We start from the raw sequence: 72,089 nt of genomic DNA, 5'->3' as shown, positions 1-72,089 counted from the left end.
TCTTTCTGCTTTTCTGTTTCCTTGTCTTTCCCTGACGCCTCCGGCTGGTCCAAATGTGGGGGTTTGAAGTACCACCCACTTCGGGTCATAGGGTCGACCTCCTCGGTGTACCAAGTATCATCTGGTTGATTCTGACCCCAGTCCTCGTCAGTATGGGCAAGATACAAATCATCATCTTCCCACCATATCCCCTCGACAACCGACAGACAACTGTCCAGTTCCGCTGTAGTTGTTCCCTTGTTCTCAACGCATTCTGTCCCCGCAGGACCCTTGGCCTTTCTAGCCCTGTCATCATTCTCGATTCTCTCTTGCTCAAACCGCTTTAGAGAGGCTTCCTGCTCTGTGTCGGTTGTACACAAACTGCCTAAGTCCCGAGCAAAATTCTCAGCACCGATGCTCTTCGACTGCTCCTCCATGTCCTCGACCATTCCGACCGTTGTAGATGTTCCAGCTTCTGACTGACCCTGCTTTGGTAGAGATCCCTCATCAACATCAGGCTCGTCACTGAGCCACCTTGTAGTATCTGTTGCTCTATTCGCATCAAACCACCCAACTTGCACATCCCCCAAGTCCTGCTCATCAAAGAATTGTAGGTTGCTAATATCCTCCTCTAGCTCGGCCAAATCATCCAGCCTCTGACTCGGCCCGTCCTCCCAGACAACATGTACCTCCATCCCAGTTGGCAACTCCACCCCTAGTCTAGCTTGATCTGTCGGCACAATATAAACGCACGGGTTATATGCTTCCTCAGTTATGCTCACGGCGCCCTCAGGTTCTGAACCAACGTTCCCATTCTCCTCCAAGGTCACCCCAGTTTTGTCTTCGACAGTCACCACCACTGGCTTGGGTTGGGTTAATGACGTGCTCATCATGCACAAGTTTATGCTTTCGGGGATGAACAACACCGGCTTGGGTCGGTGGGAGGGAGTGATATATATGCTAAGGTCGTATGGAACGGCCGTGGTTTGGATCAGGTTTATCTGCCTAGGTAGAGGAGGGGGGTTGTTATGTGGTGGGAGAGGGTTAGTGGTGACATTTGGCTTCTCGAGAGGTGCAATCACCTTGTTGTCAATGAGATCCTGGATCTCATGACGGAGTCTGAAGCAGAGGTCGATGTCATGACCGTGCTGCTGATGAAAGGCGCAATACTTGGCCGGGTTATGCGAGGGAGGCAGGTTATTTGATAGTGGGCGTGGTTCCAGAGGCTTTAGATGCCCCTTTTTGATCAAGACCTTCAAGGCCGCTGATAAAGACATATAGAGCAGGGTGAAAGTCTTCTGACCTCGAGGTGGATTTTTTACTGTTGCGAGCTGGTTCCGGATGCACAGGTGAAGGGTGTAGCTGTTTTTGGCGTAATGGTGACCATGCCGACATCAGAAGTTCTTGCGGCTGCACTACTACTTGTAGCTGCATTCAAACCGCGTGTAAACGCCCTCTTAGGCTGCTCCTTTTCCTGGTCGATCAGGCCTTGCTTCATAGCATCTTCGATCTGTACCCCTATCTCATACAAGTCAGCAAAGGTGGGGAGGGGTAAGACTATCATTTTTTGCATCAGCTTGGGTTGCAGGTTGCGTACAACCATCCTTATCTGATCTTTTTCGGGTGACCGAGTTATCATCATGGAGGCCTTGGACCTCCATCGAGGGACAAAGTCAGAAAAACCTTCTTTTGGCTCCTGCTGGGTCGCCTCAAGATCACGAGTCGTGACCTCGATTTAGGTGTTGTAAGCATATTGGGCAACGAAAGTCTCTATCATCTCCTCCCAACTCCTCTTTATTGAATCCTCCAGTTTGGCGTACCAGATGGCCGCAATACCCGACAGGGTCCAACCGAAGAGAGATAGTTTCTGGAGTCTAGTCAAGCCTATCGGGCGCAGAATATCAGAAAACAGCCTCAAATGAACCATAGGATCGCCTGAGCCGTCAAAGCGATCTATGTGAGGCATTTTGAACCTATCCGGCAATGTCACCGCCGAATCTGTGTAACCATCCTCTATGTCTAGGATCGAGTTAACCATCCTCAAATTTGAACGGCGTGTCTGTTGAGTTGGCCGATGCTTTAGAAATCTGAGGCGAGACTGGCCCTGCTGAGATGTCCGTGTTCTCCTAGACGTTAGCTATTTCCCCGGGTGTTGGAACCCTAGGTGGGGGTGGGGGTGGGGGTGGATACGAAGCAGATGCTTCGGCTTGTTGTGGTTGTTACTGTTATTGAAGCTTAGCAATTAGTTCTGCCTGCTGGGCTATAACCTCTGTCTGACGAGCGATAACCTCCTCTTGGCGAGCAACATCTAGCTGCATGGCCTCCGTGGTCTGTTGGAGTTGATGCATCATGTCCTCCATACTGTCTGTAAAATGCTGATCTGACTAAACAGGTGTGTATTCTCTCTCTGAGGTAGAAACAAAAATCTCTGCCCAACTGCGCACAGGTGGGGTAGACAATGACCACTGAACTAGCGACTGCTGTACTGATACCCTATGCCTTACTGCCCTCGGTCTTGTAATCGGGGGTAATGAAGCAAACACTGGTTATCTGTCAATAAGATCCTTAGATCTAGAAAGCCTTCTACCTCTGGTCCAGAGTGCTCGGGGGGTATCTGCCTCGTCGGAAGCAATGATGAAATACTACCTTGCAAAAAGGAAAATAAAGCAAAAAAAAGGAAACAATAATCAGAAAACGGACAGCATCTCGACTTAGATAAAGACAACACACACAGTTGATATCATAAGCTGGACAATCTGTACTCAAACACTGATTTCTGCCCCCCAAATTTCTGTCTCAAAACTGATACCCTCAAACACTGATGTCCTTAGACTGATACCCAGACTTACAACTGATACATACAATCCCTGTAGAGACACACCCTAACAGCACATATCAAGCAAGTGAGAGCTAAAACACCCCTATAGTGGGGTAAGGTTTCCCTGTCCTATTTTGTTAGGAACTAGGGGTTCACTACGCACGCATGCGGTTTCAAACAATCCTACAATTGGGTGAGCAACCTGTCCTAGTTTGGAACAGTCTCTAACGCTTCCGATATGCAACTAGGTCAAATGGTCAGAAAGGGTGCCTCAGCAAGACCACCTAATATACCTCTCACACGTAACACCGAGAAGTGAAAGGTGGATCAAATGATACAGCGGTAGTCCAGATCCAAGGTTTGTATTCCCATCGTGGCAGAGCCCGTAACTGGTCAGCCTTATGGCACGTTTTTCCAAGCAAGCCTCCGGCAAACCGTTCAGGAATAACAGATGGAAAACACTGTGACTTAGGCGCACCAATACAAATGCAATGCAAAGAATCACATAAATATAGATAAAATAACATGTCATGAGTTCGAGTCAAGTTCTTTAAATCCCCAGCAGAGTCGCCAGAAACTGTAGACCCGATTTTCTTCGCGCGCCCCTCTTTTCAGAGAGGCGCGAATTGGTCTTCCTACAGTTCGAACTCCTGTCACAGTTCTGAATCTAATCTCACAAAGTGTAATGTGAGACTGATAAACACCAACGAGTCCAATCCGGCAAATCAGTTTGGAAAATCAGATTTTGAATCAAATAATGCCAAAACTAGACTACTTTGCCAGATTACAGAGTCGCTACCTAAATATTTTATTTTTGAAAAATTTAGGAAACCCTGACTCGTGCCAAAGGCCACTTGTCCGTCATCACCAAAGTTGCCTCGGCTTGGGAACTTGGGTACAAGAGGGGAAGGTCCTGAAATGAGCACCCCCTCTCGCTCGATCAAAGATCGGCCTCTACTAAACATGATATGTTGTTTTATAAACACATGTGTTCTTATTCCGGTTATTAGCTAACTTACTATGTGACACGCACGCACACAAGTATAGACTAAAATCGCAAGAACTGGAACAAAATAACTCATGTTTGTTTTTCAAAAATGGTTTGAAAGTACCACCCTCAAGTGGGCTAAAATGCAGATTTGCCACCCTCAAGTGGGCTTGAAATATGATTTTGTCACTCCGCAAAGTGGGCTGAAAACTCACATTTGATCGAATTGTCCCAATTCAAGCAATAATGCCTTTATCCACAAAACATGATTTTGTCATTCATGCTAAATCCCAATTCAAACATGATTTTGTCATTCAGGCAGTTTATCAATTAAGGAAATAGCCTCATGGCAAGCATGTTGTCATAGCAACACTCACACTCATGCAAGTATGCTAAAGTGTAAAAGCTTACCGAGTACTCCAAGCCAAAACAAAAGCTAGTTAGAAAGAATGCATGATCCTAACTATGTTAGATGCCTAATGCAACACATGCAAAAATGCAACTAATAGGCTCGACTATCTAAGATGGCATATGAATGCAACAATTTGATAACATGCTTTGAAACACGTATTCAAATAAGTGTTGAAATACAATGCAGTTTGAATGATGCGCTGAGCCTCGGTGCATGCAAGACAAATGAATGATGCAAACATGCAAGCATAAGGTATGCTAATTGAAACGTGCCCTAGTCTAACCACCAAAAACGGATAAATAAAAGAGAGAAAGACGTGGGGTTGGAAGACATGCACACGCACACGCACGCTCATTACAACATTGCGCCCTCGCGAAGGAAGGTCCGAATGAATAATAACTAAGCTAATCTAAGCTAAGCTAAGCAAACTAATCTAATTACACTAATTAGACTAATTATTACACAACCAAATTGAATAACTAGTCAACTACTTACTAATTATTACAACACTTTAATCAATTAGCAAACTAATTAATTAAAACAATCAACTAATCATGCGAGATATTTAGACTTGGCTGCCTCAGCTCTGCCTTGGGAATTAGAAGATGCATGTGCTCGGTTGCTGCCTCGAAACACCTTCCGGTTTGCTCTTGAGAGGCTCTGTTTGCAGGGTGTCTCCAAGAACTCTCTGCTGAACCTTACCAAATCACTGCTGGGGAGTGCACCACTGGTCTGCCGGCCATGAATGGTGGTTGCCCGCCACCTGCCGGCTAAGAGTGTGCACTGCCAGCCAAGGGAGAGGTACCATTGGATCCAAAACCATAAATCAAGCATTCAAAGCATGATGGCCAAGGATCCAATTTGTACTCATTCAATAAATGCAAGACAAACAAGACTCTAGGACCATTACTTTATCATGGATAATCAAGGCAATGGAGACAAAGGAGATTAACTCATTTTCATCACTTTAAGTATGAAATGGACCAATCTATCTTATGTTCAATATAACGTCCGATTGAACACAATGCAATGCAAATACATCATGCTTATCTTGGCATGTTTTACTTGATTCAATTCTTGTTTACAAATTTTAAGTTACCAAACCATTCTTTAATTAATTTGTCCAATGTGAAAGTCCTCTAATGAGAGGAAGGTCAATCAAAAGATGACTTAAGATATAAGAGAGGCCATGCCTTTGACTAGGAAGAACCCTCAAAAGAGGGTTAAAGCCATTTAAGCACAAGCCTCAATCCCAAGCTTAAACACAACTTTAAGACTAACCATCCCTCAAAACAAAGAGAAAAATGAAGAAATGAGGGAGGTGGCAGAATTTCAGTGCTGAAATGGCATGAAACACAAGACTCTAACATGCAAACAACTCATGTACAATATGTTAGGGGACTTAAGCATTAAAACTAGTGAAGAACTTTACACTTGAACCATGCAATATCAAACACAAAGGACCAAACCAGCTCTGGACAAAGCTTAAACATGTCAAAACAGTGGCTAAAATGAGTTGAGATGGTAGCATGAAAAGCAAGAAAAACATGCTCATGTATTGGCTTATAAACAAGGCAAAAGCACAACTCTCAAACACAATGAAAGAGTGGAATATGTGAGAGTGTGACAAGGCTACATGCACTGAAATCACATGCTAAATGATGATATATCATGCAAAAATCACAAGCAAAGCATGCTAAGGGCCTCAAAACACAAGGCTAGTGAAGCTAACTACACTATAACTATACAAACCAAGTCCCAAAGGACCAAGACCACTCAAAACAGAGTTTAAGCATGTCAAAGAAAGGCCAAAAACATGCTGGAGTGGAGCCAACACATGCCAGAATAATAAGCTAACTCATTAGGCATGCAAGGCTAGTGAGCAAGATTACACTACAAGTGTAAGAAGCAAACAAAAGGTGACTCAACTAGCCAAAAACAGAGTTATAATATGTTGAAATAAGGCCAAAAACATGCTTGAACTAAGCCACAAAAAGGTAGAAACACATGCTCATATATTAGGCCATCATATATTAGGCCACAAAAAGTTTCTACCATTGAAATTCCTCTGGAATTCAGTGGTTAAAGGGCCAAAAGAGAATTGTTTTAAAGGCTCTAAAAGATGGCACAAAGCTTAGTAAATAAACCACAAAAGAGGGGGGAACACCCCTAACTCCAAAAAAGCCTCAAACTACCATTTTAACACTTAAAAATAGAAGTTTTTGTAGTTGACAATTAGGCCAAAAACAGCATGCAAGGGTGGCCAAACCAATGTACAAAAATAAGCTTAAAAGGGGTAACTTCTCACGCTTGAAGCACAGCAGCAAATCAGCAACAAAGACAAGCCAAACCAAGCTAAAACCCTCTTCTAGGACTCAAACAAGATCTCAAGCAACCTCCACACCAAGATGATGAAGTTTGATCAAGAACACCCAAGCAAAAGTGTAGAGAATTCAAGTTTCAAGGCAATATATTTAGAGAGAGAGAATTCTATAGAGAGAGAGAGAGAAAAAATTTTCTCACAAATTTTTGTAACCCCCCTCATGCAAGAGGAGGGCCTCTATATATAGAGGATGCAAAACCCTCTTGAAGAGATCTAGCCATCCACGTGGGTACAGATGATCCATCCTACAAATAGCTGGATCAAAAATATCAGAAAAATATATGTTGAAACATTAGTGGCCGGCCGGCCATCAGTGATGGCCGGCAGTGGCTCATTGATGGCCGGCAGGCCTAATCAATGGCTGGTAGGCCAAAGTGCATGGCTGGCAGTCCCATTTCATGGTCGGCAATGCACCAAAAGAAGCATCCTAGAAAGACCAAAGCATGTTCCAAAAATGGTGTAGAAAGGATACAGGGTTTGGAAAGCTCAAACCTTTGACGTTCTGCCCTGAAATTCTAGTACTCGACGAGCAACCAAACTTGTCACTGGATGTACCTGCAAGAATATCCGAGTCTTGAGAACGGTCAAAAATATTGTGTCTGCAAAATGTTGATTGACCATGGAAAGTGTATAAGTTGGTCTTATGTGTTAAATATTTATCAGATGCTAATATTTTAGTTAATTCTCATATTTTTTTTAGCATATCTCTACTGGGCTTTGGCTCACCCTACTTGGGGCATCATTTTTTAGGAACAGGGGACATGCTGCCTTCAAGGTCTTAGCTTGGGAGGTTTTTGAGTTGAAGACTCTCTTTTGTTATTTCGTTTTGGTATTAAATGTAAATTCAAGCCGAGAACTTTATATGTAAAGAGCTAGAACTCTTCTTTTGTGGTAACCAAGTGTTTACTTGGAAAGTTGTAAGCCCATAGGGCATCTATTTTGTTGATTAACATGTACTACCCTTTGTATAGAACACTCTGATGAATGAAATATCATGTTTCCTTTATGATTATGGATCTCATGGATGAATGTTTGTGTTGTAATTATGAGGGCATGAGACCCACTACCGCCTCTAGTGGACCCACTAAAGGAGAGGGGCAAACAGGAGGTGGAGGTAATATTGAAGAAAACAAAGAAGAAGAGGGTGGCGGCGGAGGGGAGTAAGCACGCTCCTGCTACGAAGAAGATGAAGGGTGGGAGGGCGGAGGAGGCTCCAGAAAGGGAGACTGCCCAAGTGGAGAAAGAAAAGATGAGTGTCCAAAGATTGACAATGGACATAGGCGCATGCGCACAAACAGTGGCAACAGTGGGGCATGTAGTAGAAGTGGCGCCCAGTCTTGGCGAAAGGAAGTCTGGGGTTAGCTGACCGGAGACAAGCGTCATGTTGAAAACCGTCATGTGCCATGCGCGCGCTCTGGCAAGCCGGTCGGCCGAATAAGGAGGGGAATCCAAGGCCTCAGTCGACCACCTCGTTGGAGTGGTGGAGGATGTAGTCGTGCGGTCGATGGCAAGGTTGACGGAGGTCGAACTGCTGAGAGGGTTTTACTCAGCCCAGATAGAGGTAGCGACCCTAGCAACTGCCTTAATGAATAAAGCAGCACGCGCGAAGGTGAAGGTAGAGCCGCCGAGGACTTAGCTGGAAGAGGCGAAGACGCAGCTCCAGAACCTAAGGCTTGAGACAGCGAGTTGGAAGAGGGCCGCTCAAAGCGCGTGTGCAAAGAGGCTGGAGTATGCTCAGAGGGCGAAGAACATGGAAGTATTGGCGTTGGTGCAGGGCTACTCAGCAGACCAAGCTAGTGCCGAGCTCCTCGCAACCAAGTCAGAGCTGGACGCAGAGCGCCACAAGACGGTATCACTAGAGTTCGAGTTGACAGGCAAGAAGAGGAAGTTAGAGCAGGTCTAGCAAGCCTGCACCATCGCCAATGAGAGGTGGGAAGTGGCCATGACCAACAATGAAAAGCTACGTGAGTAGGTGATGAAGATCAAAGAAGAGGCAGATGGTCAGATCGCGGAGTTGGATAGGGCCCTAGCAGAGGAGAGGGCCAAGTTGGCATCTGAGACGGCGGCATACTTGACTTGTGTATGGCGGCCATAGAGCAATTCAAGGGGTCTGCCGACTTCCAGATGGCCATTGATGCCGCTGTCGCTAGTAGCCTGGCGAAGGAGGGAGATGGGGGGGCTAGGCCATCGGGAGTGGCTGCTGGAGGTAGGAGTGAAGAGGAAGTAATCCAAAGCTTCCAGCGGTCTGACTTCTACAAGCACGAGATAAGCGAGTTCTGGGACAGCGGCTGGATGACCTTCAAACATAAAGCGCAAGAGTTGTTCCTGGACGTGGACTTCAACCTCATGAAGGTAGGAGAAGATGACGTTGCCCAGATCCCCTTGAACAAGGGGATTGAAGAGGAAGATCTTGCCCCCAGTGGGGAAGAGTGATTTTTTGTAAACGTGTGAAATTTTTTTTATTTTGTTTGTTGTTGTTGTTGTTGTTTTTTATTTTTTATTTGACATGTAAGTTCTGCAACGAATTGTATAAAAGCGTAAGTTTGTGAATAAAACGACGAGTTTTTCTTTTTTTGTTATTGTTGTCGTTATGCTTCTGAGTTGTTAATTTAGAATAATGAGAATGGCTGAGCAGATTTCAATAAAAAATGGGCAATCAGGCTAACTTGTAGGAAAACCATGATGTAAAAAGGTTTAAAAATGGGCAATCAGGCTAACTTGTAAGAAAACCATGATGTAAAAAGGTTTTTAAATGGGCAATAAGGCTAACTTGTATGATTAGTGAAAATTAATGGGCATGGACCTGGATTTTGACTAAGTATAGTAACAACTGAGACTAGCTTTGATTTAGACCGGCCGAATTCTTTATACGAGTTCTGACTAAGACTTGAAGAGCTCCGTGGCGCTGAAGCTTAAGTTAACTCAGTCTGGCTAAGCTCTCCGTGCTCAGTTTGGCTGAGTCTTAAGTTAACTCAGTCTAGCTGAGCTCTTGGTGCTCAGTCTGGCTGAGGCTTTAGTTAACTCAGTCTGGCTGAGCTCTTTGTGTTCAATCTGGCTGAGGCTTTAGTTAACTCAGTCTGGCTGAGCTCTTCATGCTCAGTTTGGCTGAGGCTTTAGTTAACTCAGTGTGGTTGAGCTCTTCATGCTCAATCTGGCTGAGGCTTAAGTTAACTCAGTCTGGTTGAGCTCTTCGTCCTCAGTCTGGCTAAGGCTTAAGTTAACTCAGTCTGGCTGAGCTCTTCATGCTCAGTCTGGCTGAGGCTTTAGTTAACTCAGTCTAGCTGAGCTTTTCGTGCTCAGTCTGGCTAAGGCTTAAGTTAACTCAGTCTAGCTGAGCTCTTCGTGCTCAGTCTGGCTGAGGCTTTAGTTAACAAGTTGTTATTGAATCACGATGCAAGTAATGGAGATATAAAGTCATTTTCGTTGAAGGCATAGCCTATTGATCACAAGTTTTCACCAATGGAATAGTACAAAAAGGAAAATACAACAATGGAATGGTACAAAAACATGAAACACCATTTTACTAGAAATAACGCGTCAAGTGCTCAGCATTCTATGAATGGGGGAGGTCTCTGCCTTCCATGTCTTGGAGTCGATAAGTGCCTAGGCGAGGTTTGGCTTTAACGACGTAGGGTCCTTCTCATTTGGCTGCTAGCTTGTCCTTAGCGGGATTTTTAGTAGCAAGAGTCATTTCGCGCAAGACTAGGTCCCCAACTGCGAGCTCCCTCGGTCGGACTTTGCAGTTATAGTGTGTTATCATTTTCTATTGATATGAGGCCTGTCTGACAGCAATGGTCTCTCGGAGCTCCTCAATCAAGTCTAAGTCAGCCTGACACAATTCTTCGGTTAGTTCTGGATCCGGGTGCAAAACCCTCAGGGTTGGCAGGCCGATTTTCACTGGGATGACTACCTCAGTGCCGTATGTTAAGTGAAAGGGGGTCTCCCCAGTAGGGGTTCGGGCGGTAGTGCGATAGGCCCAGAGTACGTTTGGTAATTCCTCAGCCCAGAGTCCCTTAGCGACTTCCAACTTAGTTTTGATGATCTTTAGGAGAGAACGGTTGGTGACCTTGACTTGCCTATTGGCTTGGGGATGACTTGGAGAAGAGAAACATGGCTGAATGTGGAGCTCTGCACCGAATTTTCTGAACTTGGCATTGTCGAATTGCTTGCCGTTGTCTGAGATGATGGCTTGAGGGATTCCAAATCGACATACAATCGACTGCCAGATAAATCTGGTTGTGTTCTGTTCAGTGATTGTGGCGAGGGGTTCCGCTTCCATCCATTTAGTGAAATAATCAATAGTGACCACAGCGAACTTGGTTTGGCCCCTACCGGTGGGCAATGGACCAACTAAGTCGATGCCCCACTTGGTGAATGGGTAGGGATTGCTGAGTGTAATCAATTCTATAGGTGGAACATGGGGGATGTTGGCAAAGCGCTGTCATTTATCACACTTAAGTACGAATTCAGTGGCATCTTGGTTGAGAGTAGGCCAGAAGTAGCCGGTGTGAAGGATTTTATGGGCCAGCGACCTGGCTCCCGAATGATTACCACATACGCCCTTGTGGACTTCCCTCATCACATAGGGCGCTTGAGCAAGACTGAGGCACCTGAGGTATAGGTGTGAAAATCCACGTTTATACAGTAGGCTGCTGGTGAGGATGTAATTAGACGACCAGGCTCTGACTTTGACGGCCTGTTGTTGCCATCTGGCAACTCCCCACTTGTCAAAAATAGAAAGATGTCCGTCGCCTATGGGATAGGTTCGTTTTGGAGGAAGTGGACCTCCTGCTGGGTTGGCGAAGTAGTTGGGTGGGCCAGGTATTCAAGATGGACGCCATGGCTGAGGTCTGACTGGTCGGCCGAGGCTAATTAGGTCATTTCATCTACCTTTGAGTTTTCTGACCGAGGGATGTGTTTGATGTGGAAAGTGTTGAAAAGGCAAACAAAGGAGAGTGCAATATCCCTGTAGGCTCACATTGTGTCTTCGTTTGCGTCGAATTCCCCTGTAATCTGTCCGACGATCAGTTGGGAATCACTGAACACTTGGATATGGGTTACACCAATGTCTCTGGCTAGGCGAAGACCTGCTATCAAGGCCTCATATTTGGCCTCATTATTGCTTGTGTCGAACAGGAACTGGAGAGCACACTTGAAACAATCGCCCTCGGGGGCAATAAGGATGAGACCGGCCCCACGACCTTCTTTGCGGGATGATCCATCGATATTGAGGGTCCGGGAGTGGGATCTTCTGCTTCAGTGTTGAATTGCCTGGGCAGAGGGGGATTGGTTGGAGTGGGGTTGGTGAATTCCAAGATAAAATCGACGACAGCCTGTCCTTTGATCGTCGTTCAAGGTCGATAAGAGATTTCAAATTGGCTGAGCTCGACAGACGATTGCATAAGTCTGCTAGACAATTCTGGTTGTTGCATTACCTTCTTCAAAGGTTGGTCAGTGAGGACCACTATGGAGTGAGCTTGGAAATAAGGTCAGAGTCGTCTTGAGGCTATGACCAAGGCAAGGGCCATTTTTTTCCAGCAGAGGGTAGTTTTGTTCTGCCCTCCTGAGAGCTCGGCTAATGTAATAAACCGGATGTTGTACTAAGCCGTCCTCCCTGATGAGGGTCGCACTGACTGTGGTGTTCGATACGGCTAAGTAGAGAAAAAGGGTATCGCCTGAAAGTGCCTGAGAGAGTAGGGGGGTTGGCCATGCACTACTTCAATTGTTGAAAGGCCTCTTCAGATTTGATGGTCCACTCAAAGGCCTATCGAAGGACTTTGAAAAAGGGGAGGCACTTGTCTGTTGCGTAGGAAATAAAACGGTTAAGGGCGGCGACTCTGCCGGTAAGGCGTTGAACCTCTTTAACCGTTCTGGGTGACTGCATTTCTATCAGGGCCTTGATCTTTTCAGGGTTGACCTCGATGCCCCACTGACTAACCATAAAACCCAAGAACTTCCCAGATCCTATGCCGAATGCGCATTTCTCTGGATTCAACTTCATTTGATACTTTCATAGGGTTTCGAAAGTCTCTCGCAGGTCTGTCAGATAATCAGAGGAGAGTTTGCTTTTGACAAGCATGTTATCGACGTAGACCTCCATGTTCCGACCTATCTGATGGTAAAAGACGGCATTGACCAACTGTTGGTAAGTTGTTCCGATGTTTTTCAATCCGAATGGCATAACACAATAGTGGTAAGTTCCTCTGTCTGTGATGAAGGAGGTGTGTTCCTGGTCAGCCGGGTGCATTAGAATTTGATTGTAGCCAGAGAAGGCGTCTAAGAAACTGAGCATCTGATGTCCGGCCGTGGCGTCGACAAGCAGATCAATGCGGGGGAGGGGATAACTATCTTTGGGGCAAGCCCGAGTAAGGTCGGAGTAATCGACGCAGAGTCGCCATTTACCGTTATTTTTACGGACCAGGACCACATTTGACAGCTATCTGGGGTAGTCCACTTTCTTGACAAACCGTGCCTCCAATAGTTTGTCTACCTCAGAAGCAATAGGAGCATTGCATTTCGGGTGAAAGATACGCTGTTTCTGGCAGAAGGGTCGGAAATGGGTTCGATGCTGAGACGATGAGTGATGAAGGAGAGATCAATACCTGGCATGTCGGAATGGGTCCAGGAAAACACATCATTGTGCTCGGTTAGGAGGGTTGTAAGGTCAGCCTTGGCTTGGGAGGATAGTTGGCTGCCGATCTTGGCTGTTTATGGTGGGTTGGTGGGGTCGATGGGGACTTCAACAAGTTCTTCCACTGGTTCCCCTCTGACTAACTCATCTTCGTCTCTGACGTCGAGTCCTTCGATGATCATAGCCTCCTTCAGCTTGACCTCTTTGAGTGAAGCGACGTAGCATTCTCTGGCCACAGTCTGCTCTCCCCTCACGGTACCGATTTCGAGGTCGGTAGGAAATTTCATAGCCAGATGGCATGTGGATGTGACAACTTGAAAAGCGTTGAGGGCGGTGCGGCCGAGGATGATGTTGTAAGTAGAGGGACAGTCGACGACGAGAAAAGTGAGCAACTTGGTGGTCTGCTGTGGATACTCTCCAATGGTGATGGGAAGATCGATAGAGCCTATGGAGGTCACCCGATCCCCAGTGAAGCCGACCAGTGGGGTTTGGAGAGGGGACAAACTTTCTTCCCCGACCTTAAGCTGGTGATAGGCATTTAGGAAGATGATTTCTGAAGAGCTACCATTGTCAACAAGCACTCGTCTAACTTTGTAATTGGACAGGAGAGCAGAGATGACGAGGGGGTCGTCGTGAGGGTAATGAATGCCTGTGCAATCGGCCTCCGTAAAGGTGATGGGCTCCATCCATTGTTTGGGGTGTTTGAGGGGGCGGTCCAAAGTCGCGACTTCTTTGTCGGAGCCCTGCTTGATTTTTCTGAGTTCGGCTCGCTGGGCCAAACGGGATGGTCCTCTGCACACAAGTTTGCCAGCAATGACTCTGATCTCTCCAACTGGGGGAGCAGGGTTGCCTTGTGCTCGGGGTTGTGGCGGGGGCCGATCATTGCCTTGGTTAGGTTGTGCGGGTTGTCAGGGAGGAGTGTGTCGGTGGTTGCCCCTAGCAAGTTCGGTCTTCGGCCGTTGCTGAAGACGGGCTGTCGTGAACCGACTGAGGCACCCCTGGCGTATCATGCTTTCTACCTGGTCTTTAAGGTTAACATATTCCTCGGTGTTATGACCGTGGTCCTGATGGAAACGGTAGTATTTGGATTGGTCTCGCCAGTTGGAAGGGGACCGTGAAATTTGTGGCCATTTCAATTTGTAATCTCGTTGGATCTGGTTTAAGACTTGTTCCATGGGAGAGTTGAGGGTTGTGTACAGTTCGAACCGACCGGGCTGTTAGGTAGGTGCCGATCGGTCGGCTCGACCGGTTCGGTCGGTATACTGAAGTGGTTACTGGGTGTATTGGCAGTTCTAGTTTCGGATTCCTTCTTCTTCTCTCTGAGGGTTGGGTTTTTGGTTATGGAATATTGGCAGGTGGCCAGAGAGTCTTCGGCATTCATGTATTTTTGGGCTTCGGAAATGAGGGCTGCCATGGAGGTTGGAGGGTTTTTGGAGAGGGAGAAAAGGAAATCGAATGATCGTAAACCAGCCATGAAAACCGTGAGAATGACCTTGTCATCATTTTTCGCCACCTGCAAGGCTTTGGTGTTGAAGTGGGTGACGAAGCTGTGCAGCGACTCCCCCTCCATCTGACGGATGTTGAGGAGTTGGGTTGTTGGACGCCGCTGGCACTGGGCACCAATGAAGTGGCTGAGAAAGGAGTCACTTAGGTGCTGGAAAGTAGAGACAGAGTCCGTCGGCAGCTGACTAAACCACAGTCGGGCTGATCTCTTAAGTGTTACAGGGAAAGGCCGATAAATGATCTCATCAGGGAATGCATAGAGGACCATCAGGGTCCTGTAAGTCTCCAAGTGGTCAATTGGGTTCGTTGCATCGTCAAAAGAGTTGATCGAGGGCATTTTGAATTAGGATGTAGGGGTTCGTCCCTAATGGAGGCGACGAATGGTGAGTTGGCTGTGGTGGAGGGTTTGTTCTGTATGTTTTGCATGACTCCTTGAAGCTGGAGTTTCATGGCTCGGAGTTCCGCATCCCAAATAGGAACGTTGTCACCACTAGAATGCAATAGAGGCTGGACACTACGAGCCTCTCCGTCGAGAGCAGGTGCATGGACTGATGGATGTGGAGCACAAGGTGGCGGGTTCATATCATGGGGAGGGGGTCGCAAACCCTCCAAGTTGGATGGGTGGGGTTGTTGGAAGGCATGGCTCGGGGTTCGTTCTCGGTTGGGTGGGATATCTTGAGGTAATAGAGGAGGCACAGGAAGGTCTCGTTGAAGCAAAGCATTGATCAGGGCTTGGTTCTGTTCGGCTAGGCGGTTAATGCTGTTGGTGAGTTCTGTGAAATACTACGGTGGGTTGTTTGGGTTTGGAGGATTGGCTTGGGGGTCGGCAACGCTGTGTTGAGAAGCCATGGATCTAGTTGTGACCATCCATCTTGGTGGGTGGCAAGTAGAGATTATCAGGAATGGGTCTCTGGCGACAATGAGCATAGTTGCCACACGGAGTGAAAGGTTTCCCACAGACGGTGCCAACTGATGATACTACTAGTCTCTGGTGAACGGTTCGGGCTGATCCAAGCCTTCCACATGGTTGTCCGATCACTGGGCCCACTAAGAAACCTGCACAAGAGTTCAACGGGGAATGAGAGTCCCCCAACGAACCCTCCGATGAGCAAGTTAAAGAAGAGACATCAACAGAATATAGAGATAGGGTGATGATAAACAACTTAACCTTCTCCTTGTCTTAGAAACCTGCTTATATCCTTTGCTCATCATTTCGTTATCCATTCCGACCTGTCACGTTGGCCGAAAGTCTATGTTCTAGCTTGCTTTGTTCATGGTGAGGTTGTTCTGTTCCGACGTGAAGGGGTTATCGTAATAAATGTTGTAGGGAACCTCATTAATGGCTAATGTGTAGTGTAATAATTCTTCAGGATCTTTGTCTGCTTATGTGGCTGGTTCATCTCTTGACAAGTGTTTGGATGTCATTGGTCCTTGGTGCAACGTTGGGCTTTGGTGTTTGAATTATGCATTGGGCTCTAAGTGGCGGGCCAAAAGCCCCTATAGGCCCACCTATGTCATATATTATTATTATCTTGATCAAAAAAGATTGTTATTATTATTAGACAAACAAAGCTCTCCTTTCTTGATAATAATAATTATTATTTGTAAGATTTTGAATCTCGGTGAATTGAACAATTGAACCAGCAATTATTGACAGGGTCCCTTCTTGGATTTTGCTAACTTAACATTAGTTAGATTATTAATCATGCCTTTCCTAGTCTATTTCTAACAATTTTTTTGGATGAATCTATTTCTAACAATTTGATATAGATATAGATGGGGCCTGTTTAGACATAGGAAACTGATTTTCAGATTTCTTTGTGCATTTGAATCTTTAATTTGTACTATTTCTTGTCCTTAATTAGACAGATAATATGAATAAATAATACAATCCCCCAAATCCTACCTCATACAACAAATACACAAACAATGAGATAGTGTTGGTTCACTTGAATGAATGAGGTGAAATATAATAGTTGTTTTATTAAATTGGACCATTTTTTTAGAAAGTTCTATTTTTATGTGTTATGTTTTATTTAATTTATCTTATGTTTTAATATTTTATTAGGTCCTGTTTAGGGTAATATGATTAAAACAGTCTTCCAAACATTTTACATGTGTTTCTATTTTGAAACTAATACACAATCAAAAATAATAATGATCATTCATTTCAAGGAGAAAATATTTTCCCCATTTTAGGGAGAAAATCTCTCACTCATTCTAAGAGAAAAATCTCTCCCTTATTCCATGAAGAAAATCTCTCACATTTTCAAAAATCATAAACCAACTATCTCTCAAAGAAATATTGATATATAAACTTTCATATTACAAATGCATGTTGGTAAATAACATTCCCTCATGGAACCATGCACAGGCTTAATGTTACGTGAGTGTGTGAACATTAACATTGGGTGCAATTACCTATTTGTATTACAGAATTAATGTGAACATTCATATCTCTATGTACACAATATGTTTGTGATCAAAATAACACATTGTTTGTGATGACTGGTGCGTACTTTGCCTTGTTCTCTTGGGTTATGTTGGTTTTACCTTCGTTGATATGTCGGATTCCAAACTGTGGTCCAGTCAACAGTTGAGTTTGTTGTTTTTGAAAATTTTTCTTTAAAAATTCTTCGTTCTAGTTTGTTTCAATTTGAGTTTCTCACTTATTCCAAAGGGTGTAAGGCCGAGTTCGGAGTGTCTGGAGTGAAGCCAAAGTTTGTCCGAGCTGGAGGGCCAGGGCCGCATGTGCGGGAGAGGGGCCGCACGTGCGGGAATCATGGGGAGGCTGTGTGTGTGACACTACATTATATGCAGGTGCGTGAGAAGAGGTGCAGGAGAGACCGCACGTGTAGGGGTGATAGCCGCACGTGCGAGAAAGGGTGCCGCACCTGCAGCCAAGCGTGTGCTCAGCCTCATTTTTCGTGCTTTTCAGCTATATTTTGCTCTTTTGTCCCTTTTCATTTCATTTGTTGAATGTCTCTCTCTCTCTATACATTCTTTCTCTCTTTTTCTCCCATCTCTCTCTACCCAAACCCTCAAAACTTTGAATTTTCTTTTGATCTCAAAAATCCATTGAGATTTTGGTGCTAGTCCCTTATACTAAAATAATGAGCATATTGAAGGCTTCGTCTTGATCGGTGGAGATCGAATTCCAACAAAGTTGATTTTTGGGCTTTTCTCCTCTCCTCTCTTGAAGTAGGGATTTCTTTGATCTTTTCCAATATCCTCTTTATAGATAGACATGTGGTTTGTTTTTATTGCATAAAAACCATGTTGTTTTGGTTTTTTCTTTGAAAATCATGATAGGGGATCTAAGGTTTGATGTTGAGGTTGAGATTTTGTGAAATAAATTAGTGTTGGGTTAATTTGAGGTGTGGTTTAACATATTCATGTTTAGAGACAAAGAAAGCCCTAATTTTTTTTTTTAAACAATGTTTCATGGGTAAAAGGGGTGGAATTGTGAAATAATCATGCTATGAGTTAAGGGATGTAAATGAAGAATTGTTGATTAATTGAGTTTTACGAATTTTGGTATTTAACTTATGTTGTTTGTTCATTGTTGGGTATAACAAATTGGAAATTGTAAATCGCTAAAAAGGGGTAGTCATGAGATTAGAATGTTTGGGTAATACTTTTGATTGAGTTGAAATTGAGGGAGTTATAATTTGTTTATCCATGGATTTGGGATTTTGGTTAATTGAAGGAAAAAGAGTTTCATTCTTATATAGATATAATTGGTGTATAGTGAATTGGAATTTTAGAAATTGACATTGGAATGTAGAGATAATTATAACTCTTTTGTAAATTGAGAAAGAACCTTGGTAAAAGTTGAAAACCTTGGAACATCATTGTTGTTGTTGGACCTAACGCCTCATAAGAATTGGATGATTGTATTTCGTGCATTTAATACATATTGCTTCGAAGTTTTGTCCTTGGTCATCAGTGGAGGATGACATTGTGAATGTTGAAAAGGTTATGTGTCTATAGTACACTGAAGTATTCTATGATTGTTGTAAAATGTGACGGTTGGGAAAATGTGTAATGCGCTGAGAATGAGAGGTACCATTACCTTCCAGCTAGCGCCTGGAGAATTGGCATAGGTACCATTACCTTCCAGCCGGTGTCTGGTAAATTGGCATTTCATTGCGAAAAGATATATCATTGGCTTACCGTGTTAGAGGCAGGTAGAGCGGAATTTATTTATTATTATTGCTTCGGTATATTTAAGTATGTCATGTGTTATGATGGTTGTGGTTTTTGGAAGACCAAATTGCTTAAATTGTAGAGGTAGATAGTTGTTGGATGCTTGTCGTGTTTCCTTTTGTACTAAAGGTATACTTGCATGGGCATGAATGTGTGGAAAGTAGACGTGAGTAATGTGTTGAGATTGTAAGAAATGTGAAAGTTATCGGATACTCGTAAAAATGTTTTTGAAAAGTCAAATCAGGTACAAGTTTAAAAAGGGTGAGAAAGTGTAAAAAGGTTTTTGGTGAAAGTCTTTCTTTCAAGAATTTGTTATTTCTCATATAAAATTTGGTAAAATGGTGTTAAGAGGAAGGAAAGGTGAGTTATCTACGTTAACGAAAGAAATGAATGTTTCTGACAAAAGTATATATGTAAGTATACTTTGGTTATAAATTGTCACATTACTTATATAGTATTAGACTAAGCATTCATGATTATAGCTATCTATTGGTTGTTATTGTTGAGGATTATGTTGAGATCTCTACTGGACTATATGTTCATCCCACGTTGCTAATCTTTTTCAGGTGAACACGAAGAAAGTGTTTCAAGGTCATGGATCTTCCTTATCTATTAGCCACGGGGCCTTATATTTGTGGGCGGAATACAATTGATGTAAAAGGGTTAAGCCCTTTCTCTGCCTTTTAAGATGTAAGCCTTTAGGCAATTTATTTGGATATACTCATGTTGCATTCATTTTATATTCAGATGTGGGAATTATTATTTATGTATTCCTTGTAAATATAACGAGTTTATGTATGCTATCTTTGAAATTGAATTTATAATAATGGTTTTGGTAATGGAATCCGAGTAATAAAAAGTGGGGCATGACATTGTTATTTGTGCTAGTATGACTATTTGTTAATATGAATATTAGCATTGATTGCAATTTGTGAGTTATTCATTGTTCATGTTGCCAAGTTGTTTTAGTATTACAGAGACACTACAAATATTTACATTGTTTGTGGTTGCTTGTTATTGTGCACACATAACTATTGATTTGGTGTGCATTGTTATAAATACGATGTTGATGTGGACATTCACATCTTTATGTTGTACTATTAAGATGTATAATATGTTGTGATCAAAGTAACACATTGGTGTTTGCGCTTGTATGACTATTCATGTATGTGAATATTAATATTGATTAATGATATGATCATTATAAAACCAATTGCAACACATTAAAATCTAATAATTCACAATAATAATGACTTCAGCGGATATGAGCGTTCACATTTACTGAAATACTCAACCAATAAGCATCACTACAACATATAAGAGTTTTAGAGACCAAATGTTTTGGTCTCTAAAAGTGAAAATTTTGTTACAAAAGACATTTAAGAACCAATTTCTATCGTCATGAGAATAGTCACTAAAAAGTCGACCCAAAAAGTCAAAAACAAGGCTTTTAGCGACAAAATTTTAAAAATGTCACTAATAAATAGACTTTTATGGACAAAATAATTTGGTCTCAAAATAATTTATTTTTTTAGACAAAAAATTTGGTCCCAAAAGAATAATAATTCATCACTAATGTCTAATTTTCGTTGCTAAAAATATAATAACGTCACTTGTTGTACAGTGATCCGGACTTGATTCCGTGGATATTAGCAGTTATTTATATCTTGTTTACATCATTTCGTACTTTGTGTTTGAGTTATAGGATGTGTTGGGCGTGTTTTGGACAGGTAGGTTGAGTTTTGGTCTCAAGTGTAGTTGCCCAGGTTTTTGGTGTTACGCTCGAGCGGATCATTCTGCGCTCGAGCGGAGTTTGGTTTTTGGTTGTCCGCTCGAGCGGGCCTTATTGCGCTCGAGCGGGATTTACACACTCTCAATATCTTGTGTCCCTGCAAAACTTCTGCAAGTGCGTTTTTCACGCTCGAGCAGACGTATTTTATTCTTGTGTCTTGGAGCTCGAGCGGGCCTTCTTGCGCTCGAGCGTGTCCAGAATTTTGTGCTTGACGCTCGAGCGTTCTATTCTCCGCTCGAGCGGGAGTGTCGTATATCAGTGGGCAGCTGGGCATTTTTGAATCACTTTTTACACTTCCTCTCTCTCTCTTACTTTTCCAAAATCGATTTTGAGAGCTCCTCTCTCTAGAATCTCCCTTATCTCTTAGGATTGATCTAGTTAGAGTGTTCTCCTACCATTTGACCTTTACAAAAAGTGTGTTGATCGTCGAGGGCTACATTTTGATCCGAAAAGATTGAAGTTTGGAGCACTTTGAATTTCTTCATCTTCTCCGTTTGAGCTCTAACTCCGAGGTAGGGACATCCTACTCCTCCTTATGAGCTTTGTCTTTAAATTTTAGCATTTTGATATGTTGGGGATTGTTGGGTGATTTTGAGAAAGTTTGGGTCTTTGTGTAATTTTGTAAGAGATGGGGTTTTATTTATATAAGTCTATATGCATGTTTAGCATGGAGAAATGAGATAAATGTTGGGTTATTGATAGAAATAGAACCTTAGGGTTGTTTTGTTAATTATGGGAAATGCCCTAATTACATTAATGAATTAATTTGTGAAATTAATTTTGAGAAATGAGAAGTTGAATTGAGAATGTTGAAATTGGGAACATATGGGATTAAAGGGTGTAGTTGGATCATTTATCACTCACCTAGTTGAAATGTTGATATTTTATCCATTTGGTGCATTTATTTTCTGTTTAGAAATAACTGCTTTGGGCTATCGGTGGAGGATAGTCTTGATTGTTGTAGACAATGCATGATGATTAGGCAAACTAAAACTAATCGATTGAGTATGCTATCAAGTATAGCAGTTGGAATAATACATTAACTTTATGTATTGATTAATTATGTATATGATCTATGTTTATATACATTGTGTGTAGGAGGAGATAGGGGATGTACTCCACGGTTTAGGGGAAGATAGGGGATGGAACTCTAAACCGGATTTTGTGTGACATTGATACAACACTACAATGTGTATCAAGTGTAGATTATGGAAGTGTTTGAATTGATTTGATATAGCACTAAAATGTATATCGTTATCAATTGTGAAGTATAGAAGTATTTCTATGTTATATTGATACAACACCCAAATGTGTATCCATCATGAATTTCAAAAGTGTTTTAAAAATGAGTCAAAATCTCATTACGCTATTTGGCTAGGTTCTGAGCCTTGTTCTCAAACTCAAAGTTGAAAAGAAGTGGGAAATGAAATGTAACATGGACTTGAATGTCATGAAACTGTGATGTGTTATAAGTGGGAATATAAGTATGGATCATCTATTGAATGCTGCTATTTTAGTCATTGTTTATAGTTGGTTTGGTATATTTCTACTGGGCTGTGGCTCACTCTATATGGGACATCATTTTCAGGTACAGGTAGCATGCCACCTCCAAGGACATAGCTTGGGAGGCTAGAGGCAGCCAGAATTTTTTGTTGTTTTGCTTTCCATTGATGTATTGCATGTAAATTCAAGCCAAGGGCTTAATATGTATAGAGTTAGTACTCATTTCTTGTAACCAAGTGTTGGCTTAGAAAGTTGTAAGCCCATAGGGCGTTTACTTTTGTTGTCAACATGTATTACTCTTGTAAGAACTACTCTGATAAATAAAAAGATGTTTATTTCAATTATATTGTTGCATGTCAAGAATGATGGGTTTCATGTATTATTTTGAGGGCGTTACAGTTCTTGTATTTACTTCCTTTTGCTCCTTATTCAGTTTAATAAACTTTCTTATTGCATACTTTAAAAGAACAATGTGTGTTCTATATAAATAGTTTTGTTCATCGTGTATTAATATTAATCTTAATTTGGTGAAGTAAAAGAAAAATCATGATATTTGGAAATTTTAATTATTATTAGGATGATAAATTATGTACCTGAAAATCAAGTAATGAACATTCTATCAAATCTAATATTTTCACTCGTTCGAGACTTTGATTATTTGTTGCTCATAAAGCTGTGCATGACTTACTTTCAACTATTTTTTGATTGCAACTGCACATGTAATATTTGTTAATTTTCTTATTGTATAAAAATTGTAAATATAGAAATAAAAACAATATGTTTTTTTAATATATCCAAAAGAAAATTTTGAATATATATTAAACAATGTAAAATTATAAATCTAAATAATTAATCATTTATATATTTTCATCATGAGGCAATAATAATAATTTAATATATAATTTTATTTTAAGTCTTTAAATGTACTTGCATATGTTAACACTTTTATTTTGAATATTGCAACTACTGGTCTTTCTTTTGTCGTATCTTCTAATTTTTCTCATTCGTGTTGGGCTACACCCCCCATAATGTGAGAAGAATAGATTAAGAGTTGTGACAATAGAAAATATAAAATTTCAGTACTTTCAGTATTTTTCATTTTTTATTTTGTAATTTAAGAGTTATTATAATTCATACAATATATTTTTCTTCATTAATTTACCGATTGCTCATGCTTTCATAACCGATGGAAAGAGACTCAACATTATATACTAAGCCAAATACATCTAACATAATAGTAAAAAATAATTTAAGGTTAACTATTATTTCATAGTAAATTATATATAATAATTGTGTAAGAGGTTTTTTGTTCATGCACATAAGAAAATCTTAAAGAGTGTCTAGACTTTGCCAATCCCTTATCCAATTTGACGCCAAATGATATGAATGCAAAAATACTATTATATGCTCGAATATGTCTACAAAATTCAACAGCCTCTACAGTTTGAGAAGTGAATATGATTCTTAGATGTCCATATTCTGAAAGCATCGTAGAGAGGACGAATTTGTCTTAAGGACACAGTGTCGAACACTGGACTTGATCAGAATAATATTCAAGATATTAATCAAGTAAGTTATTTATTTATTTTTTGTTTTATTATTTATTTAAATCATATTTTAATTTTGTTTTTCTAACAAAATAAAATCTGTTTTTATTTATTTAATTCTATTTCTAGTTTGATTTTTGTAATCAAACATTCTCTCTTTTCCTTTTTTTTTTTTTTTATATTCTGTTTGTCGTTTAGTACCCAAACAGAATTAATTAATTTAATTACAGTGAAGATTGTCCAACAATCTTAAGACAGATTATATTTTGGTCTTCATTGTATTTAATTTTCTGTGTTTTCAAAGTAATATTCTGGTTGAAAAATACAAATAATATTTATAAACTATTTGACAGATAGTAGTAATATACTGTCTATTTTCTTTGACAACTAGTAGTAATATACTAGTGTCATTAATAATTGCAAAATATTATTTGATATTACAGAAAATTAATGTGGTATTTTATTTTCCTAGTTTTAGTAACAAAGAAAATAAAATTATTTTGTGTTATAATTTATTTTCTGGTTTTAGTAACTAGAAAATTAATTTGTGATTTGTTTTTCCTAATTTTTGTAATTAGATATTATGGCTACTACAACTGAATCTGCAACTGGTAATGGTACTCCAATTGTTACACCAACTCCGGTCCCTATCTAGAACCATGTTCAAGTACCAATAAATCATGGAGAAAAATCGAAAAAATTTAACAATACTGAGTTTAAAAGATGGCAGCAGAAGATGCTGTTCTATCTTACAACTCTTAATTTGGCCCGGTTTCTCCGTGAAGAGGCTCCAGCACTTAAAGAGGGTGAAAGTGATCGGCAAATTGTTGCCGCTGTAGATGCTTGGAAACATTCAGATTTCCTGTGCAGAAACTACATCCTCAATAGCCTTGACAACATGTTGTATAATGTTTACAGTCCTTTGAAGTCAGCAAAAGAATTGTGGGATTCTTTAAAGAAGAAGTACAAGGAAGAGGATGCCAACACGAAGAAATTTATTGTCGGTAAAATTCTGGACTTCGTTATGGTAGACTCCCAAACGGTAATTTCTCAAGTTCAAAGTTTTCAATTAATTTTATATGACATTCATTCTGAGGGTATGTCTCTGAGCGAGTCTTTCCAAGTCGCTGCTTTAGTGGAAAAGTTACCACCGGCTTGGAAAGATTTCAAAAATTATTTAAAACATAAACGCAAAGAGATAACCATGGATGAACTTATTGTAAGACTGAGAATTGAGGAAGATAACCGTAAGGATGAAAAGAAGAATGAGAAAAATCCTATTGAGTCCATGGCTCATGTGGTTGAACAAGCTCACAAACCACATAACAAAAATAGGAAGTTTTCTGGAGATGGTCCTAAACAAGGTGACAACAACGGCAACAAGGAGTTCAAAGGAAAATGCTATAACTGTGGCAAGACTGGACATCGAGCTTCTGACTGCCGCTGCCCTAAGAAGGATGTACAAGCAAGAAGACTACCAAGCCAATGTAACTGAACTAGATTACATCTCTGACGGAGTGAATGACATCAACCTCTCTGCTGTGGTGTCTGAGGCTAATTTGGTTGGAAATCCCAAGGAATGGTGGGTTGACACTGGGGCAACTCGTCATATTTGTGCGGACAAGAAGATGTTCACTACCTACAATGAGGCTGCAAATGGTGAACAACTTTTCATGGGAAATTCTTCTACTTCTACTATGGCTGGACAAGGAAAGGTGATCTTGAAGATGACATCAGGGAAAGAACTAACCCTCAACAACGTACTGCATGTACCTGACATCCGAAAGAATTTGGTTTCTGGCTCTTTGTTAAGTAAAAATGGTTTTAGACTTGTATTTGAGTCTGATAAATTTGTATTATCAAAGAGTGGCATGTATGTTGGTAAGGGATACATGAGTGATGGTCTCTTCAAATTAAATGTAATGACAGTTGTACCAAAAGTTGCTATGAATAAGAATAACACATCTTTTGCTTATATTCTTGAGTCGAATTTATGGCATGGCAGATTAGGACATGTAAATTTTGATGCTTTGCGTAGATTAATTGGTTTGGATTATATACCAAAGTTTGAAATTGATCCTAATCATAAATGTAAAATTTGTGTAGAAGTGAAACTAACTAAGGTTCCATTTAAATCGGTTGATAAAAAAACCAAACCTCTAGAATTAATTCATACAGATGTATGTGATCTTAAATTTGTTCAAACTAGATTAGGCAAAGAGTATTTCATAACATTTATCGATGATTGCACAAGATATTGTTATATTTATTTACTTAGAAGTAAAGATGAAGCCTTAGAAATGTTTAAACTCTACAAAACAGAAGTTGAAAATCAACTTGGTAAAACCGTTAAAATGGTTAAAAGTGATAGGGGTGGTAAATATGATGCACCATTAAATGAATTTTGTGCATAACATGGCATTATTCACCAAACTACAGTACCCTATTCTCCTCAGCAAAATGGAATTACTAAAAGGAATAATAGAACCCTTAAAGAAATGATGAATGCCATGTTACTAAGTTCAAGCTTACCACAGAACTTGTGAGGGGAAGCAATATTGTCTGCTAATTATGTTCTTAACAGAATACCCCACAAGAAAACCAACAGCACTCCTTATGAATTGTGGAAAGGTCGACCGCCTTCCTATAGATACTTAAAAGTGTGGGGGTGTTTGGCAAAAGTTGAAGTTCATGTTCCTAAAAAGACTAAGATTGGACCAAAAATAGTAGATTGTGTGTTTATTGGTTATACTCAGAATAGTAGTGCATATCGGTTTCTGACTTATAAATTAGAAATACCTGATATAAATGTGAACACTATTATAGAGTCAATGAATGCAGTATTTTTCGAACATGTCTTTCCTTACAAGAAAGGACAGGAATTAAGTTCATAGAAAAGAACTTATGATTGTACACAAAGTCAAGAGACTAATGACAATCAAGCACAAGAGACTAGTAATGGTTTCGACCAACAGGATTTAATTGATGATGAAACAAGACGAAGTAAGAGAGCGAGAACGTCAAAATCCTTTGGTCCAGATTTTCTGACATACTTGTTAAAAAATAAACCTCAAAGCTTTAAGGAAGCAATGACAGGTCTTGAAGCACCTTTGTGGAAAGAGGCTGTTAATAATGAAATTAAATCCATTATGCAAAATCATACCAGGGAATTGGTGGATCTTCCACCTGGTTCTAAACCTCTTGGATATAAGTGGATATTCAAGAGAAAAATGAAAGCAGATGGTTCAATAGACAAGTATAAAGCAAGACTTGTAGTAAAAGGTTACAGACAAAAGGAAGGTTTGGACTATTTTGACACATATTCCCCGGTGACAAGAATAACATCCATTCGCATGCTTATTTCTATAGCAGCATTGTTTAATTTAGAAATACATCAAATGGATGTTAAGACAGCTTTCTTAAACGGTGATTTAAATGAAGGGATCTATATGGAGCAACCCGAATGGTTTGTAGTGTCGGGGCAAGAAAAGAAAGTCTGTCGACTTGTAAAGTCTCTTTATGGATTAAAACAAGCACCTAAGCAATGGCATGAAAAATTTGATCATGCAATGCTTAATAATGGGTTTAAGATAAACAAATGTGGCAAGTGTGTCTATGTTAAAACCACTGACCAAGGATATGTCATAGTTTGTCTTTATGCGGATGACATGCTTATCATTGAAAGCAGTCAAAACATGATCAAATCAACTACGCAAATGCTTAACAAAAGATTTGATATGTAAGATATGGGGGTCGCAGATGTTATATTAGAAATAAAAATTACTAAAACATCTGACGGTTATGCGTTATCTCAATCACATTATATTGAGAAAATTCTTGATAAATTTATCAAGGTTGATATGAATGTAGCTAGAACACTTGTAGACATCAGTCTTTATTTATCAAAAAATAAAGGTGGTGCAGTGTCTCAGTTAAAATACTCCCAAATCATTGGAAGCCTAATGTACCTAATGAATTGTACTCGTCCTAACATAGCTTATGCAATCAGTAAATTAAGTAGGTACACTAGTAATCCCGGATAAGACCATTGGAAAGCGATCATTCGGGTTCTTTAATATCTAAGATTTACTCGTGATCATGGTTTGAACTTTAATCGATATCCAGCAGTACTTGAAGGTTATTGTGATGCCAATTGGATATCGGACACTAAAGATTCAAAATCCACTAGTGGATATGTTTTTACTCTTGGAGGCGCTGCTGTTTCTTGGAAGTCCACGAAACAAACATGCATCGCACGATCCACAATGAAATCCGAGTTCATTGCTTTAGACCAAGCAGGAGAAGAAGCAGAATGGCTTCGTCACTTCTTAGAAGACATTCCAATGTTGCCTAAACTTGTGCCAGCTATTTGCATTCATTGTGATAGTCAATCTGCAATAGGCAGGGCACAAAATCATATGTATAATGGTAAGTCACGACATATTCGTCGTCGACATAATACCGTTAGGCAATTGTTGTCAAATGGTTTAATCTCAATAGATTATATAAAACTAAAGAGAATATTGTGGATCCGTTAACAAAAGGTTTGACAAAAGAGTTAGTGTATAGTTCATCGAAGGGGATGGGATAAAAGTCTGTTACATAAAAGTCATCATAATGGTAACCCTACTTATATGACTGGAGATCCCAAGAACTAAGTTCAAAGGGACAACTAAGTTATGTGTGGCTCACCAGAAATCACCAAGGAATTAACATTCTTTACCCATTCCTATGGTGAGAGTGATATTTGCAACATGTGTTGTCTACAGGGATATAAGGATAAGCTTTGCTTTTAATGATTACTTATATCTTGATTTAGGTATAAAAATCAAGACAATTATAAAGAGATACTTACAATAAGAATCACCTATATGAGTGTCGAACTGGGGCTGGTTCTATGAGAATGAAAAAGGCTAAATTCTCTAGAAACCCTCATGAAAACCAGGAGCGTTCAAGGCCAAAATGAACACAACAGTGAGAACCATGATGTGTTAGAAGATATTTTGTGTGAAATCTATTGTCTTGGCTTACACAAATGGATGAACAATTTAAGGCATCGCATCCATTGGTTAGCTAGTAAGTCCGATAGGTTATCATTAGGGAAGGTTTAAGGTTGAAAGCTACCTATCCTGATGCAAGATATTTTCGACTTATACTCTTTCGATAAAGTCTGCATATTGTTGCATTTTTGTTGTCATCAAATTCCATTCATGTGGGGGATTGTTGGAAATGGTTTGAAAAATTCTGGGTAAAATAGAATTTTTTCCTAACTTTAGTCAATTATTTAGGTGGGACCCGTACGCCAAAGTTGGCGGGTCTAAGTGGTAACGCGTTCTATGCCGCGTTGTGATTCACGTGGTATATTTGGTTGCTCAAAACCATTATCAGGTGAATGGAAAATTGAAGCCAAAGTAAGCTCCATGGAAATGGAGTTTTGGTGGAAATTCCTTAAGGTTGGAAAATGACTTGTCCCACATTGATTTGGTGGGAAGTTTTGAATGGGTTCATAAGGCATGAGATTGGAACTTGGGGTGTGCCCCAAGGCTACCCAAGTTTTGTAGATGGAGGTTATGGGCAAAATAGGCTACACCCATTGGACCCAAAAATCACCACACGTGCGCGTGCGCGCTGCCGCCGCCGTCCGTCCGTCAGGTCGGGCGTGCTGTGCTGGGCCTGGGCCTGGGCTTGGGCGAGGGTGCGTGGTGTGAGGTTGGGTTGGGCTTGTCCGGCCCAATACCTATCTTTTTTGGGCGAAAAACATTTGAATTTATTTTTCTAAAATTAAATTCTAATTTTTCCAATTTGATTTTCGGAATTTAAATTCAAAATTGGGTCCGGATTTCTCCCACCCGAACAGAATTGACTCTGTTTAAATTTCAAATACCCGGTCAGATTCAAATCTGTGCAAATTCGGTTTTATCTGTTTGAATTTGAACTCAAACAATACCAATTCAAACCAACAAGTTCAGTACCTGTTCAAACAGGTATGCTACCTGTTTAATTCAAAACCAATAGCCACCACTACATCTATAAATAGGCAACCCTCATTTGATGTTTTCATTAAGAAAATTCGTACTTCTCCTCTGTAAATTTATTCTCTTCATATTGCTGCATTAGTTTTCTGTGAGAAAGAGTATATACACTAAGTGTGTTCATTGAACAAATAAATTGTAGTGCTGCATTTATTTGTTGTTGATCATTTCATCCTGGAAGATAGACGTCCATATTCTGAAAGCACCATGGAGAGGACGAATCTGTCTTAAGGACACAGTGTCAGACACTGGACTTAATCAGAATAATATTCAAGATATTAATCAAGTAAGTTATTTATTTATTTTCTGTTTTATTATTTATTTAAATCAGATTTTAATTTTGTTTTTGTAACAAAATAAAATTTGTTTTTATTTATTTAATTCTATTTCTAGTTTGATTTTTGTAATCAAACATTCTCTCTTTTTTCCTATTTTTCTTTTATATTCTGTTTGTCGTTTAGTACCCAAACAGAATTAATTAATTTAATTACAGTGAAGATTGTCCAACATCGAATACCGATACTCTTTGGATACTCGTGGATACGTATCGAATACTTATTAAAAGTATCAGATACTTCTTAATTATTTTTTCATTAATTTTGGAGTATCGGATACTTAATTTTGAAGTATCGAATACTCCAAGTAATGTTTACTTGTTTCATGAAATTAGAATTGTAGCATTTCTTGCATAGTAATATAATTTAATATAATTGCAAGTATAACTATAAAAATATTTTTCTAATACTTTGTTAAGTTCTTCGATAAAAAGAGCATAGTGAGTTGAATAATAAAAATTATCAAATTGATGTATCCTAATTATTTCATGCATGTCCCCTATAACTACATAGAAAGTAAGAATTAACAAGAGAATATAACAATGGTAAAATTAACTATCAATAAATAAATAAGCAAGTAAACTTGAATACAATATTTTTTACTAGTATCAAAGGAAAAAGCATAGAGACAAGTTGTGAATTGTTCCATTATTGTAATATAAATATATTAAACTTGATATTGAAATGAAATATTTGCAAGACCTATTAAAATTTTAAAAAGTAAACAAGCTACTAGCTTAAATTAATACAAAATTCTTAAAGGTTAGTGTTTTGCATTATAAAATTACATTGTGGTTTCTCAACTTTCTTTAGCTTATGTGTAACTCACTATTAATAATTTTAAAAAATATATTTTTCACAAACGTATCCTAGCTATATTGGTATCCTTTTTTTTAGGTTTTGTCGTATTGCCGTATCCGTATCATGTCGTATCCGTATCTCGTATCCGTATCTATGCTTCCTAGACAGAGTTGGAGGTTTGGGTGTGGGTGAAGGAGTAAACACATGAGAATTTCAACAAATGAGTCCCTTTTTGTACAAATGTAATGCCCCAGAAATATTTCAACAAGAACTGCCCACATTAATGATCATTCGTTAGATAATGACAATAACCCTTCCATCTTTCCATATTTGATTAAAAGAGTTTAGTACAAAAGTCCCACATGCAATATACATTCAATGATATAAGAGAGCACCTGAATCTATAGCATGTGAAGCATCTAGCTGCAAACAAGATAAATAAGATGCCCTTACGGGCTACAACTTCCAAGGCTTAAGCCTGGTTACACAAAAGTGGTCTTTCGGACCCAAACCAAAAATAGCCCTCGGCTTTACAATTAATCACAACAAAATAAGAGTGCACTACTCTTCTCAAAATACTTCCACGCCCTCAATTCGGCGAGATCACCACATCTTTACCTGCACCAAAACCCATAGGGGTGAGCATATAGCCCAGTAGAGAATCCTTAACAAAGTATGTACATTTATGCAAGATTCACAATACTTTATGTAAATGCATATGTTATGCCATGCCATTTGAAGGAAATCTCATATTACGCTTTTCTTGAAAATCACCATGCTTTCAGTCAACATTTATGAAACCTCATAATTTCCTATACTTCCAATTTTAAATCATAAGGGGGCGGTAAATACATCACTGGTAATCCTTAGGCTAGTGTCTGCAAGTAGACTCTACGAGTACTACCAAATTATCATTTTTACCGGTATTAACCGGAAGGCTCGACACCTATCAGCGCGATTTTCTGGTCTTTCACCAAGGACACTCAAGCCATCTTATCAAATACAACTACACCCCCTATCCAGACTTACCACGTATTTACCCCTTTAACATTCTTATAGTTCTCATTACCATATAACCTTTCTCAATGCAAATGTTTTTCCAAAACTCATGTCAATATGAATAAGGATGACAAAATTTACATGAGGAGATGAAGCAACAAATGATATACCATAACTCTTCTTTCATTCCCTTTCTTCCAATTCCAATTACACAAAATATTCACATGCACTACCAAAATTATCAATATGGAAATAACTTCTCATCATATATAATTCTTGGCATTCAACTCATATCAAGACTATAAGAAATTTTCAATATCAACTTTCAAGATTTCAATCCTCCAATCCATGATACTCAACAATTATCATATCACAAAATATACATTCTTATGCTCTTAGTAATAGTTTTGAAAATAAGTCCTCTACTCTCTACATCAAGAGGATTAACAACTTCCCTTTTTCTACTACATTGTGAAACCCACACTCACACACCCATTTAAACACAAGAAAAGATGTTTACTCCATGGATTTCCATGTTTTCACAAAAAGCCCCAATTTCTAGGTTTTCACAAAATCCAAACATTTTTCATCTTCTTCAAAAAGAAATCCCACAACACACTTCGATCTCAACACTTATGACCTAACATTTCACAAATCCTTTTTAAAAGAAGTAAGGTGAGTTCTTCTTCAACAAATTCACCAATCTCTTGAGCCCAAACCCTCATTTTCGAAATACACGGAGAAGCTCACCAAAAACTAACCAAACTTGCATAAACACACATATAACTCAAAGGAAAACCCCACCTCAAGCTCAATTGAGAAGATGAAATGAAACCCTAGCCCTTGAAAAGGAGAGAGAGGGCCTTGATTTCCTCAACCCAAGTGAGACCCCAACTTTGGATCTTCAAGATCTTGAAAGAGAAGATGATGTTCTTGACCCAAGATGAGCAAAATCAAAGAGGTGTAGATGTTTGAGGGGTTTTTTAGAGAGAAGGAGGAGAAATATATGTTTTAGAGTGAGAGGGAGATGAGTATAATGAGAGATATATTTGGATCAAAATGATACAAAAAACAGAGTTTCAGACTGCCCAGTTGGCTGCTCGTACAACCTTTCCCACCGCTTGTGCCGCCTACCTTGACCGCTCGTGCGGCCCATTTTCTCTCCTCGTGCGCTCTAGACAGTAACAACATTTCTGGGTGTCAAGCTTGGCCGCTCGTGCGGCCCCTCCCACCGCTCGAGCAACCCACTTCCGCACGTGCGGCCTTGGCCCAGCAGCTCACAAATTGCACTTCGTCCCCAGCACCCCGGATTCACTTGTGCACCCTCCGGAACGACTAAAAATTCAACACCAAAAGAAACAAGAATAGGAAACCGTCACCGGACATTTCAATTCGACGAGAATAAAAAGAGAATAAAGCATAAAAAGAAAGGAGAAAAGGGAAGAAGAAGGCCAGTCATCACAACAAATATCTCTCTTTCTCTCTCTCTCTACTTTCTCTCTCTAGCTCTTTACTTCATCTCTCTAGATCTGAGCAATCCACCACAATATATATATATACACTGGTTCTTAGATATGAGTTTTGTAGTTGTTGTTGATGTTGATGATGATGAGATGAAACAGATTGTAAATTGGCCAAGCTCTCTTTACTTCATCTCTCATTTTCCCTCTATATTTTTCAAGCTCTATTTTTTATTTTGTATATATATATGCATTTATGTGTCTATGGTGTCTATATTTCATATGAGTTTTTTTTTTTTAATTTTTCATTTTAGTCTTCTATTTGTAAATTGGCCAATGATTAAACAATTTTTAATAGACAAGCATATGTCTGAATCATATTGTGTTGACTCTGTTTGAGTTTTCCCAGTTGCTATAAATTGGAAGTTCTGTCTATGTTGATTTTGTATGTGATCATTAATTTTGTAGATACCCCAAAATTTTGATGCCCTTATGTGAGGCTGGTGTGCAGTCATGGTAGTTCAAGATGTATTAATGCTTATTTATTTCTTTTATGTGTGTTGCTCAAATCTTGATCTGTTGCTGTTTTTCTTTTCTTTTTTTGGGTCGGGAAATTTTCAGGGTCAAGGAAATCCGATCCTTGTTAGAGGTAGGGATAGAGACGGTGATAGGTTCCCTATTAGGGATCGGGGCCAGAGATAGGGGAATTTCACCATCTGGGATCAGGGACGAGGAATGCGATCCCCAGACCCACCCAGCCCCGTTGCCATCCCTAGTCTTAGTGGATGCTATCTCTCCTCGGATATATTGGGATAAGTTCTCCTTCATATTTTATCTTTTCATATTTATTTATATTCTTTTTGTGGGTTTCAATTGAAATTTATTTTGATGACATAAACTGTCTATTTCATAGGTTTCACAGTAAAAGTTGTTCATACAAAAAATTAGATTTATTGGATAACTGTAAATACAGAAACAAATCACATTTTATTTTACAAAATGAATGGTTTAAGTTTACAATCATATTTGCTATTCATTTTATAAAATAAAATGTGATTTGTTCTTATATTTATAGATGTCCAATAAAATTGATTTTTTGCATGAATGAAATTTATTATGGAATTATAAAGTAGATGGTTCAGATCATCGATATGAGTCCGAATTTGGGCCCACAAGAAGAGTGTGAATGGTTATGGAGAGATGCAAGTGTGGAGAGAAACTTATTCTAAAAAATAAAGAGATGATATGATTCAAATAAACCATTAAATTAACTTTTTTAGATATTGCCAAAAGAGACCTAAGAGAAGGTTTGTTCAATTAACTTTTCAAATTTTCATCATTTTCATTTAATTCTTTTTATTTAATTTGATTTTAAATTTGAATAAAATTTTTGATTTGATATGAATTACTTTAACTTTTTCATTAAATTTTTATCAATTTTTAAAAGAACTTTCATTCTTCTCCTAATTTTTTTTCTTTTCACCAATTTTGATGGAAAAAACAATATAATTTTCAACTTTTCGTCTTTTTAAATTTTGATCAAGTTATAATTTGGTAAAAAAAAATATTAAGAGTTGAAGATTGTATTAATTGGAATTATAGTGAAATAACATATTAAAATAGTCCAAGTTTAAATATGGGGTTGGTGAAAATGTATAATTTAATTAATTCTTTTCTCATATTTGTATAAAAATTAACACTTATGACTACAACATTACAAGTCGGATTATAAAAAAAAAAAAAATTGATGTGTCAAACAGTTTCGATTTGTAAATATCCTACTTATTAAAAAAGAAAAAGAAAAAAAATGTGTAGCTTTTGGATATGTGATTTTCGGTTTTGTTTTATGAACATAAACAATTGATATTTCAATTTAAAAAATTAAAAAGTAAAAAAAATATATAGATTGGGTTTTTTGAGATAAAAGAAGTTATGTAACTCTTTTATATACCATTTAAGATGGACTATTTTAATCACATAAAAAAGATAAATTATTTTAATCACATAAACAGATTCCCCCACATTTTGACCAGTACTGTTATATTTATGAATAGATACTCATTGAGACTGCTGCCATGGAGATCAAACATACTTTGCATGATCCTTCCAAAACTGCCAGTCCAATCTAATTCAGTAAAACTACCATTCGCAATATCATGCCCATTGCAACATTGGGCATTCATCCGTATACCACTTGCCAACTTGACATTCGCAACAGAGAAACTCGTTACAGTTATTGGGACTATATCGATGCCTTTACTTATGCATTCTATTACCAGAATCCTATCCGTAATCATTCCTGGCTTATCCGCATTTGTCCAGATGTCCTCAAAAATGATTTACCAAATTGGTTTCTCGCTTGATGGGATAAATTTGGACTACAACTTGAAGTTTTACCAGTATCTATCCGTGAAGCCTTTAATGAATAGCAAATTGCTTATTCTCATTTACCAGGACAGAAGGATATTTCTCTGACCAAATCTTTAGTACATTTTACTATCTGTTTTAGCATTCCATGGATATGGAAATGAGATTTCCAGTGTGATTATCAGAATAAAATTCCACGCCTCAAAAGAGTTTTCTTTGTGAGATGGTGGGATAAGGGTATGAATCCCACCTTACCAAAAACTGTCCAGAAAATTAATGCCCATACTCAAGCCAGCTAGGATGCTATTCCTAAAACAATTCCCAGTCAACTAGTCATTCAAAATCCTTTTTTACAAATTCAAACAGAATTACGTCAAAAATACCCGAATTTGACAAAAATAGAGTTAGTCATCAAAAGCATGATTTCATGAAGGAACAATTTCTTCAAACTATTTCCAGTGATGACACCTCTATGAAATCCGTTACTAGCAGTCAAGACAAGGAAGATCCAGATCAGGATGAAAATGAATTTGTTGTTCTAGCCGGCGAATCACAAGATCCAACAGAAGATGAACCCAATTTTGGTGATTTTTGGAAGTCACTTACTAGTATGATTGCCGAAAAGATTGACAAGGAAAAAGATAAAAAATGAAAATGCAAATCATGAGCCTTTGTCCCTCCACCAGCATCATTCATCAAGAACGTCAGCACAAAACGACAACCAATAGTACATCCACTTTCTACAAAAGCATATTCCTTGTCTGCCATCCAGCACAGAGACTGACAATTATCTCACACCAGTCTAAAGAAGATAAGGATGTTGAGTCAAAAGTAGATTCCACTCAGCTTTGAGGATATGGACGATCGACTCCAACCGTCAAAGACGCGCCACCTGTCCTCACCTTATCTTATCTTTTCTCTTTCTCTTAGCTATATAAGAGATGCCTTCACCCTTGTTGAGGTAGAGTTTGAATTAGAATTGTTTTATAACTTTCATTTTCAAAATTTGTGATATCTGGGTGTGTTTTCTCTCTTTCTCTCTCCCTTGTAATATATTTCAGTTTATGACATATAAATTACGTGTTGAAAACTATGTTGTTTTGAAGACTCTAGTTGTAAGTATTTTCTTCTTTGTTATGTATGCCTGTAAATTTATTTGTTGATTTGATTAATGTTTTAGAATTTTATCTTGATAGTAGAAATATATATTTACATCAGCTTCAAGCTAACGATCCATATTTACAGTCATATTTATCTAACCAGTTAGAATTCTGTAATCAACAAATAACCAAGATCCAACAACAGATCCAGGAGTAGATCTGTCTATGGGCAACGGCCGTTCGACCACTACCTCAACAGTAACATCATGAGACCATATGTGTAAAAATTTAATTCTAATATAATAATAATATAAATGATAATATTCCTGGGCTTGTGCTTAGTGAGGGTAGACTAGAGTGACATTAAGTGGGATGTCACCCAATGTCACGACCCAAACCCGCCCCAATAGGTTTAGTGTCGTAACCGGCCAGTAATCCGAGATTACCAAAGGCCTTCTTGTACAATCAAAAATAATCGGGGCTAACGAAAGCAACATTCAAAAATACATCAATAGTCCACTGAGCTATGCATCTATATGAACAAACATTTATCATGCAAAAACATTAATTTACCCACATTCAGTACATAACTTATAACTTAACATTAATACATAACGCGCGCACATAATGAAGGTTTACTTCATGATCAAAAGCTTGGCAACGACCTTCCAGGTGTAGCCCCAACTCAGAGGCACACAAAACAACTCAGTAGGCTTCAAAATGGCGACTCAGCTATAGACCCCTTCTAGGCTTGCCATCCAAAATGCTCACCTATACATATATATAGAAACAGTGAGCTAAAGCCCAGTGATAACATTAACGTAAAGGGGTTAGTGAACGAATTCCAAATACAAGATCCGTAAAACAAATCATATCACAATCAATCATATCAATCTCATATCAGAATATGACGTAATGGTACATCTCACAGAACATATCACATATCGTCTTCCGACTAGAGTAATTGGTTCCGAATACCGATTAAACACATATCACCACAATGAAGTGGCTAATGAGATCTCGTATCAAATATATGTCATGGACCCGCATTTACATGTTGTCCCCCATGACTTGGGACTATCTGTGGATGCCATAAAAGATTCACAAATAGGACATTCGTTTACATAATCAAGATAGCACTTCAAGAAACCATAGCTTATCGATAACAATTAAAACATAATTTATATCAGCATATCTTTATAGAAATGTTACTCACGGTAGTCTTCCAATATCCGATGTTCGGTCTTCGATTCTTGGCCTACAAACACAAATATTCATAGCACAATTTCTCAATATACATTCGAGTTAATCAGTCGATTCTTAACCTTCTTCGGTTTAACCGTTACTTGCTCGTTCGGTTGTTTCTAATATTTCTTTAATTTCTTTCGTGCTTATAATATGCATATGGATGTATATGACACTTGAGAATCATGTGAATGAAGGCCCATAAATCAGAAAACGGAAAAATAATAACGTTGGAAAATCTGCCCTGTTTGGCCGCACGTGCAGTGGTTATGGCCACACGTGCAGTGGTAAGGCAGTGTACAACATTGGGCTAATGAAGGTGGGCCGCTCGTGCACGGGCCCAATCCACTCGAGCAGTCTAGACTGAAATGGTGTTCGAAAATCTGCCAAGTTTTGGGGTTTACATCTTTCAAACCACTTTCATTACCATACAAGCCAAGGCCAAATATTCATCAAACATACTTTAAATTCATGATTTCTTACCTCAACCAAAAACTCATCAAATCAAAAGGAGGTTCAATTGCCATACAAAAAGTCAATCTTTGAATTTAAATACAAAGCATCATAATGTAAACAAATTGAGTTCCAAAACTAAAAATTCACATGGAGGTTTCCTCCTAACTTTGAAAACTCAAATAAGAAGTAGAAACAAGTAGAAAATCATGAGTTCCATGAAAATTATGCCATGCATGTAGGATGTAGGAGTTAATTCATACCATTCTTCTAATTATGACATGCCTGTTCAAAGCTTTTAGATATAGAATAAATCCTTTAATCAATCTTGAAATTCATTCTATTACAGTTCAAACCAAAAGGGTTTGGAGTAAGCATGCCAATTTCATAGAATAGGTGAAGGATGCTTACCTAAAATAAACAAGTCATGGAGGATTAGTCTTCAAGTTCTATTTCCTCTCCTCTTTCTCTTATTTCTCTATTTCTTCTCTTGCTTCTCTATTTCTTCTTCTGATAATCTATGTTGAACACTCACTCTCCAAGGCTCTCCTTCTCTCTCTACGTGTACAACTCTAGCCCACCAAGCCATTTGTCACAACCTAAACCCGCCCCTATGGGTTTAGCATCGTAATCGGCCAGTAATCCACGATTACCAAAGGCCTGCTTAACAGTAATAACAATAGTACAGAGTAGGGGGCTGGCGGAAGCCAAACAGTAAATAAAAGATGTCCAATGAGCTGTGAAAACCTGAAATGCAAAAGACCTTTATGGATAAAACCACATTCATAACCATAACATATATACATACACATAACATCCAGGTTGGGGACCTAATCCCTTCACCATAACTGTACAGTCAAGTCTTATTCAGTTGGTACAAAACAGGAACAAAAGGGTGAATCCGAAGCACCCCAAAAAAACAGCCTTGACTTAAGCAGACTCGAAACCTCAAAGTGAGGCACAATGGTTGGCAAGACAAAACATGAGCTTAACTCAACGCTCCTAGCTTCGGTTCGGTGCCTGGCCACCTACATACATATATAAACAGTGAGCTAAAGCCCAGTGAATAACAACTTGTGTAAAGAGGTTAAGAATGAATGTCCTTTCAGTAATTAAAACAGTCATTTGCTTCAGTAGATCAATTATTCAAACAATGACTAATAGTTCATGTCACAACAGTCGTTTAGACACCATAGCAGTCATATGTGGTACATCCAACAGCAGAACAGTACAGTAGGTCTTAACAGACCAAACAGTCAGTTGATGGCCATCAAAACAGTAAACAGTAGTAGTTTCAAACATTGGAACTGACAGAGATCTCTGTAACAGTAGCAGTAACAATAACAGTAGCAGTAGCAGTAACAGTAACAGTAACAGTAACAGTCAGTTACTATGGATGCCACGAGTACAGTTCGTAAAATAGGACAAACATTCATTCAGTAAACAATATTATTTCAGAAAGCAGTACAATTAATCGTTCAGAAAATAAGTATAATTTAACATAGCTTTAAAACATTGTTACTCACAGATTACTGGGCTATAGACAGGCTAATCAGCGTCCTCGGGTGCCAACCCTACACAGTTGCAGAATGAACACACTTTGAGTCACACACTTGGGATTAATAACTTAGCCCCTTAACTTGACTTGGTGTGGTTCTATAGCATTATCCTCATTAAGATGCCTTAAACATGGCCTAAGAATGCTTAGGATAGAATGAGGATGCAAAAATATACTTTAAAACACTTTTCAAAGTTTGCTGAAAACAGGGGTCTCGCTCAAGCGTGGCTTTCTCCGCTCGAGCGAGTTTACCAAAACAGAGAGGTCGCTCAAGCATAGACTCCCTCGCTCGAGCGGTCTGTAAAAATGCAAAAAGTACTGGTTGCTGAAATTCTCCACTCGATGCTCGCTCGAGCGTAGGGTCTCATCGCTCGAGCGTGCGTCTGCACACACAAAAACCTGAGAGCTTGCAATCTACGCTCGAGCTAGCATTCTGTCGCTCGAGTGTGGAGGTTTTCTAGATTTGCTTCCAAAACTCAAACCAAGAATCAAACATGCCAAAACTCATCCCTTTGGGCCAATTTTCTGGAAAACACTTAGAAACTCATACTACAACATGTTTTGAAGATCATTTTTATAAAATCAGGCCCCAAGGTGTGACAATTGAACACAATTTGTAATGTAAACTTGAAGAACAATGCAAGAACATAACATGCAAGAGTTCTCATGAACTCTAATGCTCCAAACATGATCAAATGCAAGATTGAGCTAAAAAACATGGTGAATTCTTGGATCACAACTAAAATATGAACATGCATGTGGAAATTCTCATGAAAATGATCTCAAAACTCAATGATATGGACATGCATGCATACATTGCTTCTCAATTCAACTCTTAAGGCTATTTCTTGACTCCAACCTCCAATTTTTCTATGAACCATGCATGTAACAACTTAGATCCATAATTATGAGAATGAATTTCCTACCTTAAGTCTTGAATTCCAAGTATGAATTCCAAGTATGGTAGCCCAATTTTGTAAGTCCTCTTCAATTCCTCTAATTTCAAGCAAAATTTCTAGATGAATTCAATTTTCCCCTAATCTCCCTCTCTCTCACGGTTTGGTCATGAGGAAATGGTAAAATGATAGTGCCAACATATATGAATAAATGGCCTAGAATTAATCCACTCAATGGCAATTGTGTAATAAATTCAAACTAATGTAATTTAACTTTATTTATTCTAATTTAATCATTCCAAATCAAATTTTAATTAAACCTACCATAAAATCATATAAATCCTAATTAGCATAAAACACAAATCAATTTCTAACTCGGTCGTCGATAAGGCTTTCAATTTGCAATTCGAAATTAAAACATGAACAGATCATTCAATATCAAACAGATAGAAATGCATTTAAAACAACACACTCATGTAAACAATTAGGATTTCATCTTAATCAATTACTTATCATGCTTAATCACAATTCAACACTAATCAGAGGTGAGGGTTGTCACACCACTACACCACTTACTTATATTCAATAAGAGGGTATAATGCATAAGACTTTAATTAATTGGATTAATTAAACTAAATAGATTAAAATCATTTTGATTCAAAATAAATTAATCTCATCATCTCATAATCTTAATTGCACCAAATTAAATTATACTAAAGTGAATTAGGCTCCAATCCCTTTCCAATTTCTTAATTTCTAATTTGTTAAAATTAGCGAATCAGACGGAATCAATTTTTAATTAAACTTCCCGGATTACTCTAAAAATTCCAATTAACATATCCATGTACTTAATTTCAATTTCTGAACCCATTAAAGTCGTCAATTTCAATTCCAAAGTTATATTTTCAACAAATAATTTCCAAATTTAGACAGATATACTCAAATTAAATCATATAATCCGCAATTAACACATGGATAATTCAAATAATTATAATTTGCATTTTTGGGGTGTTACACCCAAGTCGCGTATAAGTTAGATGACCGAAGGGGCAATGATTACATATAGGTTTATTTCCTTTTAAAGTGTTGATAGACGTGCTTAGCCATAGCCCTATGTCAAGCACCTTTTTATGGGGGAAATTGTTGGGTCATAAGATAATGATGTTTAGTTTCCCATGGATCGGTCATCCATTTTTCATCAGCTGTTTTTTCAGTGATACTGTTAGAAGTGTACTATTTAGGAGTAAGGAGGACATCCCTGGTAGACTGGCCAGAGGATTTCCCTAGATTACTGTTAGAGACTTGTAATGCCTGAAATTCTATTAGATATGGATTTTGGTAAGGGTTGCCCCTGTCTCGGCCCCAATGACTCAGGCCACGGCCACCTCAACTGGTCATGTTCCCTGTAAATATTCACGAGTTAGAAAATCGGGTAAAGAATTTTGTTCGCCTTTGATATAATCAATATCAAAGTCAAATACAAATAAAGCACTTTGCCAGTTGACAAATATCTGTTTGTGAGCAAGATTGAGAACATCTTTTTTAAATATCTGTTTAGTTATGGGACAATCCACACGAATTAAAAAAATTTGGTTTAGCAAGTCATCTAGAAATTTTAAAACACATTTAACAATAACTAAACATTCTTTTTTAATTGTTGGGTAATTTAAAGCAGCTTTAGTCCAATTACCTGATGTAAATCGTAATAATTCTTCTTTTCGATTAGTAGGGTTCACTTGTTTTAGAATACCGCTATAATTACAATTAGAGGCATCAGTTTCTACAATTTTCTGCTTATACAATTTTTTTATTTATTGTTTTTTAGTCAACATAATCAACAAAAAGAAATTTTTCATTTTTCATTTTTTCAAAAATTACAAAATTTATAAACCAAAATATGAATTTTTTAGGATGTTTGCTTTTTTAATTTTCAAAATATGTTTAATTAAAATTTATAAACTTGCATATACTACTATTCAGGAATTACCAAAAAGAAAAATAGAATTTATACCCCAAAAAAAATTGAGAATATTTAAAACATAAACAAACCTATTAATTGTAGTTATTTTTTTAGAACAGACTTTATACCTTAAAAGATTAATAAGAAGGATAATTTATAGTTTAGATTGAAGAATATTTAAAACATAAACAAACCCTATCATTCTGTAAAAGTTTCAATGCCAAAAATTATAAATTGAAGACTCTTAAACACTTATAGAATTTAGGGGTATTTTTTTTAAGGTCCCTGATATTATGATTTTATAGTATAAAGGACATCAAATATTTTCATGATGTCTAAGGTCCCTTAACAGGATCTAGAGAAATTTCAGTCCCAGAGAAATTCTCTCCAGAGAAAATTGAAATCCAGAGAAATTTCAGTCCCAGAGAAATTCTCTCCAGAGAAAATTGAAATCCAGAGAAATTTCAGTTCCAAAGAAATTCTCTCCAGAAAAAATTGAAATTTCTCTGAGTACCAAATAAATCCAAAGAAAATTGTGGAAAGGAAATTTGTATGGCTATCCAGGAAATTTCTTTGACTTCGCAAATTTCTCTGGCTCTATTAACTACAATTAAACCCATGTCTAACAAACCCACAAACCCACAAATTTCTCTGGTTCAAAACCAGAGAAATTCTCTTCAAACCAGACAAACTAGAGAAATTCTCTCTATTTACAGTAAAGTTGTATTTTTATGAATAGAACTTGGTGATTGAGTTCAAAAACCAGAGAATTTCTCTGGTTTCAACCCAGAGAAAATTCAGTTAAAAAATCAAAGAATTTCTCTAGTTTCAACCAGAAGATCACTTTTCTCATTAATCTACACTTGGCTTCAATTTCTATTTTTGTGAACTTAAGAATATAGGATTCAGATCCTCCAGTACAACAGCACACCAACATTTCAATAGTCAATGTATTGCTTTTTGTCAAAACATAATTGGAAATGCTAAAAGAGAACAAATACACATCCAGAGAAATTTCAGTTCCAAGGAAATTCTCTCCAGAGAAAATTGAAATTTCTCTGAGTACCAAATAAATCCAGAGAAAATTGTGGAAAGGAAATTTGTATGGCTATCCAGGAAATTTCTTTGACTTCGCAAATTTCTCTGGCTCTATTAACTACAATTAAACCCATGTCTAACAAACCCACAAACCCACAAATTTCTCTGGTTCAAAACCAGAGAAATTCTCTTCAAACCAGACAAACCAGAGAAATTCTCTCTATTTACAGTAAAGTTGTATTTTTATGAACAGAACTTGGTGATTGAGTTCAAAAACCAGAGAATTTCTCTGGTTTCAACCTAGAGCAAATTCAGTTAAAAAATCAAAGAATTTCTCTAGTTTCAACCAGAAGATCACTTTTCTCATTAATCTACACTTGGCTTCAATTTCTATTTTTGTGAACTTAAGAATATAGGATTCAGATCCTCCAGTACAACAGCACACCAACATTTCAATAGTCAATGTATTGCTTTTTGTCAAAACATAATTGGAAATGCTAAAAGAGAACAAATACACAGAACTGTACGTGTAACTTGGAACAAAGTAGAACCACACCAAGTACTTGACTCCATACGGGTATCCATCTTTATTGGAAGTTCATCAAACAAAATAATTAATGTGTTAGATATAAACTGTAATCTTCAACAAAGACGACTTCACCTAGAAGAATCTTTAGAAGTGAACTTAAGTGAAATACTATTGACGCAACCAGTACCGATCAAAAATATCATAGAGTATAACCCAGCGCCGTCGGAAGCGAACCTGGATCAACGCTGCACCAAAACACATGTCCGGAGCCGACAAAGTAGCTCGATGTCGCGGATCTTCAGTCCGGCGTAGGAGATGAAGATGAGCGCCTGGATCACGAGGGCTTCGGAGACGAAGATGTATGCGATTGCGATGAGAGGAAAGGAGAGAAGGAGAACGAGGCCGGGAATCTCCACTGGGTAAAGCTTTGGGAAGTATTGGAAGATGAGGAGGACTGAGAGTCGGGTTGTTGGGGATGGCAGTGGGTCAGATGATGAAGATAATATAAAGGACTGAAATTTCTCTGTTGTATGTTTAGGGATCTTAGACATCAAAAAATAATTTTGTGGATCTCTTCCATTATGAAAAGTGGGAGAGGGACCTTAGACCAATTTTCCCTAGAATTTATATGAAAAAAAAAATAACTAAACAAAAATTTCAATAATTGAGAATATAAAAATTAATGACTTCTAGATCATTTACTATCAAAGAAAAATAGTAATTATAGCGATCCCGGTTTCCCCTTTTCTTTTACTGTTGTATCCGGACTTAGGTTCCGCGGAGTTGGTTGTCGTGTATATCTTGTTTACATCCTTTACTCCTTGCATTCGAGTCTTGAGTTGTGTTGGGCGAGTTTGTTACAGGTTGGTTGGACTTAGAAACCAAGAGTAGTTGCCCAGATTTTGGCCTTCACGCTCGAGCGGGCCCTTCGTTGTCGTCTGTCCGCTCGAGCGGGGTTTTCGACGCTCGAGCGTAGTTTTCCATCTTCCAGTATCTCCTCTGCAGTGTTGTACGCTCCAGCGGGAGTTTTGACGCTCGAGCGGGATGTTGTGTGACGCTCGAGCGGGAAGGGTTGACGCTCGAGCGGAGACCTGGTTCTGTAAAAGTTCTGGGAGTGTGTATCCGCCGCTCGAGCGGGATTGTTGACGCTCGAGCGGGAGTCTGTGAGTGACGCTCGAGCGGGGGTTTGGACGCTCGAGCGGGGCGACTTTTATATAAAGCCGAGATCCGACCTTTTTGTTCACTTTTCAACATCCTTTCTCTCTCCTACTTTTCCAAAAAGGTATTTTGAGAGCTCCTCTCACTAAAACCCTAACTTCTCTCTTAGGATTGATCTAGTAGGAGTTGTTTTCTCACCTTGGGCCTTTACAAAAGTTGTGTTGATCGTCGAGGGCTATCTTTTAATCTGAAAATTTCGGGATTTGGAGCATTTCCGTTTCTTCATCTTCTTCGTTGAGCCCCATCATTCGAGGTAGGGATAACCTACTCCATCTTATGAGCTTTGTCTTTGAATTTTAGCATTTTGATATGTTGGGGGTTGTTGGGTAATTTTGAGAAAGTTTGGGCCTTTGTGTAATTTTACAAAAGTCGGGGTTTTAAATATATAAACCTATATGCATGTTAGGCATAGAGAAATGAGATTAATGTTGGTACATTGATGGAAATGGAACCTTAGGGTTGTTTTGTGAATTATGGTAATTTGCCCTAATTGGTTTAAATTAATTAATGCATATAATTAATTGAAGAAAACGAGGAATTGAATTGAAAATGTTGATATATTATCCATTTGTGCATTTATTTCCTGCTTAGAAATAATTGCTTTGGGCTACCGGTGGAGGGTAGTGTTGATTGTTGTAGACAATGTATGATGATTAGGCAAACTAAAACTAATCAATCGGATTTGTCATAGAGTATGACGGTTGATAGAATACATTAACTTTATGTATTGAGTGATTGTGTATATGACCAATGTGTTTATATGCATCATGTGTAGACGGTTGGTAGAATACATTAACTTTATGTATTGATTGATTGCGTATGTGATTCTGTGTTTACATGCGTTATATTGTGTATAGAACCTTTGTGTTTATATGCATTGTGTAGAGGAGGAGATGGGGGATGTACTCCGCGGTTTAGGGGAAGATGGGGGATGTACCTCTAAACCGGATAGGATTGGGAGGAGATGGGGGATGAACTCCGTAGATACAGCTCATATGCTTGTCTAGTGAAGTGTAGATACAGCTCATATGCTTGTCTAGTGAAGTGTAGATACAGCTCATATGCTTGTCTAGTGAAGTGTGGATACAGCTAATAGGCTTGTCTGTTGATGTGTGATATGCTTATCTATTGGGATGTTGATATAGCTCATATGCGTATCTGTTGTAGTAGTGATATAGCTCATATGCTTATCTATTGAAAAGTCTGTTTGATTTGATATAGCACTAAAATGTATATCATCATCGTTTGTGAAGTATGGAAGTAGTTTATGTGTTATTGATACAACACCAAAATGTGTATCCACCGTGAATTTTGAAAATGTTCTAGTGATGAACTATAATCTCATCAAAATGTTTTGGCCAGAGTACTGAACCCTGTTTTCAAACTCAAAGTTGAATAAGAAATGAAAAGTGAATTGTAACATAGGTTTGGTTGTCATGGAATTGAAATAAGATGTAAATGGAAGTGTAAGTATCGACCATCTATCAGTTGCTAATCTTTTAATCATTGTTCATAGTTGGTTTAGTATATCTCTGCTGGGCTGTGGCTCACCCTATATGGGAACATCATTTTCAGGTACAGGTAGCATGCCGCCTCTAAGGACATAGCTTGGGAGGCTAGGGGCAAGACATACTTTTGTTGTCTTATTTTCCTTTTGATGTATTACATGTAAATTCAAGCCAAGGGCTTAATGTGTAACCGAGTTAATACTCTCTTTTGTAACCAAGTGATAACTTGGAAAGCTGTAAGCCCGTAGGGCATTTACTTTTGTTGTTAACATATAATACTTTTATAATGAAGTACTCTGTTTAATTGAGGGAATGTGGATCTTTTGTATGTAAATGTATGTTTATATTGATGGGTTTAATGTTATTATTTTGAGGGTGTGACAGTAATCTTGTTTGTATGTCATAATTGTATAGAACAATTTTGTTTTGTACTTTTTTTTTCAAAGAGAAAATCATTATAAAAAGGTAGAAGAAACCAAAAAGTTTTATAAAAAAAATTATCAACCAAAAGGAGATATTGAGAGACAGATTGTGAGATGGTTAGTTGACTGTTGCTTGGGTGGGCAGAAACATGGCGAGGAAATGCGCAGTTTTTTTTTTAATTTTTATTTTATTTTAAATTCTTCTTCAGGTTGAGTGTCGGTTAGAAAAATGGGTGTATATATATATATATATATATATTTAAATCACTTAAATTTCATATGGCACTTCATATAATTGTAGCGATTCTAATTTTTTTAACTCATTTTTTTATTATTATGATTATTATTATCTTATTTTATTTTTGATTTTATTAATTGTGTAGGTCACATGAGAATTTAATGTAATATTTAATGAATTTAATGTGGTAATTAATTAATTTAATGTGTTATTTAATTATATATAATTAATCTAAATCTTTAAATAATTATGTTTGTTATATATATATATAAAAAAAAGAGGTGATATATATATATATATATTTAATTTTATATTCATATTTATATATATTATAATTATATTATATTATATAATGGTCATAATAGATTAGAATAGGAGATTAGATTATTATATATATATATAATATAATATGCAAAGCTGCTACAGACCTCGAATATAATTGGCGCGAATGGCGCGAATGAAGCGATTTATCCATTCATCACGCACAGCAATACCTGTGGATTTCACGCTCCTACAAAACAATATTACGACCTAGCAACTCTGCTTCTTGGGAGATAGAAAGACCACGACGTAGCTGGCGACGATGATGACGACCTAGAAGACCACCGGTGACCATTGACCACCGTCTACCACTCTCCAATTCCTCCGATTTCACTGAAAATTTCGGCTCCACCACCAACAACGAACTGATTCGTGGGTCACTGGTATTGCTTCAAACATTGACATTTGCTTTACATTGGTTGAAATCTGGTTGGTCTATGATTTTGCTCATATTTTCTTTACATTGGTTGTAATCTTCTTGGTCCATAACAAGATTTTGGTATTTTTGTATTGATGCATTGTATGTGTTTGTTGAAAGTCCACATAGAAAGAATATGTAGAATTTCTGAGGCCAAGATGCTCTGTGTTTGTGTTAGAATTTCTGAAGCAGAATCCAATAGTATATCCAAGGAACCATTGTCTCTATGACTATGAACCCCTCACCATTCTTCTTCTTGTTTGGTTCTGATCCCACCTAACTTGTTTGCTTCCATCTTGACAATTGCTAAATGAACCAAAGTCTATATAGAATTCTATGACCACATTTTTTGTCATTTTCTGAACATTCATTGAACAAAATCTGTTACCCATTATGAATTTTTTTTTTTTTTGTTTACATGCGTATCCATTATGAATTTTGTTTTTTGAACAGAATATGTTATCCATTTTTGTTTACATGCGTATCCATTATGAATTTTGTTTTTTGAACAGAATATGTTATCCATTATTTTCTTTACATATGTGTTTTTTTGTTTTTTTTTTTGTTTACATACGTATCCATTATGAATTTTGTTTTTTGAACAGAATGTGTTATTCATTATTTTCTTTACATATGTGTTTTTTTGTTTTTCTTATGAATAAGAATAACACATTATGAATTTTTTTGTTTTTCTTATGGCATGGAAAATTCACAACCAATGGTATGTGAATTCTAGTTACTGATTCTCTTGCGTATCCATTTTATGTTATATATATATATATATATATATGTGTGTGTATATGTATGTATGTGGTTTGGGTGAATATTTTTGGTTTAACTTGTTTGTGGAATAAGAAGCCTTGAGAATGGGTAACAGATTTTGTTACTGATTCAATTTTTTTTTTCTTTGTTTTTAAAAAACATTTTCAACCAAATATGTTTTTGGAATTTTTTTCTGAAAACATGTTTTGAGAGACAAACCAAACATGCCTATCGGAATGCATGGAATTAATTTATTGGGAACTATTAGAGTGAGATCATTCTGGAGCTTTTTCAAGGGTTTTCTTTTCAATTAGGTTGTTCCCCTCTCTATTGATGATACACTCATTATTTTGCGCTGATATTATAAATTTATTTTATTTAATTGTTTGCTAAAAGGTTCTTTAGATTGTATACATGGATTTCAGGAAAAAATTGACTTGTTTTTCTTTTAGGTTGGGGACTAGGTGTAAGGGCTGGCTGAGGATTTGATGGTTAACACCAACTCAATGCTTCCTGAACGTGAACCTAGCGTGGAAGCCAGCAATTGGAGATCACAACTACCCCAAGCGGCTCGGCGGAGGGTTATTAGTAAGATGTAAGTAATTAGTAACATCTAAAGCTTGCGAAAATTGTCAAAAAATATGTCAGTTTATGTAAATGATGTAGGACAAGTGCGGTGAACAATCTCCTAGTAGTGAACCAAAACTAATATGATGTAACCAAATAGTAGGCTTATGGGCTGATTTTAGTTGATTTTTGAGGCTGAACAGGTGGTAAAAATATAGCGTCTGTTACGGCTTATATGGATTAATCAAAGAGCAAGGGTTTGGGAATGCAAAAAAAGGATTCTGGGGCCTGTTTAGGGGCTGTGAACAGTACTCTTAAATTTTAGCCTTGGTTTGTGATTTTTTGCAACCTAAAGTTGATTGGTTGAGTTGAGAAATTATGATGCGTAATGGATGAATACGGGTCTAGAGGCTACAAGTGCAGAAAAACTAAAAAGAAAGAGAAGAAAAAAGGATCTAGGAATCATTCCTAAAACTAGGCATAACACTTAGATTCCCAGAGGCATCACACCTAACGTTGAAGTTGCATCACAAAACTTGCATGAAAGGTTCAAAATCTTTATCAAATTATCTACAACTCAACTCTCTTCAATTGGAAATGTCACATGATTTTATTTTATATAGAGTTCGGAAATCATTCACTTAATAGGATTTTAACGCCCTATTTGGAAACTAAGAGTTTTGACTTTTAAAACGTATCTAGATTTAAATAAGATTCATAAGTAAAACCCAATTATATATCATGACCCTTATGATGATCCAAGGCTACCCCTCCAGTATGTTCAGTAATCAAGCCAATTACCAAAATATCCGTTACTTACAAAACACTGGAAAATATGTAAAAACATATCAATTTGTTTATAAGCTAAATAACAATAAAATAAGACATATCAGGTTGTTTTTTGAACAGAATGTGTTATTCATTAATCTCTGTTTCATTATGAATTTTCCATGCCAATTATTTGTTGTTTTCATGCTCTATTTTGTTTCATTGTGAATTTTCCATGGATTATTGAAACCCTTCTCCAAGCTTAACATTATTGGTTTGTTATTCATTGTGAAGCTGTCATCCATTTTCTTATTGAGAGGCCCATTTTCTTCAAATAAGGGATGGAAGGTTCAAACAATCCTAGTCAGGAAGGTGAAGAACCCGAGAGTGGTGAAGTTGAAGAACCAAAGCAGGGGATGTGTTTTACTTCAAAGCAAGAAGTGTATGCATTTTATGCAAAATATGCGAAGCACTTTGGATTTGCTATAGCTTATGGAACACAAAATTATGATAATGATGGGGAACTAAAATACTTTGGAATTGAATGTACTCGAGCAAGGATGAGAAGAAAAGGATCGGAAGTGAACCCGCTAGAACCATCTCTGTCATCTAAAAATGATTGTAAAGAAAAAGTAAGAGGGAGTCTACAAAAGGATGGAACATTTAAGTTGACAACCGTTGTGCTGGAGCATACTCACGACTTGGTTCCTAGTGACTCACGGCATTTTGCAATGAATAAGAGAATTCTAACTCCTGTGAAAAGAAGATTAGAAATAAATGATGAGGCAGGGATAGGAGTGGCTAGGAATTTTCATTCTATGGTTGTTGAAGCGGGGGGATTTGAGGCATTAACATTTGACGAAGGAGATGCCAGGAATCACATTGACAAGGCTAGAAGATTGAGGCTTGGAGTAGGAGATGCCGAATCAGTTGCGTTTTATTTTCATAGGATGCAACAACAAAATTCGAACTTCTACTCTGAAATGGACTTTGATGGAGAAGGACGCTTGCGGAACTTATTTTGGGCAGATGCAAGGAGTAGGGCAGCTTATAAAGCATTTGGAGATGTTGTCACATTTGACACAACCTATCTGACAAACAAATATGACATGCCGTTTGCTCCATTTGTAGGAGTTAATCACCATGGGCAGTCAATTTTGTTTGGTTGTGGGTTGTTATGTAATGAGAACACTGAGACATTTGTATGGCTATTCAGAGCTTGGTTAAGTTGCATGTCAGACACTCCTCCGAATGCTATAATAACTGACCAGTGCAAAGCTATGCAAAATGCCATACAAATTGTCTTCCCACAAGCTCGACATCGTTGGTGTTTATGGCATATACTGAAGAAAATTCCGGAAAAATTGAGAGCCTGTTCGCAATATGAATCCATAAAGTTTGCTTTGCAAAAGGCAGTTTATGAGTCTTTCACAAAAAATGAATTTGATGAAGAATGGCAAGCAATGATTGCAAAGTTTGGTCTACATGATAACGATTGGTTGGCGGGATTATATGATGAGCGACATAGGTGGATTCCTGCCTATGTGAAAGACATGTTTTGGGCTGGTATGTCAACCACACAACGAAGTGAGAGTATGAATGCATTTTTTGATGGATATGTCAACTCAAAAACTACTTTAAAGCAATTTGTTGAGCAGTATGACAATGCCTTAAGAAGTAAGGTGGAGAAAGAGGCCAAAGCAGATTTTAAATCTCGAAACAAATTGTATGATTGCCTAACGATGTATGCTTTTGAGAAGCAATTTCGTGCAGCATACACAAACACAAAATTTAAAGAGGTTCAAGTAGAAATGAAACGATTATTGTATTGTCATGCGACTCTTGTGGAAGAGAAAGGATCAATTTGTACTTATCATGTGAAAGAGGCTATTCCAGTTGGTGAGCAAATGAAGAAAGTGGAATTTGTTGTGTACTGTAATTCCATTGAATGTGACATCCAATGTATGTGTCGGTGGTTTGAATTTAGGGGCATCATGTGTGCCCATTCACTTAGTGTGCTCCTTGAGAGGTCCACATATGAGGTTCCGGATAAGTACATTGTGCAGAGGTGGAGAAAAGATTTGGAAAGAGGGTACACATGCATTCCTACCACATACACTACATATGGGGTTGTTCTGAATGCAAAGGTACATGATAACTACCACAAGACAATGGATGAAATTATAGAAATTGCTTCCAACGATGATGCTAAGCACAAAGTCATTCAACTTGGGTTAGTAGAAATCAAGGATAGAGTGAGACAGGTTGAGGTCGGTTGTGCGAGTAATTTGCCACCTTCTACTAGTGGTGTCCCACATTCTACTAGTACTGTCCAACCTTCTAATACTTCCCCCAAAACTCAGGCTGGTCGTAGTTCTACAAATGCAAGCATGACTCACAAGGTGCTTAGTCCTATGGTTGCTCGCCGAAGAGGTCGTCCATGTACAAAACGGAAAGTTAGCAAAGTGGATGAAATAGTAAATCGGTTGAAGGGGAAGAATAAAAGGGCATCAAAAGTACAGGTAAAATTTTTATTTTGTTTGATATGTAAATCTCAGAATTTTGTTTACTTCAATCACTCACCAATGTGTGTTCCTATAGGGTCGTAAGTTGAATTTTGCTTCTATGGATGGAATGCAAGCGAGTCCGTGTATTGATGGCACACAGGAGAGTATGTACGTACCGGTATGTTTTAAACATATGACATGAAATTTTTTTTCCTTATTTTCATTTGTAGATATATTTGTGAATTTCTTCATATTATTTACTTTGTCATTGAATAGGCACAAGGTAGCCCAATGCAAATGGTGGATAATATTGGAAGCGGATCTGTTAGTCATTCACAAATGGTCACCAATATAAGCAGTCAAAGTGGACCAATTGGTTCAAAATTTATTGAGTTGAATATAGATGTGGATCCAAATGCCCCTTTCTATTTCTAGTTTTTTAGTAGTTATTGTAAGACTTTGTTTTGTAAACTTTCAATCAAGTCTCATATAGTTTAAAGTGATTTTGGATCCAATCAAGTCTCATATGGGGCTGTTTTGTCAAGTTCTGTTACAGGTCTGAGCATAGCTTCCTGGTTGGTACTTTTCTACTCTGCTGAGCATCTGCTGCACTGCTATACTTTGATCCTCATCTGCTATGCTACCTGCTGTTCTGCTGTGCTGCTATAGGCTTTGTTCTGCTGTGTTCTGTGCTGCTGCGGATCTGTTGTGCTGTGTTGCTATATGCTTTGTTCTGCTGTGTTATGTTGTGTTGCTGCTGCGGATCTGTTGTGCTGTGTTGCGTTGTGCTGTCTCATATTGTGCTGTGCTATGTTGTGTTTAGGTTCCCTATTGAACAGCTTGTCTTCTTGCTGGATAAATGTTTTTAGAGCAATGAATTTTTTGGGGAAAGGTTGAATGCATAAGCAGATTTTTAATGCATTTCCTGTTTTTAGGTGCTGTGAATTTTTTAGAGCAGTGAATTTTTTAGTATGAATGCATTTCCTCTTTATTGGTTACTTGCTCTTGGACTGTGCATGTTTGGCTGTTATTCTGGGTTTTTGGCTTGAGAATGATGCAAATTTTTTGGACCATTCTTCATGTCTTGAGCCAATTGGTGAGTGTCATTGTGGTCCAAGAATCCAATACAAGTTGAATGAGTATTATTTGATGTTTGAATGTTAAATACATAATTGGTGCATCATGTATGGAGATTGGAAGAATGATTGTTTAATGTTAACAAACATAATTGAGCATTGTCAAAATTGTGTATGTGACTAACCTTATTCAGAGTTACTACATCATGTAGATTGTTTGATATAGGAGGCAAACTTAGAAACAAAGCAGATTGTTGTCCAGCATTCTTTAAGGGTACAAGTTCTTGGCATCTCTCTTTCTATCTCTGTAAATTCACAAAACTTGATCCACATAGCCCACCCAGGAGCACTGAGATTAGATTAGAAAATAATAATGAAATGAAGGTGGCATTACCTATGATTTTTAGATTGTATTAGAACAAAATCCAAAACAACTTCAAAACTCCTACCATCTGCCTCTTCTACATATCACTCAAATATGATTCATGATAATAATAACAGATGATTGAAGTTAGATGTGATGATCATTGATCAGAGGCACAATAATATATAAATTAAATATCACACCATAATATATAAATTAAATCCTTCACATATTAAATTGGTTTTTCAGAATCTTTTTGTTTACACCATTTTTTCCTTTCTTTATTTCAAAATTTCAGTTAAAAAATAAGACAAGGCGGCTTAACATTTACAAAACTAGCACAATTAGCACAATAACATTTCAGAATTTCAAAATAAGACAAGGAGAAGAACACAAAACTAGCACAATAACATTTACAACCAAACAAAAACTCCATTGTTGCTTTGCCATAGAAGGTTCAATGCCTTACAAAACCAGCATAATAACTTGTACACCCAAATGTATAAGTTTACGACATTCATTTTAACATTAAACAAATTACAAGCATTAGCATGTTAAAACCAGTACACACTATGCTTGCCATTGTAAGGAATTTCATAGTTCCTACATTTGCCTCAAGTTGCTCCAATCTTCGCTCCAATCTTCGCTCCAATTTGTCCAAAGCTTCATAGTTTCTTTCAGCATCATTCTTCCAGTCATCTTCATTGTTCCTCTGACTAGGATTAGGCCTCCATTGGATATCCGCTGCATTGCCATGTTGGCTAGTAGGCGCCCACCATGCAAAGAAATCGCATTTGCCATCTGCACACTTGAAATAAAGCCTCCCTGGATTTTTCACTGAGTTTGATATCTTAACGGTTGCTTTTTTCTCACATTTGCAACGTCGATTTTCAAAAAGGCGACCATCATTGCTTGAACTAGTCGAGGTGTAAGCCATTGACATGTTACTCCTAACAGTAGCATTTTCGTAAATAAGTAGTACATTAGTCATCAAAAACAAAAACAAAAACAACAATAATAATGTGAAATGGCCCATGGAAGCACAAAACATTTCATTGAGGCATTTTATCATACACTTTCAATTCTCACACATGCCTTCAATTCATCATTTCAATAGGTTGATTTTTCTTCCAAAAACACAACACATTTCAGCATGTTGATGCATTACTAACAAGTTTACATTTTTTTTTACATACTGAATTTTATCATTCATTTTCTTACATGAATGAGAGGTCCATTTTCTTACATAAATGAGAGGTCCATTACTAACAAGTCTACTGGACCTCTTTGTAGACAACTGCACTGTTAACAAGTCCAGAACAAGAAGTAATGGGCATGGAAAGAAAATCCATGTACCAAAATTCACAATGAAACAAAGCTTGGAAGAAAACAGAGCAAGAAAATTCATGTACCAAAATTTATGTACCAAGAACTCTACTGTTAAGCTTGGAATAAAACAGAGCAAGAAAATTCATGTACCAAAATTTATGTACCAAGAACTCTACTGTTAAGCTTGGAATAAAACAGAGCAAGAAAATTCATGTACCAAAATTCACAATGAATAAAATTAGTACATTAGTCATCAAAAACAAAAACAAAAACAACAATAATGTGAAATGGCCCATGGAAGCACAAAACATTTCATTGAGGCATTTTATCATACACTTTCAATTCTCACACATGCCTTCAATTCATCATTTCAATAGGTTGATTTTTCTTCCAAAAACACGACACATTTCAGCATGTTGATGCATTACTAACAAGTTTACATTTTTTTTTACATACTGAATTTTATCATTCATTTTCTTACATGAATGAGAGGTCCATTACTAACAAGTCTACTGGACCTCTTTGTAGACAACTCCACTGTTAACAAGTCCAGAACAAGAAGTAATGGGCATGGAAAGAAAATCCATGTACCAAAATTCACAATGAAACAAAGCTTGGAAGAAAACAGAGCAAGAAAATTCATGTACCAAAATTCATGTACCAAGAACTCTACTGTTAAGCTTGGAAGAAAACATAGCAAGAAAAATTTTTTGAAAAATATGTTCTGAGCAAGAAAATCCTACCAAAAATGCAAATTTTTTTGAAAAATCACACAACTACGTCGCTGGAAAAGGATTAATAAAAATAAAAAATCAAAAAATCTGACCTTTTCTTGCTTGTCAATGGAGGAGATTTGGGGATCTAGGGCTTAGGAATGGAGAAGATTTGGGTATCTACGACTTGGGTAAACAAAGTTTCGTCGTCGAAAAACGCCTACAGACCTCCACCGCTGGCTGATGGGTTGGCTAAATTCAGGACCGAATCAGTTTATGGGTTTCAATAGAGAGAGATGGAAGCTTCATTTTTGGGTTTGAGATGGAAGCTTCATTTTTGGGTTTGAGCCTTCTTAATGGGTTTGTGGGGTTGAATACCGTAAAGTAGAAGAGAGGGAGCGTGAATCACACGCGTCGAGGCATTCGCGCCTCACTTTGTCGAGGCACCAATCTTTTTCCTATAACATGCAATCAATTAGGTTCAGGAGTGAAAAGAAAATAAAGAATAGAAAAGTGAATCAAAGAGGAGGCAGCCGTGAGTTAGTGCCGAAAGAGAGAGAGAGATGGATTGATTGATCATCAAGAGAAGAAAAAAAAAAAAAAAAAAAGAGAGAGAGAGAGTGGTGTGTGCGCGGCGTGGAAGAAGAGGAAAGGTAAAGAAAAAGGAAGAAAAAATTAGGGTTTTGTTTTGGTGGTTTTATTGGCTCTTTAAATATTTTTTTGATCTTTAAAAAAAATATTGTTAGTATAAAATCTATTTTTCTTGATTTATGTTTAATTCATTGTTTTTATTTTTATTTATTTATTTGATGTTAGTTCGATTTTATATTTGTATAAAGATGATAGATTGATTTTAATTATTTTGATTAGTGGTGTATGTAAGGTTTAGGATTTTTAGATGATTAATTGATTTTAATTATTTTGTTTAGTTGTGTATGTAAGGTTTTGAGTTATTAGTTGATTGATGAATTTTAATTATTTTGATTAGTTGTGTATGACATATTTAGGGTTTTTATATGGATTTATTTTATTATTGTAATCACACTCATGATTATATGAAATTAAAATAAATTAGAAACCCATAGATAAATTCCTTACACTCCACCATGACTCCATGGATTGTTGTTTTATTTGAGTGCTGTGAGAAAGAGTGTAAAAAAAAAAAAGTTAAGATTATGAGATTTATTTGAATGCCTTAGGCTTGACATTGTTATGTTTATTCTCATGAGTGAGATGTTGTATATATATTGTTGCCTCATTCTCATGAGTAGACGAGTGCTTTGATTTACGCGCGTACGTATATGCTAACCATCCGGGGAGTGTGAGTCAAACTCAGGACGATATCCCTGTGCAAGTCTGGCTTCGGAGCGGTGTTAGGTATACGAGAGGCACATGAGATATATGTGTAGGCCGGAAGTGGAGGCCGAAGTGGTGGAGTTAAGGTACAAAGAATTTAATTACGAGTTTATTGATATAGTGTGAATTGTGTTGATTTGTATATCCTAAAAAATAGTAAACGACCTCGGTAAATTATCAAATTTCAGTAGAGGCATGTATACGTGATTCTAGATAACTTTTGTGTTTTAAGTTTTTATTAAAAAGATCGATTAAAACTTATAATCGAATGATCTTGATTATTGTAGTTTTGATTCATTTTAGCAATGCAGAGTTTAGAGGCTGTTTTAACCCACGAAACGAGCTCATTTTTATTTGTTTCGCGTAAATTGAAGTAAAACATTATTCTGAACACTTTTCGTGTTTTGAACTTTTCCAAAAAAATTCATCTTATAGGAGTTTCTTTTCATTTTCAGTTCCAGATTTTTCGAGCAAAATTCAGTTAGGATATTCTATTAAGTTTTTCTCTCAACCTGTTCAATTTATGTTAAATTCGTTCGCGTTACCTTTTAGGAAATTTGATTCATACAACTTTCATTCTTTGAGTTTTGGTCAATTCGAATTAGTTAAGCATGAAACGGTGCATTTTTTTTATATACTTCTTCAGCAAATTACTTAGGATTAAATTATACTAACTTTATTTTCTTTTACAGGATGGTGGGTTTACTAACTTTTTATGCAGGGCTGACCCACCATATTTTTTTTTCTATTTTGTTTATTTTATAATCAATTTATATTTCGTTGTGTACGGGAAAGAAACTAAATGCCACTGTATATTGAGAAACTACCCATTTGTCTCGGTGCAGTTGGAACTACTTGTCTTGTCCCGTAACAAGAATTAAATGTATTTTTATTTGTGTCTGGTGGACACGTGTGTGTTAAATCTTGTTCTCATACCAGTATACCTGTAAACTGACCCGTTTTGTCTCTTGGCAACTCGGGTGCGTTCTGTTTGAGCGCAACTGAGCTTCCTTTGCAAGATTAGTAAAGGCTTTGATGGTGACAAGAAATAACTGTGATCGTAGGACATGTCGTTTGGAGTTCTTTTATTTTTCTTGAGCTTAGGGTTGATACTAATTTATGTATTTATTATTTTTTTTAATGACTTTAGTATTGGAATAATTTGGCATGGTTTGTAACCGTACTTTATTTACGTTATTTTGACTATGTATTGTTACTTAAATGTTGAGGTATTGGTTAGTTATGGAATTATGGTGGATAGTTTGGTTGGCGTTTAGTTTTTTTGTTTCACCCCTAGGATTTGGATGATGGAATATTTATTGGGGTTTAGCCCTAATTTGATATTTAATTGTCTGAATTTTGGGGCGTGACAATAATAGTATAGATGTATGAATCTAGAAAATAGAGATATGTATGAATCTAGAAAATATAGATATACCTCTTCTAAAGAAGTTCACCATGGCAGCCAAATGTTTGCGAGAGAGAGCTGCTGCGACGGGTGAATTTGGGACTAAATGAGCTGTTGCGGTTTGGCGAAAACTACTGCGGTTTGTTGAAAGCTGCTGCTGTTTGATGAAAGGTCGCTTATACCCTTACATATAATGGTATAAGGGAATCAGAGTACCGGGCGCAGAGAGAGAGGGGAAAGGCGGGGGTGGGGGGCGAAATTTAGGGCCAAATGTCTGAGGAAGAAATGTTGCGGTTTGGTGAAATTAAAGGGTTTCGCCTACGATCATGTCCTACGATCACAGTTATTTCTTGTCATGTCCTACGTTCATGTCCTACGATCATGTCCTACGTTCGGACTCCTACGATCATGCAAGAAATAAAGTAGGACATCCTTGGTAGACTGGCCTGAGGATGTAATACCTGATGAAAATTTGAACAAACCTTGAAAAGTTAATTTGAACAAACCTTGAAAATTTGAAAAGAATTAAATGAAAATGATGAAAATTTGAAAAGTTAATTGAACAAACCTTCTCTTAGGTCTCTTTTGGCAATATTTAGAAAAGTTAATTTATTGGTTTATTTGAATCATATCATCGCTTTACTTTTCAGAATAAGTTTCTCTCCATAACCATTCACACTCTTCTTGTGGGCCCAAATTCGGACTCATATCAATGATCTAAACCGTCTACTTTGTAAATTCCATAATAAATGTCATTCATGCAAAAAATCACTTTTATTGGACGTCTATAAATATAAGAACAAATCACATTTTATTTTATAAAATGAATAGCAAATATGATTATAAACTTAAACCATTCATTTTGTAAGATAAAATGTGATTTGTTTCTGTATTTACATTTATCCAACAAATCTAATTTTTTGTATGAATAACTTTTACTGTGAAGCCTATAAAATAGAAACTCATTGAGACTGCTGCCATGGAGATCAAGCATACTTTGCATGATCCTTAAATTTTTTAATTAAACAACATTTCTAATTTCAAAAATTCAAAATTCATATCTAAACAAATTTTCTTTTTTCAAATCATAATTCTAAAATTCACAAATTTAAAATACAACTTTACCAAAAACTATCTTTGGATAAACACCCATGAGCTGGTACTCTGATTCCCTTATACCATTATATGTATGGGTATAAGCGAAACCCTTCAATTTCACCAAACTCTCCCTCAGTTATTTGGCCCTAAATTTCGCCCCCACTCCAGCCTCCTCCCTCCCCTCCCCGTGCACGGTACTCTGATTCCCTTATACCATTATATGTAAGGGTATAAGCGAAACCCTTTCACCAAACCGCAGCAGCTCATTTGGCCTCAAATTCACCCATCGCAGCAGCTCTCTCTCGCAAACATTTGGCTGCTGTACGAGCACGGAATAATTCTTCTCGTATGATCCTATTGATCAAGTTTGCGCTCCTCCAAACGTCATCGCTTTACTTCCTGAAAACACAAACGTAAGTTAGCCGGCGGGTGTGTGCCGGAAATCCCTCCGATGCCTAAGTTAGCAACTAGATAATAGACAATAAGCTCTATGTATTCTAGAGTAAGAATTGGGATACCTGTACATAGGTCTGGTCATGAGCTTTTATAGACTCTGCTTGATACATTCCTAGTAGGATTCCAACTCTCCCTATGAGAGTCGTCCTAGGAATCACACATCCTACTCACTACCAACCAAATGAGATGGTTTGCACATTCCCAGTAGGACTCTAACTCTCCTTAGTAGAGTCCTACTAGGAGTCTCATCACTGCAAGCCAAGTGAGATGGCTGAACCCTTTACCTCGGTTTATACATTCCTGACCGAACTGACTTATCTCGGTCCCCTGCCATTCGGATCATTTGATTGGAAGCCGATCTAATGAATGCCACCCTGCCGAGCTACACATAGCTCGGCCCTCGTCATTGATGTTACCTCTTCCACAGGTTCTGTCTGTTTAGACCAAGCTAACTGCAGCAATCTCTGACCGAGCTAACAAGGGCGAGGTCCAACTTGTGAAGCCCAAATACCTCGGCCCATAGCTCGGTTCGAACTTCACCTGGCCTAAGCTCGTTAGTTTTTAAACCAAGCTACAGCAGCTCCTATCTCGGTCCGATGTGCGGCCCAACTTCCAAAGAAGCCTCTTCCTTAGCTCGGCCTAATTTATTTATAAATTACCCTCTCAGCTGCCATGGTGAACTTCTTTAGAAGAGGTATATCTCTATTTTCTAGATTCATGCATTTATACTATTATATGAAGTGCCATGTGAAATTTAAATGATTTAAAAAAAAAAAATATATATATATATATATATACACCCATTTTTCTAACCAACACTCAACTTGAAGAAGAATTTAAAATAAAATAAAAAAATAAAAAAACTGCCCATTTCCTCACCACGCTTCTACCCATCCAAGCAACAGTCAACTAATCATCTCCCAATCTGTCTCTCAATCTCTCCGTTTGGTTGATAATTTTTTTTATAAAACTTTTTGGTTTCTCCTTTTTGGTTTCTTCTATCTTTTTATAATGATTTTCTCTTTCAAAAAAAAAAAGTACAAAACAAAATTGTTATATACAATTATGACATACAAACAGGATTGTTATTCCTCTGTGAAGGTAAATAATCTAAAACTCATTAATTTTTATATTCTCAGTGATTGAGATTTTTGTTTAGTTATTTTTTTTCATATAAATTTTGTAAGTGTTTAAGAGTCTTCAATTTATAATTTTTGGCATTGAAACTTTTGTAGGATGATTAGGTTTGTTTATGTTTTAAATATTCTTCAATCTAAACTATAAATTATCCTTCTTATTAATCTTTTTGGTTATAAATTCTGTTCTAAAAAAATAATACCAATTAATAGGTTTGTTTATGTTTTAAACATGCTCAATTTTTTTGGGATATAAATTCTATTTTTCTTTTTGGTAACTCCTGAACTGTAGTATATGCAAGTTTATAAATTTTAATTAAACATATTTTGAAAATTAAAAAAGCAAACATCCTGAAAAATTTATATTTTGGTATATAAATTTTATAATTTTTGAAAAAATGAAAAATTCAAATTTCCAATTTGTTGATTATGTTGATTGAAAAACAATAAATAAAAAATCGTATAAGCAGAAAATTGTAGAAACTGACGCCTCAAATTATGGTTATAGCGGTATTCTGAAACAAGTGAACCCTACCAGTCAAAAAGAATTATTACGCTTTACATCAGGGAATTGGAATAAAGCTGCTTCAAATTATCCAACAATTAAAAAAGAGTGCTTAGCTATTGTTAAATGTGTTTTAAAATTTCTAGATGACTTGCTAAACCAAAATTTTTTAATTCGTGTGGATTGTCCCGTAACTAAACAGATATTTAAAAAAGATGTTCTTAATCTTGTTCACAAACAGATATTTGTCAACTGGCAAAGTGCTTTATCTGTATTTGACTTTGATATTGATTATATCAAAGGCGAACAAAATTCTTTACTCGATTTTCTAACTCGTGAATATTTACCGGGAACATGACCAGTCGAAGTAGCCGTGGCCCGAGTCGTCGGGGCCAAGACAGGGGCAACCCTTACCAAAATCCATATCTAATAGAATTTCAGGTATTACATCCTCTGGCCAGTCTACCAAGGATGTCCTCCTTACTCCTAAATAGTACACTCCTAACAATATCACTGAAAAAACCAGTTGATGAAAAATGGATGACCGATCCATGGGAAATTAAACGTCATTATCTTACGACCCAACAATTTCCCCCATAAAAAGGTGCTTGACACAGGGCTATGGCTAAGCACGTCTATCAACGCTTTAAAAGGAAAAAGACCTATATGCAATCACTGCCCCTACAGTCTTCTAACCTATACACGACTTGGGTAACATCCCACTTAACTTCACTCTAGTCTATCCTCATTAAGCACAAACCCAGGAATATTATCATTTATATTATTATTATATTAGACATAAATTCCTACATATATGGTCTCATGATGTTACTGTTGAGGTAGTGGCCGAACGGCGGTCGCCCACAGACAGATCTACTCCTAGATTTGTTGTTGGATCCTGGTTATTTGTTGATTACAGAATTCTAACTGGTTAGATAAATACGAATGTAAATACGGATCGTTAGCTTGAAACTGATGTAAATATATATTTATACTATCAAGATAAAATTCTAAAACATTAATCAAATCAACAAGTAAATTTACAGACATACATAATAAACAAGAAAATACTTATAACCAGAGTCTTTAAAACAGCATAGTTTTTCAACACATAATTTATATATCATAAAGTAAAATATATTACAAGGGAGAGAGAGAGAGAGAGAGAGAGAGAAAACACACTCAGATATCACAAATTTTGAAAATGAAAGTTATAAAAACAATTCTAATTCAAACTCTACCTCAACGAGGGTGAAGGCATCCCTTATATGGCTAAGAGAAAGAGAAAAGATAAGATAAGGTGAGGACAAGTGGCGCGTCCTTGATGGTTGGAGTCGATCATCCATATCCTCAAAGCTGAGTGGAATCTACTTTTGACTCAGCATTCTTATCTTCTTTGGACTGGTGTGAGATAATTGTCGATCTCTGTGCTGGATGGCAGACAAGGAATCTGCTTTTGTAGAAAGTGGATGTACTGTTGGTTGTTGTTTTATGCCGACGTTCCTGATGAATGATGCTGGTGGGTGGACAAAGGCTCATGCTTTGCCTTTTCCTTTTTTATCTTTTTCCTTGTCAATGTTTTCGGCAATCATACTGGTAAGTGAATTCCAAAAATCACCAAAATTGGGTTCATCTTCTACTGGATCTTGTGATTCGCCGCCTAGAACAGCAAATTCATTTTCATCCTAATATGGATCTTCCTGGTCTTGACTGCTAGTAATGGATTTCATGGAGGTGTCATCACTGGAAATAGTTTGGAGAAATTGTTCCTTCATGAAATCCATACTTTTGATGACTAATTCTATTTCTGTCAAATTCAGGTATTTTTGACGTAATTCTATATGAATTTGTAAAAAAGGATTTTGAATGACTGGTTGACTGGGGATTGTTTTAGGAATAGCATCCCAGCTGGCTTGAGTATGGGCCTTAATTTTTTGAACAGTTTTTGGTAAGGTGGGATTCATACCCTTATCCCACCATCTCACAAAGAAAACTCTTTTGAGGCGTGGAATTTTATTCTGATAATCACACTGGAAATCCCATTTCCATATCCGTGGAATGCTAAAATGGATAATAAAATGTACTAAAGATTTGGTCATAGAAATATCCTTCTGTCCTGGTAAATGAGAATAAGCAATTTGCCATTCATTAAAGGCTTCACGGATAGATACTGGTAAAACTTCAAGTTCTAGTCCAAATTTATCCCACCAAACGAGAAACCAATTTGGTAAATCGTTTTTCAAGACATCTAGACAAATGTGGATAAACCAGGAATGATTACGGATAGGATTCTGGTAATAGAATGTATAAGTAAAGGCATCGATATAGTCCCAATAACTGTAAAGATTTTCTTTGTTACGAATGTCAAGTTGGCGAGTGGTATGCGGATGAATGCCCCATGTTGTAATGGGCATGATATTGCGGATGGTAGTTTTACTGAATTGGATTGGACTGGCAGTTTTGGAAGGATCATGCAAAGTATGCTTGACCTCCATGGCAGCAATCTCAATGAGTATCTATTCATAAATATAACGGTACTGGTCAAAATGTGGGGGAATTTGTTTGTGATTAAAACAATTTATCTTTTTTTTATGTGATTAAAATAGTTCATTTTAAATAGTATATAGAAGAGTTAGATAACTTCTTTTATTTCTAAAAACCCAATCTATATATTTTTTTACTTTTTAATTTTTGAAATTGAAATATCAATTGTTTATGTCCATAAAACAAAAACGATAAACACATATCCAAAAGCTACACATTTTTTTTTCTTTTTCTTTTTTAATATGTAGGATATTTACAAATGGAAAATGTTTGACACCTCAAATTTTTTTTTTCATAATCCGACTTATAATGTTGTAATCATAAGTGTCAAGTTTTATACAAATATAGGAAAAGCATTAATTAAATTATACATTTTCACCAACCACATATTTAAACTTTGACTATTTTAATATGTTATTTCACTATAATTCCAATTAATGCAATCTTCAACTCTTAATATTATTTTTTTTACCAAATTATAATTTGATGAAAATTTAAAAAGACAAAAAGTTGAAAATTATATTGTTTTTTCCATCAAAATTGGTGAAAAGAAAAAAAAAATTGGGATAAGAATGAAAGTTCTTTTAAAAATTGATAAAAATTTAATGAAAAAGTTAAAGTAATTCATATCAAATCAAAAATTTTATTCAAATTTAAAATCAAATTAGATAAAATGAATTAAATGAAAATGATGAAAATTTGAAAGGTTAATTGAACAAACCTTCTCTTAGGAGAAATCTAATCTCAGAATAGTTATTCAAAATACAGTTATTTCTTGTCATGTCCTACGATCATACACTTTGTGAGATTAGATTCAGAACCGTAACAGGAGTCCGAACTATAGTAGCTAGAACCCAGTTTGCGTCATCGCGCGCGGAGCGAGTTCGGTCAATCTACAGTTTCTGGCGACTCTGCTGGGGATTTAGAGAACTTGACTCGAACAGCATGATATGTTGTTTTGTTTACACTTATGTGTTTCTTTGCATTGCATTTGCATAGGTGCGCTTAAGTCACAGTGTTTGCCATCTGCTATTCCTGAACGGTTTGCAGGAGGCTTGCATGAAAAAGCGTGCCATAAGGCTGACTAGTTACGGGCTCTGCCACGATGGAAACACAAACCTCGGTTTTCACCGAGGCACCATTTTCGACTATTCGACCTAGTCGCATATCGGAAGCCATAGAGACCATTCCAAACTAAGACAGGTTGCTTACCCGAATGTAGGTTGTTTGAAACCGCATGCGTGCGTAGTGAAACCCTAGCTCTTGACAAAATAGGACAGGGAAACCCTACCCCACCATAGGGGTGTTTTGGCTCTCTCTTGCTTGTTATATGCTGTTAGGGATATGTCTCTACAGGATATATGTATCAGTTGCAAGTTTGAGTATCGGCCTGAGTGTATCAGTTTACAGGTAGAATTTTGGGCAGAATTCTGTAAGGAGCACAGTCATTCAGCTTTGCTCATATTGGTTGTGGTGAAATCAGACTGAAGTGCTGTTTGTTTTCTCTTTTGCTAGGCAGTCCTGGAACCATAGCTTCAGAAGGCTCCGATATCCCCCAAGTTCATTGGACTTGTGTTGATAGACTTTGTCAGATTAGAGATTCAGTTCAAGGGCAATCAGTGTTCCTTCGCCAGAGGCAGGGCAAAAAGGCCAGTCAGGCACAGATTACCAGTTCAACAGTCTCCAATTCAGCGGTCATTGTCCACACCACCTGTGCGCAGTTGGGCTGAGATTTTTGTTTCTGCATCAGAGAGAGATACACATGTTCAGTCAGATCCGCAGTGTTCAATTAATATGGAGGACATGATGCGTCAGCTCCAACAGACTATGGAGGCCATGCAGCGGAATGTTGCCCGCCAAGTGGAGGTTACCGTCCGCCAGACCGAGGTCGTGGCTCAACAGGCCGAACTCATCACCCGGCTTCAACAGCAGCAGCAACAAACACAACAGGGAACAGCTTCTGCGTCTCACCCAACTCTAGTAGAAATTCCTGCACCGAGGGCTCCTGCCCCTATCGCCAATGCCCAGGAGAATACAGATGTCCCAGTGGATCCCACTCCACCTCAGACTTCTAAAGCACAGGCCTACCCAATTGAGGCCCCTTTCAAGGTCGAAGCAAATCTAACTGCATTAAAAGTGAGCAAGCTTGAAAAGCTGTTCAAGAGGTCTCAAGACGTTAACTCCATTCCAGACATAGAGGATGGATACACCGGCTCAGCGGTGACGTTGTCGGACCGGTTCAAGATGCCGCATATAGACCGTTTTGACGGTTCTGGGGACCCCATGGTACATCTGCGGCTGTTCTCGGATATCCTACGACCGATGGGTGTCTCCAGATTGCAAAAGCTTTCCCTCTTTGGCCGAACCCTGTTAGGTATTGCGGCCATCTGGTATGCGAAGTTGGAAGATTCTATCAAGAGAAGTTGGAAAGAGATGGCCGAGGCTTTCGTCGCCTAATATTCGTATAACACGCAAATCGAGGTCACAACTCGTGATCTTGAGACAACTAGACAAGAGCCGAATGAGGGCTTCTCTGACTTTGTAACCCGTTGGAGAGCCAAGGCTTCTATGATGACCACCAGGCCAGCTGAGAAAGACCAGATAAGGATGGTCATGCGAAATCTGTAACCGAAGTTGATGTAGAGGATGATTGTCTTACCCCTCCCCACCTTCGTTGACCTCCATGAGATTGGGGTACAGATAGAGGATGCCATGAAACAAGGTTTGATTAACCACGAAAAGGAGTCACCCAAGAAGGGTTATACACGCAGTTTGAATGCGACCACCGGTGGTGATACAGCTGCAAGATCTTCTGAAGTTGGAATGGTTGCCACAACTCCGAAAACAGCCACCCCCTTTGTTGGTACGTCCAATCCAAACCCGCAAACTTCGAACTATCTACCCTAAGGAAAAAGGGTTTTCACCCCACTTTATATGCCCTTGTCTAAAGCTGTAGAGGTCCTACTCAGGAAAGGACATCTGAAACCATTAGAACAACGGCCTCTACCCGATCCTCTCCCTCCAAAGCATGACCCGGCTAAATACTGTACCTTCCATCAGCAGCACGGTCATGATATCGACTTTTGCATCAGACTACGTCATGAAATTCAAGATCTCATTGACAACAAGGTAATAGCACCTCCAAAAAAACCAAATGTTAATCAAAGCCCTCCACCTAGGCAAGTCAACTTCATCCAAACAACGGCCAACCCGTTTGACCCCAGTATATACATCACCCTAGCCCATTTACCCAAGCTTGAGGTGTTCATTCCAGTCAGCATGGACTTATGCATGATGGATGCACTTGAACCCTAATCATCTCAAACCCTTGAACCTACCACTTCTGAGCTGATGAGAATGATTAAAGATCTTCAAAGAACTGTGGCAGATCTGGCCTTTGGGATATTGGCTCCATCATTGACCACATCACAGGCCAGAAGTTTCAACCCAAAAGGCTCCTTGATCTTGGGGCAAGCGGCAATTGAAAAGGGTCAACCTGAAGCCATCTCAGATCTGGGTGTTGGTGTGTCGACAACAGCTGGGCTTCGCTCTAATATAGTGACCCAATCCCTTGGTAAAGTGGAGATAAATGGCAAGAGAAAGGTCGGGGCAGGCATCGGTCCTTATGAACATCTTTAGTGGGCTGTTGGGGCGTTGAAAGCCAAAGGACTGAACAAACAACAAGTGCTTGTAGTGGTTGCAAAAATTATGGATGATACTTTTGCCACTCAAGTTTTGGGCAGTCTGAATCAAGGGGCAAGCCGAGACAAGGGATATCGTACCAGAAACACCCCTTTTAGCTCCAATCATACACTCGGAAGAGATCATCAAAAGTTAGCACCTGTCAACCCTTTCGCCGGTACATCCGACACAACCAGCTCACAACCTGCCAAATACCCACCTCAGGGCCAGAGGGTGTTCACCCCCACTGTACATGTCTTTGCCAACGGCCCTAAGGATCCTGATCAAAAAGGGGCATCTGAAGCCCCTGGAGCCACGGCCAAATAAACTTCCTCTCCCACAATCCGACTAAGTATTGTGCCTTCCATCAACAAGCCAGCCATGACACTAACATGTGTTTTTGTCTTTGCCATGAAATACAAGATCTGATTGATAAAAAGGTCATCATCGCACCAGGTCCTGCAAAGTCTATCGGCACTAGATCAATGAACTTGGGAGAAAATGTGATTATGTGATCGGGGGATGAACCATCTGCGGATGGCGCTCAGTTTACTCTGGATGTGGTGTATAGCACGCACTGTTTTGAGCATTTTGCGAATGTTGTTTACTTTACTTTCTGACTTGGGTGTTGGGTCAGTTCTGTTATGTTGTATTGAGTCATTCTTGCACTGAGTCAGTTGAGTCTGTCTTGTTGTGTCGAGTAAGTCCTGTTGTGTTGGAGTCGAGTGATTTCAAGGGTGTTCCCTCGGACATCACTTTCTTGTTTTGTGTTTGTCTTTTACACTCTTTCTTTTAAGTTTGTTTCCGCCATGGAGCCAGTTGTGCCAAAGAAGATTTGAATGAAACGGCAGTGCTTTTCACCTACTTTTCTGTGCCTTGAAATCATTGCATTGACCTAAGTTTTTCAAAACTTTTTGAACATTGTGATGAAAGTGAAGAGGAAGGAATTCATCTATATTTGCAAAAATTTGATCAATTGAGAGGAAGAGAGGCGTGCTAAGCCCTTAATGAATGAGATCATGTTTGTTAATGTGAGTACTGAAAAGGATCCTGGCTTGATCTAGATTGGTTCTACATTGTCTTCAGCGGGGGCGACTAGTCGCTTTCTTAAAAGATTTCAAAAAATGTTTTGCGTGGTCCCACGAAGACTTGTGTGGAATCACTCTTGAGATTGCGCAGCATAGGATCACTCTCAGCCTCAGGATTCAACCCCTTTTGCTTTCAAACCTTGAACTTGGATTCAGAATGTTCAACGGTCAACCACAATGTGAGGCTTGCATAGCCAGATTTGAAGCAGCCCTCGAACTAGGGGCAAGAAGATCAGATGCTATCAAAGGAAGCTTGCGAAGCTAGATCAGAAGTAGTCCTTGAACTAGAGGCAAAAAATGTCAGATGTGTTCAAAGATTCAAAAGATGAGTCATTCTGCAAACCAATGAAGACTGGCAAGAAAGCTAAATCTGAGAAATGGAGAGAATCGAGTTCCTATTTATAACACTAGGGGCAAATTTAGCCCCCCTTGGATAGACTTCTACATCATTAGCGAACAGTAGTCGTTCTCCTGGATTCAGATGGCTTCGAGATCCTGTGATCGATCAACATGGTCAAAGTTAAACTTTTACCCTTGAGAGGCTCGCTGGGCCGAAAACTCGGAAGGGCGACCCAGGCAAAAGTTAGAGCAAGAAAAGAAAAGAAAAAAAATAAAATAAAATAAATAAAATAAAAAGAAAAAAAAGAATGCAAAGAGAAAGAAATGAAAAGAAATGAAAATAGCTCGCAAGGTTGAAAACCTGGAAAGGCGGCCTTGGCAAAAGTTAGAGCGTAAAAGGAGAGGTTAATACTCGAGTGTACCTTAACCTGGAACTACGTCAGGCTTGATTCCTATATTTGGGATACGTAGGCAACTTCATTCTGAAGTCCAGCCGTAAACACTTCAAATTCAACTGTCCTGTCCATGAGATTGAACGGGCCATCTTTGTCATTTCTGTATCCAAGAGTTCGGTTATGATCTTCACTATGAGAACTGGTTGCAGTGTGCCACGGTGCTATTCAAACAAGGGGCAATTTTCCATTACCATGCAGTGCCGTTCAGACAAGGGGCAACTTTTCGTTACCGTGCGGTGTTATTTAGGCAAGGGGTAATTTTCCATTGTTTTGGATCTAAGGTTGTGCATCTCAAGAGTAAATTCTATGTTGGCTGAGTAATGGCCATTCGCAAAAACAGTTTTTGAGACTTTTTAATAAGGTTGACTAACTCGCTCGAAAATTACTCCATTTTTCCAAAACTGGACCATTTCTTGGACTCAAAAAAGGAAAATTTTCAGTGCTCATAACTTGACTTGCCTGATTTCAAAATCAGAAAATTGAACAAGCATGTTAATCTAACTCTCATATTGATCAAAATTGTTTTAGTAGAAAACCATAAACAAAAAATGGTCAAAATGATGAACTAGGGGCACAGTCAAGTCAGGTTTTCTGTCTTTTCCCTGTTATCAACGTACTTGCCGGAAAGGGCACCATATTTGCCAAGAAGGGCACAACTGAAGCTAACAACAGAGGCCAAAAGACTTTCTCATCCTCCAAGCAGCGAGGTATTAAGCCAAGTGAGAAGCACGAATTGGAATGGATCAGGATATTCCACTCTCTCATTTGGACAGGTCTGATCACATTCAAGCTAAGCCAAGGCATCGTCAACCGATGTCAGTTGCAGATCTGTTGCGCATCTGGTCGCATCACAACCCCTCTGTGGGAGAAGTTCACTGTTGTGAGCGAAAGAATGAGAATCTAACAGAATGCTAGGGGGCAAGAGCCCACAACTTCCTGTTTATCCATCAACCACCCAAGGAAGGGATAAAAAATCAGAGAGATTGAAGAATAGAGAGATGTGTGCTGAGAGAAAAAGTGGGAAAAGGGCTTTTTCAGAAAAATAGAGATGGAGTGCCAGAGTGATGTGAGAATCACAAATGAGAAATGGTGGGAAACAATACCTGGAGAAACAGGCTCCCTGTGCACATTTGAGTCTTGTGTTTTGTTGTGTTTTGTTTGTCTCGATTCTTGTTTTGAGTCGTTTCGAGTGTCAATAGATGTGTTTAGGTTGTTTTACCTTTGTTTTCCATTGTTGAGTCATTTTTGTTGTGGTCAGTCGTAGGCTCAATACC

At 37.9% G+C, this 72,089-nt stretch overlaps 2 protein-coding genes across 2 annotated transcripts; one reads left to right on the top strand and one right to left on the bottom strand.

Annotated features, from left to right (window-relative positions):
- Positions 1–13,288: 13,288 nt before the first annotated feature.
- Positions 13,289–13,897, bottom strand: LOC145813196 (uncharacterized). Its single transcript, XM_082908471.1, has one exon. The coding sequence runs from the start codon at positions 13,895–13,897 to the stop codon at positions 13,289–13,291; it is 609 nt and encodes a 202-aa protein (XP_082764597.1).
- A 37,204-nt stretch (positions 13,898–51,101) lies between these two features.
- Positions 51,102–54,188, top strand: LOC114281844 (protein FAR1-RELATED SEQUENCE 4-like). Its single transcript, XM_082908470.1, has 3 exons — positions 51,102–53,282; positions 53,362–53,445; positions 53,544–54,188. The coding sequence occupies exons 1-3, from the start codon at positions 51,102–51,104 to the stop codon at positions 53,700–53,702; spliced, it is 2,424 nt and encodes an 807-aa protein (XP_082764596.1). The 3' UTR covers positions 53,703–54,188.
- Positions 54,189–72,089: the final 17,901 nt, after the last annotated feature.

The sequence above is a fragment of the Camellia sinensis genome, chromosome 15, assembly GCF_055761805.1.
Source record: "Camellia sinensis isolate YWXY chromosome 15, ASM5576180v1, whole genome shotgun sequence".
Classification (NCBI taxonomy): domain Eukaryota; kingdom Viridiplantae; phylum Streptophyta; class Magnoliopsida; order Ericales; family Theaceae; genus Camellia; species Camellia sinensis.
The sequence above is the reverse complement of the archived record's forward strand: the minus strand, read 5'-3'. Positions and strand labels throughout refer to the sequence as shown.

What these genes read in the sequence shown, in the direction of transcription:
- LOC145813196 (XM_082908471.1), bottom strand. Translation starts at nt 13,897, where the DNA reads ATGGAGCCCATCACCTTTACGGAGGCCGATTGCACAGGCATTCATTAC.
- LOC114281844 (XM_082908470.1), top strand. Translation starts at nt 51,102, where the DNA reads ATGGAAGGTTCAAACAATCCTAGTCAGGAAGGTGAAGAACCCGAGAGT. An exon ending in AAAGGGCATCAAAAGTACAG is followed by an intron (nt 53,283 to 53,361) that starts GTAAAATTTTTA and finishes GTGTTCCTATAG; the next exon opens with GGTCGTAAGTTGAATTTTGC. An exon ending in AGGAGAGTATGTACGTACCG is followed by an intron (nt 53,446 to 53,543) that starts GTATGTTTTAAA and finishes GTCATTGAATAG; the next exon opens with GCACAAGGTAGCCCAATGCA.